Here is a 72,089-nt window from a genome sequence, read left to right on the forward strand (position 1 = left end):
ACAGCAGAATTATAAACCCTTGGAACATTGCCATGGGGAACAGATCTCTGGTAATTCATATGAGGATAAGAACCTTTTTTTTTTTTAGTTTGTGTGGTAGTAGGAGAAATTGCATTCAATATCTTCCAAGTTATTGGTTGTTGAAACAGAAATTCTTCCATACATCAATGTTTTTAGATGCTCTCAGAAATGAGCAGCTTAAGAACACAAGGCAAAAAGAAAATGTTGAATCTGCTTAGTATAAGTTTTAGTATATTAACTCATTGGCATTTTCATCAGTCAGTCTTTCCAACATATATAACTGCTACATATAAGCAGTAGAGGGGAAGATATGTCTACGCTCGTAAAGAAATGATTTTCACATACTTTAACACATTAGCTTTCCCCATGAGCCTGTATTTATGAAAGTAAGGTAGCTCATAAATGAACACCCTTTCAGCCTTACTCAAAAATCATAAAAAATTGTTTTAATCAAAATCAGCCTTCCATAACTACAGAACGAATCTGAATGAGTGTGGTTGGTTAACCTTGGCTGGCTGCCAGATGCCACTCCCACTCCTTGACAGGACAAGAGGAGAAAAAAAGGTGACAAAGCTCATGCCTTTAGATAAGGACAGGGAGATCATTCACAAATTACTGTCACAGGTAAAACAGACAACTTAGGGAAAGAAAATTAATTTATTGTCAATTAAATATAGAGTACAACAGTGAGAAACAAAGACAAAATTAAAAACACTTACTCCTGACCCATTTTTATGCCCAAACTCAACTTCATTTCTAACTCTTCTATCTCCTCCCCCTGAGCATAGCAGGCAGGTGGAGAATGGGGGTTGTATTCAGGCCATAAACCTTCGTCTCTGCTGCTCCTTCTTCCTCACACTCTTCCCCTGCACCAGTGCAGGGTCCCTACCCACGGGATACAGTTCCTCATGAAATTCTCAAACACGGATCCTTCCCACAGTCTGCAGTTCTTCATTAACTGCTCCAGCAGGGGTTCTTTCTATGGGGTACGGTTCTTCAGGAACAGTGTGTGTCTCCCACAGGGCCACAGGTCCTGCCAGAAAACCTGCTCCTGTGTGGAGTCCTCCATGGACTGCAGGGGACAGGCTGCTTCACTAGTCTTCTCCATGGGTTGCAGGGAATATCTGCTCTGGAACCTGGAGTACCTCCTTCCCTCCTTCTTCACTGACCTTGGTGTCTGCAGGGCTGTTTCTCTCATTTTTCCCTCACTCCATTCTCTCATAGCTGCTGCATAACATTTTTTTACCCTTTATTAAATGTGTTATCACAGAGGGGCCACCAGCTTGGCTGGTGGGCTCAGCTATGTCCAGTTGTGGGTCCATTCTGGAAATGGCTTGAAGCAGCTCTTTTCAGCATGGGGAAGCACCTGGCCTCCTCCCACTCGTGCAGCACATCCCTCTACCAAAACCTTGCCATGTCAACCCAATACATTAACAGTTAAAGACAATACGAGGCATTTACTGAACCCTGTGTGACCTTCCAGAAGCTTCTCCACATTGCAAGTTTAGAGCTTTCATGTAAAGCATCAGCAAAACTGGCTGTGGCAATGGCAGCAGCTATTTTTTTTATGTGGAGAAGATTGTCTAAGATGCTATTAGTAAAATCAAAATTATTATTCTGAATGTATTTCCTTAATTTATTTTCTTTAGAAAGAAAGAAAGAAAAACTTAAAGCAGGAGGACATGACAAAGCGATATAAATTGTTTTCATTGTATTAGCTAGGAGCATGCATCACATCTTGTAGGCTTTTACTTCCCTTGCAGCAACACAAAAAAATATGAAAAACTTATTGTAAAAAAAAAAAAAAACCACAACCAGAAATGTAAATAAAATTATCTGAGCTCCAAATAAAGAATGAAAGCCTGTTTTACACACCAAACAATGGTTATAAAGGAATCATCCATTTAATACAAATGCTCTTTTAATAATAGTGTTCAGCATCTTTGGGAACACTTTGGAGTATTTGTTTAAATATAAACGGTTGTAAAAAAAGGAGCATGTTTTGTCAGATTTAACAGGAGAACAGATACGCAACCAATATTTATCCGAATACTAAAGAAGAAAATACTCAAAACTGTTGCTTACGTTTTTGCTTTCCTTCAGTAATTCAAACTCCTGATGTTACCCCGAGTAAACAATAACTTGCCTGAGGTAATTTCAATACAATCTATATGGATGTAAATGCGCCATCCTTTACTACAAAAAAATGATAACATCGTATTGTTGTAAAACAACTTATATGTGAAGAATGACTTATTGAATTCACAGCTTAGAGGGTACTGTTCAGTTTTCTAGTCACCCAGAGCAGCCATATGATTTTGATAAAAAATTTAGCAGTCATTTACTTTAGATTAAGAAAAAGCAAGAGCACAAATTTTCCATCAGAAACATGTATCTACTCTGGAACTATGAGTTTTTCATCTGCTTTGAGAGCAAAAAGACCATTACTTGCTGAAGGATCAAATTCTGTGTTTGCTTTTGTCAGTCAGAATAAAGGTTGACTTCCACACTGCAATTTTACTTGCAAAAATGACAGTAATCGATAGAATTTTACAAATACTCTGAAATTTTCCATCTAAAAAATTAGATCAGACATAGAACCCTGCCGTGTCTTTCTTGTAGAACAAAAATTCAGGGTAAAGCATCATATTTGGGTAAATGTTTGGGTACCACTGGACAGTATGAAACCATACCTATGGACAATTTTCTGGGATAAACAGATATAAGACCACTTATTTAAACCTAGTGAAACCTCCCTGGATTCCACCTGTGCAGATCGCATTAGCCAGGTGTCTGCCTTCAACAGATGGTAGGAGATAATTTCACATACAACCTCCAGTGTTGTTCTTCTCATGCAAACACTAAATGGAGTAGAAATCATACTCAAAGGGTAAGAGAAGAGTTACTGTCAAAGCTGTTGTTGTCAAACCAAACAAAATCTCAACAAATAGTATGAAGTGAAAAAAATCTATGTGGCAGATATTGCCTATAGCTGCATCCAACAGAAAATTGGTGGTAGACATGGAAGCAAAGAGATGGTAGTTATGACATAAGTTTCACTAGTTTATACTCAATTGCAAATACATTTTTTTCTCTTTTTGCTTTATAATTAGTCCTTGAAAAAGAGATAAAATAGGAGAGAAGATAAGAAAGAAGAAGAGGAATAATAGATGTCTACTGTATTTCTCGCATTTCTTAATTTCTATACTTTCACTTCTGGCTGTTCAGGATAGTTATTCATCTGGTGCCCCAGTTTCATTAAGGTCAGGAGATCACCAGCTTCAAATCTGCCCTGTCATTTAAAACATCCCAGTCTAGCTTGTTCATTTCTTTCTCTGCTTTAGCAATTGCATGGGCATTGAGTAATCCAAGCAATATTGATCTGCATGTATTGTATTATCTCTCATGCTCCTCATCTGAAAGAAAAGTTTTCTTGAAATGCTTCATAGAGGTAAAATATTTCAAAGAAAAATTGTCTGATACTAGGGATATTGAGGAGAAAATGGATAAAAAATCCTTCCTGAATATATTTTCATTGATGAAATTAATGAGTGAACATCACTACATTTCTCACAACACAGTTCAATGCTTGCTCATTTTCAGAGGGATGAGAAAGTTTGTGTGTTTGATGTGAATTTAAATGTGAGGCCTTTGTCCATGAACCACATAGGTAATAAGTTCCCTTGGCCAATAGTGTCTGGGAAAAGGTCATGTGGTACAGAGCAAGGTCAAGTATTGTTTCTAAAGCAGATATTATTTTAAAGGACTATAGTACTCACTCAGCCATTCTCCCTAACAGCAGAATCTGCTGCAGTGGTAGGAGTTCCAGTTCAGGGAGCTAGGCAGTAAGAAAGCAAGCAGCTCAAAGAATCCTGTCTTTTAAATCTGTGCAAGACATAATTCTTATGTGCTACTGTATAAAATGGTGGAAGATTCTACTATGAAAGCTAAGTGATTTATTACATTGATATGGAGCACAGGTGAACATATTTCTTCCTTTTTCACTGATACCATTAAGAAGTATTGCTTCATTTATCTTATATATTCTATCTTCATTTATCTTATATATTTTACCTTCAACACTGGTTAGCAGACTGCAATGCAAACTTTTAAAAAAACTTTTGATACTCAAATAATGAGATTCCTTTGTACAAAATACAGCTCAGGAGACTTTGGAAGTTCTTCTTTTCACTCCTTCTGTAGGAAGAATATTAAAAGTAAATTAGTGAACAGTCTTGAAAGAACAGAAACATTAAACCCCATCTTACTTACTAACTGTCCTCCTTTTTTATATGTAAACAAACTTAAAACCCTTTTATATGTAAACGTATACGTACGTATATAAATATTCTTAGTTGGAAAGCACGTGATAGCAGAATATACTTCATACTTCAATGTCTATGATACTGAATGATGAATTACATTAGTTCTTGACTCATATGGTGAATGAATCAATCAGATTCATTGTTAGTAATACAATTAAGCCACAGGTCAAAAATAATATCAAGAACATCAGAATGAGAGATAACAGGGTACATCTGAGAAAAGTATTACAAACAAACACCTTTTTAAGTATGAGAAAGCAAACCATTTTCCCCTTGCCTCTCCCAGGATGTCAAGAGCTGCAGCCAAGATCTTCGGGGCAAAACTTGAAAACTCAGCAGAGACTGGGTTACATAAGACAAGTGTTTATCAGGCTGGAAGACGTTCTCTGTGCAAATCGCTGTGAATGGCTTTCAATGAAGTTGCAATAGTAGCATGCATGAGAGATGGACAGAGCTAAGAAATCCAAGAAAAAAAAAAAAAAAGAAAAATACATATTAGCTAATGCAAAGTCTAGTAACTGAAGCAAACTGAATTATAACACCTGCCTTCTTTTTCTAGTTTTCTCACTGGACTCACTACAAACTATGCAAACTAATTGAAATCTAATTTTTTCTACTATTGAAGACAAAGTCCCAAAAGTCAAAAATGTCTTTTCAATCAAAAAATGTTTCTCCAGCCATCTTTCTGTGTTGCTTCTGACTTTTTAGCAATCCTAACTGTCACTGTGTCTAGGTATTACTGATAGTTCCAACCAATAACAGTCTGTATGTCTAATGAAATGGTTCTGTTTTATTAGAGTTACCACACAATTAAGATTGCTCTGACAAATCAGAAACTTTTCTCAGAACCATTTCTCATACCTTTTTTAACTTTCTAGAAAAGCAAGTTTGAATAAACTGTATGCTGCTTTTTTTTTTTTTTTTTTTTTTTTTTTATTTGAGTTCATGGTGTAACTTAAGATGGCATAAAAAATTTACTATGGAGAAAATCATATTAGTAACAAATTTTGAGGCCACACCTGGAGTATTTTATCCTGTTCTGGGCTCCTCAGTACAAGAGAGATGTGGATGTACTGGAGAACAGAACAGTGAAGGGCCACAAAGATTATCAAGGCACTGGAACATCCCTCCTGTGACATAAGACTGAGACTGCTCAGCCTAGAGACAAGAAGGCTTGGGGGAGATCTCATCAATGTTTATAAATACCTGAAGGGAGAATGCAAAGAAGGTGGAGCAGGCTATTTTCAGTGTTGTCCAGAGGCAATGGGCACAAAGTGAAAAACAGGAGGCTCAGTCTGGACACCTGAAACCACCTTTTTGCTGTGAGGATGACTGAACACTGGCACAGGCTACCCACAGAAGTTGCGGAGTCTCCATCCTTGGAGATATTCAAAAGCCATCTAGATATGGTCCTTGGCAACTGGCTCTAGGCAGCCCTGCCTGAGGAAGAAGGTTGGACCAGAAGACATCCAAACATCCCTTCCAATCTCAACCATTCTATGATTCTGCAATTCTGTAATTTTTGGCCACTCTCTCTCACTTGATTTCTGAGCTTTTCCAATTTTCAAGACACAGTTCTTAGTAAATCTTTGGCATATCTTATGGGTTTAATCTTTTAGTATCCTGTCCAAGAAATTTGAGATATCCATTCTGTAGTAGGCTTATTAGTTGGGACTAGCCATAGCTCTTTGTCTGTTTTTTTTTTTTTTTTTCACTTGAGAGCAAGATGCCACCTCCTAAGAACACTTCCATTGTGATTTATAATAATGTGACATCTCTGCGTACATTCAGATCTGGAGATCATCTTGAGCTCATTTGTCTGGTCAGTCAATTTCCTTTGTCTTTTAAAGCTTACCCTTCAAAAATATGAAAACAACTCAAACGCATGGAGGTTTCTTGTTTGTTTATTTTTATAATCATCTAGTTAATCGTGTAACTGAGAACTTTACTGAATAAGAGCTCTAGGCTTATTTTCTTTTTCATCACAAAATACATGGATTTAAATTTATTTTCCACTCTGAAAACTTCTGCTTCCATTACATGGAAATTCATAGTTAATTATTATTAAAACAGTAAAGCTGCCACTGCCTGTTACAACTGTTTGTTTCCAACTTCTGCAGTACATGAACATGAGTAACAGCTATTTTTTTTCTGCCAGAGGTGAGTCAAAAACATTTTTAAAAAAGAGATATTTCCACTCTTCTTTATAAAAAAGGGTCTGAATGTTTATATAGTTAAACTTCTCACTGTGGAAATTTAAGATCTTGGCTCACTGTAAATGTGGAAAAGCTCCAGAATTTAATATGCTCTTTGGAGGTGAACCCTTCAAGCCGAGCTCCTTGGTATTGATTGTGACATTATCTTGTCAGCATGAATATCCAATATCCAACTTAGGCAATATTTCTCATTAAGTTTCATAGGCTATGGAAAACATACCCTTAAGCAAATGTGCAGTGTCAGAGGACAGGCAAAGTGCAGCACCTAGTTTTAATAAACTGAAAACCATCCCTCTGACAATCTCGTCTAATTTTACCTCTGACTCAGTTTATGCTTTATTACATCCAGCATCCCTCATTACTCTAACTTCTGTTTTTGTAATCTTTTCTTTTCTTTCTTTTTTTTTTTTTCTTTTCCCCCTAAGTGAACGGCTTCATAGAGGGCTTGATACTGCTTCACTGATTTCTGCACTAATATTCTCATTGACAACAATGGTCCAGTATCAACCTCATCTCTGGCAAAGTAAAATTTTTTTTCCACTCTCTAAACTGTAGAGTTGAATACTCTTCTCTAGCTATATGCTTCATGTATTAATTCTTCACTAAACTCACAGATTTTAGAGCATGAAGAAATCTGCATAATCAGCTAATCTAGTATCTTGTGTAGCGTAGAGCATATAATTTCACATCATTCTTGTAATGCATTCGTTACTTTCAACTTTACCACCTCTTTCCAAAAATCATGTTTTCTTGAATGAATGATATCATATAAGGCAGAACCTGCCGTGACCTTTGATAAGTTGTTCCAATGGCTCATTAAATCACTAAACAGTTACATTTCAATTTTCAGTATGTTTCGTTTATGATGAAGTCACCTTTTAAACTTTTCTTGAATAAACCAAAACGCATGTCTGCTAAGGCACACTTTCAAACCTTGAATACTTTCATATCTATTTTCTGAAGCTGTTCCAATCTGTCATTTTTGCTCTAAAGACCTTCAGACAGTCAGTATTCAGGTAATGACCTCACTAACGTAATGTACTGTGGTAATATAATCTCCCTCTTTTTACTCAATGGTTTCTTGCTTACTGACACTCAATAGTCTCGAGCTATTGCCTGCCATGGGAAGTTCCAAGTGTTTTCTGATTACTCACTTCTGAAAAATATTTGTGGTTTCCTATGATTTTTGGTTGGTTAGTTGGTTTTATATTTAACTGTCGTAAAGGGCAATTGAGTTTAGTTGCTGAGTAAAACAGAGTCGTCTGTAAGATAGCCAGTATTTATGTCATCCATTGACTTCATTAGCAATGACTTTGTATTTTCTTCTATAGATCTTCCAGCTACTTGAATGATGTCTCAAAAGTTTCTGAAACTATGTAAAAGAGATGGGTTTTTCAGTTTGATTAGTGAATACAGAAGAAAAACAAACATCGAAACCATGTCTTCTTACAGAACAATCTCAGAAACAAACAAAAAAAAAAAAATAGAGAAACAGTGGAATCAGTTAAGAGTCAAAAAGATAAAGTGCAGGAAGTTGCGATTACACTGTCTTTTTTTAGTATCTTGAATTCAGAGTCTGTGTTCAAATGGAGTCTATGTGTTTAAAAACATTATTGTCTTTTGAATTTTGTATCTAAGTTTGGTAATAAAGATACCAGATTATACCTTGCAGACCGCAGGACCTGATTAATTTTACTTATTAATTTTGTGGTATTAAACAGAACCAAATTTCAAGAATCCTATGTATTCCTCATACTGAGTTAATCTGCCTTTTCAAACACACAGTAGATTAGGCATTTAATCATAGTTTACCTGAGAAAGTCAGAGTCATAAGATTATTTGCAGAACCTTAGCTAAATTCCCCAAAGCCTAGAAGACTTTATTCAGTATATGCATACAAAGTGAGAATGTGTCTGTAACTGTAAAAGATATGAAAGAAAAATGAAATTTATAGATATTCAGATAAATCAGAAATTGGAAATAGGAAGAAAAAAAAGATGACTAGAAGCAAAAACATAGAAGGGAAAAACTCTAGAAAATAGAGAACCAGTTTTGAATTATAGCATTAGGAATCATGAAATATCTCTACGGTTTTGTGAAAAAGCTAGACATACTTGCATGAGATTTAAATTGTAAAAGGCTTTTCATTGTATTGGGAAATAACAAGGTTGCTAAATAACAGTATGCTAGATGTTGTTAAATCAGCAGGTCCAGGTAATTTTGCCTCCAAGTGCTGTAAAGAGTCAGCTGAGGAGATCTCTTGATCATCAGTGATGATTTTCAATAAGTCTTGGAGCACTGGAGCATTTCCAAAGGGCTGGAATGAAGCTAATGTTATGCCAATGTTTTAAGAGTATAAATGGGACATCTAATTATAGGCCTGTCATCCTGACATTGATCCCAGACAAATTATGGAACAAGAGATATGGGATTTGATGAATAACCTATTAAAAGAGGATAATATAATTAATGGCAATCAGCATGGGCTTATAGGAAAGACATACTTTTGAACTTGCTTGTAAGCTGATCAGGAAAAGCTATCATTGGACTGATAAGGATGATGCTGATGGTCTTGTTTTACTTCTATAGGTCATTTAGTTTCATACTGAATGTGTTGATTAACAAAGAAATTGCAAACATCAATATTATACATATTAAATGAATAAAAGCTTTTATCATGAAGGTTTTAATATGCAACTGTATTTGAAGAACCATCAACAATCATGTGTTTTTCTAATAAAATGCCAGAGGGGGTATTTTTTGCCTTATCTGCAGCCTCAGTAAACCACAGCATTATTACTAAAAAAATTGTGGATAACACAGCAACTAGAGGAGCAGTCAATGAGGAAAAGGAAAGGTTGCTGACAAGCAGTTGGCATCCACCAGTCATCAGGGATACAACAATTTATTTTTTTATAGACAATGGAAATGATGTATCTAGGGACAACAGTGTAAAGAACACTTAGGGAATGGGAACTGTATCCTGAGAATTAAAACTCTAAAACCTTGGGGATGACAAGCAGTAACATACTACAGGTGGAAAAGCCTAATGTAGTCCTGACCTGTGCAGCATTCAGACTCTCTATCTTAGAAAATCAAGTCTATTTCTGTATTTCTCAACTAAAGAAAGACACTGATATATTGAAAAACAAGTATAAAGAAACATTAAAAAATTATTTAAACATCAGAAAATAAATCTTACGCCTAAACTTAAGGAAATGCTTTAAGTTTTCTGATGCATCAGTTTCTTTCACCTCTTTTAGCATAGAAAACATAGCAGCAATGCTTGCAGGAAGAAGTTAGTGTTTGTGACTATCCCCAAACAGTTCAATCTGCTTAAGAATTATAAAAGAAGGTGAAGGATTCATTTGACCAGAACCTGTTTGTACTTACATTCAGAACAGAAATACGGCTGTGGAAAAATGTGATAACCGGAATCTGTTCACCAGAGAGTGAAGCTTCATTTTGTTCACCCCAAAATCAGACACAATTCTAACACAAAGTGCAGTTAAATCATTAGCTGTGAGCCTGTTTGACTGCAATCATTTCCCTTACTAATTGACTTGCATGAGTCAGCACTGATATATTAGTCCCACAGACTTTGCTCTTGCTATGTACTGTCCTTCATGGGTCCTATTGAATTCAACAGCATTGATAAGATTTATGGTTGGTTCTCCATCCACAAGAGACTTGTAATTGAGATGAAACTATTTTCCAAAAATTAGTTCAAAGAAGAATTAATTCAGGAAAATGTTGTGCCTTGTGTTACACAAGATATCAAATGAAATTGACCTCGCATCACTTATGATTTAGCAGCCTCATGAAACAATGGCCTCTTATTAGACTGAGAGATCTCTAACTTTTTTTAGAGCATGCCAATTCTGACAGAAGACAAAGAAATGGCTTTGAAGAAGCTAAGAAAGCAAGTAGAAAGAGATTTGCAAAATACCAGCAATCTACTTTTACTGATATCCCCAAGTTAGGTAATTTACCCCAAATTGCACAAGATGGCATTGTGTGTCTGTTGGCCTGAGCACTCAGGGGAGTAAGAGAATGGACACAGTTCTCTCATATTTCTGCAGAGTTAGAGATCTACATTCAAGTTCTCTGCCATACCCCCATCTCATAAAGGTGTACAGCAATAGACAGCGTAGATGATGGAATGATTATTTCCCTGCCCTTGCTGCTGTCTTACTCACCAAAAACGGAAAAACAAAAGCAAAAGCAAAAACAAATACAACCCAAAAAATCCCAAACAAACAAACAAACAAAAAAAAACATAACCCAAAACCAAACACGAAAAATCTGCAGAATAATCTGTAGCCAGCAGCAAAAGAAGTAGCACAGACAGGGCAGCAGAAAGTAAGACTGCAATGTGTAAAGCCATGGTTTTCTTCTTTGTTTAGCTAGTTTTCATTCAGTCTGCAACAAATTTGCCCTTCTTTGGAACAGAACACAAGAACAATTTATATTCCAAATGTTTGTTTTGATTTCTAGAGAATAGTATATATTTCTGTATTTTGAAAAATAAAAGAATATGTGTTCTTTTTTTTTTAAGACTAAAAAGCCATGCTTAGAAGTACTTCAGTTTCACCTGGCTGTTTATACAGCAACCTATTTAGAACTCCTCCTGCTTCTCTAAGACTTCAGATCTCATATTCTGCACTAAAATACACAATTGTTTGACAGCATTCCCAGCCCATTCTAAGGAACTTCTGTGAATCAAATATATACAAATATCAAATATATTACCACCATAGAATTTTTCCTTTACTGAATGTTGTCCATATCAGTTTCCACTGAATTCAACACGATACTCACTAAAGCTCTCAAGCAGCAGTGTCGAGGAGAGACATGATTCCATAATGCTGACTAATTCAGGACCAAAAGAGAAGTTGAAGAAATAACTGCTTCTTTCAGTGCTGAGTGTTCAACTGTTGTCCTTTGACTGTGAAAACAATAGCAATCTAACATCCAACCTGAAGAAATCTTGAAAAATAAAGATATTTTGAAAACCAAGCTTAATACAAAATTTGAGTTGGCCTTGCAGCACCAATGCTACTATATGGTACCAACAATTTAAAGCAAAGTAAAGCCTATGCAAATATCTATAGGCTTTCCAAGTAAGGAATGCTATTTTTGAAACAGAGTAATTAATAAAAGACTTTTTTAATTAAATACTGCATAGGACTCCTTAATTACCGCTATTGAAATTTGGTAATTTCTGGTATTGAAATCTGCTCTTGAAAGAGAAGTTTTTCTCCAAGAGCAGAAACACATATAAGAAAACAGCTTTTCAAAGATTCAATGCCAGAGTTAAATTCTCATGGGAGGATGAATTTATAACAAGCTAAAAATGCTTTGTTCTGCTATTAATTGATTGACAAAAAGCAGCAAAATCACTGTGAATGTACCAAGTTACCTGGTTCCTAGGTATTTCACAGACACACACTGCCAAGGTACTGAAGTGTGAAATTAGTGAAGTACTTATGCCATATACAGGCATTGTGAATGTGATCATACCTAAGAGATGATCCTAGTAATGATAACTTGAAGCTCATACTAGAACAATTACTCATTTACATCAGACGATAAGGGTAACAATTTTAATGCTAAATGTCTCTATTGCGATCCCTCCAAACTAACACCATCTGTATGGATATAGCCAATGTAGCTGCCCTTGAATGTGGAAACAGTCTGTTGTCTGTTGAGAGGGCTGAGGTTGGGATGGGATTTTTTTTTTTTTTAAATACAAGCCTTATCTTTGTTCTGTGTGGTGAGTGTATTGCTAAAGGAATTTCAGTCTGGCACGCAGTCAGGGCACTAAGCCATGGAATATGTTTAAAGAATAGAATAGAATAGAATAGAATAGAATAGAATAGAATAGAATAGAATAGTTCCATTGGAAGGGACCTACAATGATCATCTATTCCAACTGCAATGTTTTGGTCATACATCTCACTGGCCTGAAGCCTTTTATTATACTGATATGTTGACTGCAAAATTATAAGGTGGGTCAATATTATGCATGCTCTAAAATGACACAGCAAAAGACATGACACAGGAAAGAGCATCTAAGGCTAAGGCTGGCTGTTGATCACAAAGTATCTGTTTGGATACTTAGTCAGGGTCAGCTGCTCATTATTGTGGACAAGTTGTGCTCATATTTCAATTCAAGTAAACATCAATTGTGATTAGTAGTAAACCAAAACCAGTGGCATTTTTTACAGGAAGAACTTCAATTAAATTTCTTTTTCTTTTTTAAGGGGATCATTCTGGAAAATGCAGGTTCTCTACACTGTCAGCAAGAGCACAGCAAGAATAACTTGATCTTCACAAACTACCCAGTGAAGTTACCTTTTCATCAGGCTAGGAAAATCAGTTTATCTATACCTGTCCTAGGAGGCTTGCATAATGGGCCAAGCTTTTGGCTTAAATTTAACTCCCTTATGTTCAGGAAACGATAGTAGTTACCTTCATCCCTACAGCATGCCAGGGTTGCCAGGACAGCCTCCTTCTTGCTATGTCCCTGCTGACATGTGCCCAGAACAAGGAAGAATAAGTTCTGTGAGAAGGCTGAGATACCAGGCAGGTGATGAGTAAGCTCTGGGTAATTTAAATTGGGTAGTCTGGTTGTTCTTCGTGAACCAAAGGAGAACCATTGACCACCAGTTGAAAATCTCTCTACCTATGGAAACAGCATCCATAATGCTGTCTACTTTGTTGGCCAGTCCATCAGGAGCTTAAATGAGAAGATAATAAGATTCCAGATTTATCACATATAAAAGTTCTTGATTGTATATTTTTTCCTACTGACATTTGGAAAATAGGTGAATTCTTTTTTTTTCTCTATTTCACTAACGTTATACACAAAGAAGTGCATGTAAAAATGTCTTGAATAAAACTCATATGGACAAGAGAACAGAATGAATTGAGACTTAGATTAAAAAGTAAGTCCAGGTGTGAAGATATATCATGAATTGCGCAAAAGTGTTTGGACCTTTACTAAAAGCTCTAATACATCTCTAATCAGCTTATACAAGAGTGTGTACCCAGCATGAACTGACAGTTCCCTGTGTAGTTGAACACACCATCAACCACTCCTATGGCTCCAGTAGACAAAGTCTGAGGTTTAAAAGCATCCTATTCTCTTGAAAACTATAAATTATGACATGGCACAAGCCGAGTATTTAAAGTTGTTTCTATACAGCCAGCTGAGTTGAAATCATCTCTTAGTCTGTCTCTGAAGCCAATTTGCACAGAGCTTCTCAAGCGCTGATATTTGAAAGGAAAAAAAACCCCAACATTTCTTTTAATTTGGGCCAGAAAATACCTTGTTTTTCAGGTAACTGCAATCACAAATACATGGAGGTGGTTGTCCTAGGCATCTTTAACTTTCTACTGCTTTATATTGATGTCCTCAAGCAAGAATTCTTAATTTCATTTTTGAACATATTACCTACTGAATTATAAATCTAGAAACACTGACAATTAGCCTGAAGTAAATTAATTTTAATATAATCTGAAACTTTTATTTGGATCTTATCTTCCTCCTGTAGCAATATAATCACCAAGATTATGCATGATTAGCTAGAAAACTCTTTCTTAATACTAAACATGCATGCATGAAAAACCATACTAGTTTATTTTCTTAAGTATTTCAAAATGAAACTGAACACAATGCTTTCTTGTTGAAGTTAAGATTTAGGACTCTACAAAATAAGTACATTTTAAAAATATATTTGAGGGAGCATATGGCTCAAGTATTCTTATTGACACAATGGCTTTCATCTTTCCTCAAAATCTTAATATTAAGAGCGGGTGGAATCAGTAATGGTCTCATTCCAACAACTTGCTTTATCATGACACACAGAACTAATATCTGAGAGGGTGACAAATTATCTCATTCTAAGGTGACCATTAACTTATACAGTTTTTGCCAGTGTTTTGTACCATTTTGTAGATAATTAGTCCTTTTCAGCCTCCAGTGTGATGGAGACAATATTAATGGATGCTGATATTTTCTGTAAAATTTATTGCAGGAACAATACCAGCACCACTTATGCAACTTAGTCAAGCAATTTTTGTTTCTTTGTAAGTTTCTTTTCTGCCCTGTCTGAATTTCTCTTACAACGTTAGCCATTTCTAAGGAGACAGAGATGACTTTTTCCCTCAGACTGCAAGACATGTTGGTAAAATTTTCCTTTGAATGTCCTTTTGTTTATTAAGTCTGTAGTAGCAAATTCAGTTTTAAAAAGTATAATAATTGTGTCAAGAATCTGCCCTCTATGTTAAATTTTTTCTTAAATTAATCTGAGCTTTGGAAAAGCTAGCAGTTTTCTCACAGGCCCTCGCTGAGCTTGCCCAAGCTTTCCTAACACCTCAAGCTGACCAGAGTGGTTATTCATAATGTTACTACATAAAATCAGTATATCCACCTTCTATCACAACACCTTTCTACAGCAGACTTGTTCTTGCCTTTCCCCTCATTTCAGTTCCTCCTAGTTCAATCAGGATTGTAATGGGGAAACTATTTTCCCTCTAATACTGCTTCTGTCTAGTCTGAGCTGAGTTCTGCCTCTTTCCTGAAACTGAAATGAGAACACCTGTGTTTTCTGGGTTTGTAGTGGCATATATCTCTGCTGCATCCAAGCAGCACTGAAGAGGGAGCCACCCAAATCAGCGAGAGAGAATTGTGAAGATGTGTGAACAAATCCACAGCACATCCTCAAAGGCAACATTCAGATGTGTTCACTGACCTCACATAGATGTAATAATTTGTCACAAGGTGTTAAACAAGGCAGAAGCAGTGAAAGAAAATGTTCTCTGAAAAAAAGACTTGCAGGTCAGGTGCTGGACTTGCACTCAGGTATTCAGTATTCATTTCCTGATTCAATAACAGATAGATCTATGTCTCTGTCTCCCATTTACAGAGTAACGATAAAGTTATTTAACAGACTCTCTAACCACAACACCCCCAAACTGCTATAAATTTCAGAAGCTTTCTGACAATCATATTTTCACAGCTTTGTCTGTACGGCCTCTCTTAGGAAGAGGCTGAGACATAGGAATAAGCGGCCATTTCCCTTCCCACCAAAAATTTTCTTCCCCTGTGATCAGCTAACCTGACTGGTTTTGTTACTGTCCAGCTACTCTCATCGTATTGTCCTTGTACTGGCCTGGTAGCCCATAATCAAACTCTAAGTACGTTATCACTTTAGGGAGTCTTTCAGCTTATGTATGGCCTTGTATATTCTTGCAGCTACAAAGAATCTCATCTTTTCTCCTTCTGTAAATTCTAGCTTCACAGAAAAGCAGGGATGTTGGCAAATCCCTGTAGATACATCCTTAGAAACAATTTGGAGCTGAAAACAAAGTTAAAAGCTTGAATACAAAGTGTGGACAAAATACTATTTGGTGCTCAGCACCCAGTCCACCTTCCCTTTTGCTGCCATCCCATCATTCATAAGAAAATTAAGTTTTTGTTAATTAAATATTGCACCATGTGCCAGAATGAAGCTATGCCATATGAAGCTATGACCAGGAAAAAAAAAGAAAAAAAAAAAAATAACAGTAAGTGATATCTTAAAGAACAGGAGTAATTTTTGAAAAAAAAAAAATTCTTCTAAACAAAATAGTTTTTTAAAAAGTTGCAAAAGCAACACTGTGGAAATACCATCTCTAAACTAAATTGCCCCAGCTGGGGCCTAATGTGTTAGTTTTGGAAAAATGATACTCAAGTGACACTATAAATTTCACACAAATCTAGTTATTTAACAAGTCATTAAAACCAAATATCTTATGACTGTATTATGCATGTTTTTTGCTGAAATCTTAAAAATGCTGCTTCATACATACCTTTTTGTTGCTATTTATCAATGCTGCTAATGTTTTGTTCTCATTTAGCAACATATTTCTTTATTTTTCCTAAGATTCACATAATTTTGTTCAAAAAATCATTTTAATAATTTAACAATAACACTGCTTATGTAATGTTTGAAATACTGATTTCAAATAGATTTTAGACTTTTTATACTGCAAATTTTGATTATGGAGTTTCCTGAGGTAGGGAGCAGAAATTTTTCCACTCAGGCTATTTTATATATTCATAAATGAATTTATTTAGATAGGAAAATTTTCATTGCAGGTTGAGCTCACATAATTAGTGTTGGATTCCTTCCTTCCTTTAGCTGGATAAGCTCTCAAAAATTAACTAAGAAATTTTGAATGCAATTCTTTTCTCTTGTCTCAGACACATGACTTGCGGTGAGAGGAGTTTTCTTTTGTAAGTACCTGTCTTTCTCATTTGAGTTTAGGGCTTACTTGAGATGAGTTTTGAGTCAGAAACTGAAGCCAGAAACTGTGAGTTCATAGCACTGGCTGCTTTTCTAAGTACTCTGTCTCTGAGGTACTCCTTCCCTTAATTGAGGATACAGATAGACACATCTATTGTCCAATAATCTAAACAAATTAACGATTCATACAATGGGACTTTGTTTATACTTGTGTATGTCAACTGTCTTGAGGAATCTGCCTTCTGCTGCCTGATCCAAATCAAATTCAGGGTAATGTGAGGCTTCCTATTTAATTCCAAAGCATAACCATCACCATCAAGCTGCTGTTTTCAGGTGTCACATGACATCTTTCTTCTCAACTGACGGTTTGCCTTAATATGCCATTCATGTATTTTACTCAGAAACATAGAAGAATTTTTTTCCTTTTCCCAGAATGCTAATAGACAAGCCATCAGTTTCTTCTTAGTAATTTCCTCCTTTACTCACTCTTTTGGAATGTCAACATGAAAAAAAAGAATTAAAATCGGAGGATACATCGTTATATGCATCTTAAGAAACAATACACCTACTGGGCTGGTAAGAAATATGTTACCTTTAAGAGAAGTTCTTCTTGCCATACTAGTGCCATTTCTTAACATTAGAATTACAGTCATTCTTAAATCCTAATCTTAATCCAATAGTATACTCACAGGTTCGACACTCTGTAAGTGGTTGCACTTGCTGTGCATTGACATTGCATTGAATGGACAAGAAGAATAAATTATACATGTAGGATTAAGTGACAAGAAATGGAGAGGAATATAGAAGTGCCCATGTATAACAATAGCTGCAAGGGATGGGAAGGATTTTCAAAATTGTGTAGCACTTTGATGCATCTAGAAAGTTTTACTGAAAGTCTCTAAAGCTGATCAGAGGTAAGGATAGCTTGAGGATTACAGTCAAATAATCTCAGTACTAAAAACTGATACAATCAAGAATTCTAGTTTGAACCTTCTTCTAATTAAACCTGCTACTTAAACATCTGGGTGGATGGGGGGTGTCCTGGGTTCTGTTGAAGTGTCATAGGTATCTTGACCTTTTCTTCATGGATCTTTTTCTCTAATTTGCTTAGGCTTTCAAAAAGCTGCATGTTACATTGGAATATTGGTCTCTACTGCATTAGAAGCATTAATAAAACTAATAAAAGTAGCTTATATACTGAAAGTCTAAGCCTCAAATAAAAGAATTTGTAAAATTAATATAGAAACAACCAAGTTAATTAAAGTCTCAAATGACCCCTCTCGGTGGCAAGAAAATGTCAAAACCAGACTGCTCCACTCTAAACAATGCATACATATTTTTTTTCTTGTAGAAATACTGACACAGTCACTATTTGTTAACCTAGTCTTTCCTAAGTCAGTGGGGCACAGCTTGATGTATAATCAGAAGATGGAGTGTGGGGCAGAGAAGTCTGCTATTACATGCTGGAGGCTGCTGAGAAGCCATCATTTCTACTCACTACTGTCAGTAAAGGAGGTATGTGTTGAGGTGCCTGATCAGCAAGATGAAGGGAGAATTTTACTTTTTTTCCCTGCGGAGTCAGGGCAGATTTATATTCTCAGCATATCTGAATAAAGCCAGTGTCCAGAAAAACACCCTTGGAATTCTTCCTGCTGAGTGCAAAGGATAAAGCTTAGTGCTTTACTCTGTGCCCAAGTGCAGCTTCCATTCACACTTGAGATAGAGTACAAGTCTTGTGCACTGCACAAAGGCTTATAGCAATAGGGCTTTTGCACAGAAGCCAAGAATTATTCTGAAGGATCCACGTCTGAGATGAAAATGCTACTGCATGATAAACTACTATTTCTGTTCCTTTCAAACAAATGAAAAAAAGTATGTAATAGTATTAAAAAAAAAAAAAAATAGTTCCAGGTTGCAAGCCACAGAGATGTTTTAAAAAATCTACGTACATATCAAGAAAAATGTTTCTCCTTTACTTCAATTTGTTTCAACATAAAGTAAATACATACTTTCTTCCTTGTTAAAAAATGTATTAGATATAACAGTATTTGGGTCAAATGATCTATAGATTTATTATTTCTCTTTGAAAAGGAATTTCAAGGTCAATACAAACACATTAGCTGTCCATATGTTGTATAGTGTGTCAGAAATATGCAAGAAAAATTTATCTGTTGTGTGTTGTAATATTCCAGAACTTTCTGAATTAGAAGTGGATCAGAAATGAAATATTTGAAATTTATTACAACTGATCATAAAATGAAAATCTGCTGGATTTTTAGAAAAATTATTGAAATGTGCAATTTACTCAGTGACTGTACGAAATTGAGATCTTTCAATTTTTCAAAAAGAAATGCATGTAAAGATATGTAGATTAATAAAAGGCGCAGTCAAGCTTTTACTCTAGCTGCTCTAACTGAAGCTATCATATAATTGAGAATTTAGGCTATAAATGTAATCCTCATTTGTTTTGACCAGAAAATACTTTCTAAATAAAAAAAATACCAAAACAAACAAATTAAAAAACCACTTAGATTTAATAAAATCTACTAACTTTTTCAGTTTTGATTAATAGATGTATTTTGACAAATTTGTTTGATTACAAATTCTAAGCTGTTCTCTCTCCAGCATTCTCAAATGTTAATGGTTTAGATACAACTAGACAGAGATCTAAATAATTTCCATTTTAAAATCTAGTCTACACAAACCAGTGTTGGCCAGAGTGAAAATAAAGCAAGATACAGTCTCTTTAGTGCAGCTGTGATCATAATAGGTTAATCACATCAGAATGTTGAACCCAGGACTGTACTTCTTGATTTCTAGAATTGCTGCATAGTCTAGAAACTGAAACTTAATTATAAACCACTGTCATGCATTCATAGAGATAAGACAGATGAGACTAATAACAGCTATTGTTGCTTGATAACCTGTTAAAGAGATTGCATCTGCCATCATGGTTTGGCCATTGTCTCTTCTCTAAGTGAGACAATAATAGATTTGGTTTATTTGCATATATCCTGCTTTTAAAATAGAGATGAAATCTACTTAATTTTAATAAAGTAACATTTTCAAATGGAAATGCATTTTATATCACCCGGTATCATTTGGTTGGTATTGATTTAAGAGGTAAAAAGAGATATAATTCAAATATGATATGATTTAAACAAAAAAAAAAAATCACTTATCAAGCAAAAATCACTTCTCACAGATGGTAATTGAATCAAGTAAACATGCAATTCCATATCAGTTACAGTTTCCAAGAAATTTTTCTTGGCAGAAAAAGATATAGAAGAATAGTTAGAGTCGTGAGCCTGAAACACATAATCATTCAAACATGAGCATAGGAAGCTTGAAATAATGCAGAAATCTCAGAGGGTCAACCATAGACAGTCGGTTTCCAATTCTCTTACCCAAGTGATTCCAGGTTTTCTTTCAACATAGTGGCATGTGGTGCACTTTTTCCTTTTTTTTTAAAGGAGATTTCATGAAGTCCTTGCAATAAATTGATTCATACAAATGTTTCTCTTAGCATAATGTCACTCTGTGCTCAGAGAACAAGTTTTCATCTTTGAATACCTTGCTTTAATGAACTTGTTCTTCACCGTATTATCACTTGAATTTTGAAAAATATGGAATCTGATACATACTTTAATGCTTTTAACTGTATGTAAAACTAGGTCTCTCACTGCAATGCCTGCTGTGTTGGGCATTCTCTCAATTTAGTATAAAGTACGAAGAAAAAAATACATTTTATTGACTACTAATAGTTATTAAAAACTGTTATAAACATATAAACTCCATCTTATCAGATTGAGAAAACACAGAATGTTTTAAAATTATGTGCTGTTTGTTATCCAGTTCTTCTGTAAGAGATGAGTATTCTAAGAACGTGTAGTTGAGCTGAAGTACACAAAAAAATTTATATCAAGGTCAAAGTTTCAGAACTCAGGATGTGTTCCTTTAATAAACTGTTTGGAATGAGGGAAACCTTGGTAAGATACTTGATAATGTTCATGGTTATGGTCAAGATATTTATCAGCACAATGAACAGAAGAGTTACACAACATGGGGAAATTGTTTATAGAAGTCTATGCAAACATATGCAGGGTTGTGGTATTTACTGCAGGATAACTGCAGGTCCTTAACTGCAGGACCAATGAAATAGTAGCATAAGCCTAGCCTTATAGTTCAGTGTCATTTATAGTTCTGTAAGGTTGTGATAACACACAGTCTGTGGGTGAAATGGTGCAGAATTTGGATGTAGGCAGAAAGGACAATATAATCCATATATTGAAGAATAACTTGAAGACAATGGATATTGCCAGCAGGACAATGCCAGGCATAAAAGAAAACTAAAAAAACCAAACAAAACACAACAAAAAACCCAACAACAAAACCAAACCAAAAACAAACAGTAAAAGCAGATTTGTAAAGTGAGATTGTGTAGTTCCTTTCTCTTTCTTTCTATGATTAGTGTCTGAATGTTCTGCTCTAAAGATTTTGAACGTCCCATATGAAGCAAGGTTACTACTGACTTCACCTATTGCAGTAGAGTAATATAATGGTCTCTTGCTTTGGCAGTTGCAGATAAAAATACTTTCCAGGACAAATATCTCTTGGTCATGAGTGGAATTTTGGCTGCATACCTTAATCTCCATCTGTTACGTAATGCCCTTGCGCACTCATTTGATGATGACTTCTGGAGGGCTAAGAGCCACCTAGGAATCATTTTAAAGGAGAATCTATGGAATGTAGCTAGTTCTATTTCTTCTTTGAGGAACTCCCAGTCAGTGACAAAAATCACCAATAAACCTTTCACACCTGTTCACATTTATATTCCAAATCAGAGTGGGACCTGGTTGCCTGGATTTGATTATACCACAGTTGTATACAAACTCCAAAGGCTACTCTGCAAGGATTTTAAAGCCAATACAAACAAATCATACATAGTCAAACCAAAACATATACAGTTTGGGTCAATTCCAGTTTAAATAGATTGAGTGCATCTGCATATGCACTGAATCTTTCCTTTGGGTAAAAAATAATTACTACCAAGTATGAAAAAACTCAACATGGGAGAAAAAAATTAATAAATACAAATTCTACAGACTTTAGACTGTTGACATTATTTATCAAACACTTCTTGATATATTTTTCACAGATGTACACAAGTAGACAGCTGAATTTAATAGTTCTGTGGCTCTTAAAAGGAAGCTGAAGGAGATGAAGATGTAAGAACGGATTCTGAAGCTGCATATTCAAGATTAATATCAAGTCACTCCTAGTGAACAGAGATAAAGCAAAGTAAGAAAGACTCAAATCACACAAATGTTCTTCAGCACCTTTTATATTTTAGCAACATTTCACAATAGTTCATAAGTGAAAGTAGTCAGTTTGATTTCCAAAGTGATATTAAAAATTTCAACTTCAGTTCCATAGTCAGAATAAGAACATGAAATTAAAATCTTAAAAGTGTGATCACATCTCTGAAACTACATGCTCATAATTGGTCTGAATGAACCTGGGGATAAAAAAAAAAAAAAGGCTCTGTAAGAGATGATTGCTTATTTTTTATGTCAGTTAAGGACAGAAAAATAAATTAGTCTTACAGACATGGATGTGTTAGAATGTGTATGACAATACACAGTTTGTCTTGCTGAAACAGTAACTGTTACAAAAGATCATGAAATCTTTCTAATTTGATATGATTGCTCTCAATCATATGTTCATGTGGGTCTTCAGTAGCTGGTGTACATATTCTAATGTCAATTCAACATTTGCTGCTGAAGCTCTGGTCGAACACTTGACACCTATCCAATTTACCCGACTGCATTAGGTCTACTTCCTATTATAATTAATAGGGTTAACCACACACACACACGCAAAATCACACAGAATGATAGGTTGGAAGGGACCACTGGAGATCATCTAGTCCAACCCTCCTGCCAAAGCAGGTCCACCTAGAGCAGGTTGCACAGGAATGTGTCCAGGCGGGTTTTGAATGTCTCCAGAGAAGGACATTCCACCACCTCCCTGGGCAGCCTATTCCAATGCTCTGCCACCCTCCAAGTAAAGTTGTTCCTTCTCATGCTTAGGTGGAACTTCTTATGTACAAATTTGTGCCCATTTCCTCTTGTCCTATCCCTGGGCATGACTGAAAAAAGACTGGGCCCCAGTGCTTGCTGTTCACCTTACAAATTTAACTGTAATAGGTCAAGATCCTGAAGATAATATATATAGTTGCAAAAAACCCCATATCTTTTCTATCTAATGTATCAAGTATTAATATATTAAATTATTACCATTATGATTTCCTATACTCTTCATTTGTTACTATGTATGAGATTTCAATTTATTATTTAAAAGCCTTTATTCCATTGGAATTTATAATGAAATTATGAGTTTTAGATGTAAAATGACATTCATATAAATTCTGTGAATAACTGTAAATGAACAAAAATGCTATCATATAGGTAATAAAATTTTTCTTATATTGTTCTACTTTAATTTTCCCCTTGATTAAATTTTGTGCAGGTTGTATACTAAGCTCTGTGATGAGAAGATATCAGTTCACATCTAAATAGTTCATGGAGAATTATAAAACAGAGTACCAAGATAATTAAATAAGTATTAAGTGGATTAGTTGGTCACATCCCAAAGCTCTTACAGGGTTTTTCAGTGGGAAAGAATGCAAAATGACTACAAAACCTGATGGTACGATTTCAGTCATGGTTTTAGCTGTCTTTGTGAGAACGAGCTTTTACTTTCTGCCATAGTTGCCATCTTACAACAATTACCAAAGGGTAATGACCATATTCTAAATATTTGTTATTTTAATTACTAGTTTACATGGAAGAGAAAGGCTCTAGAATGAAAATTTGACTGCTTGTATTTCCCAGTTGGATTTCATAAAATGTGTTGAATACAGAACCTTCTAATGTCTTTTTTTCTACAGCTGTAGAAAATATGAGTGTCATACTATGGGCAGATCTGCACTATTTTGCAGGCCACACCAGAAAAAATACAGATATAGCTGCTGATGGCTCAGGTACATGTTGTAGTTGTTGAAATACAAGTTTGAATCCTGAAAGTCCAATAGCTGTTTTTAATAACTTCCATACCAAAAGAACACCAGTGAACAGTTGTTATTTTCATCCTTAAGTGAAACCCCCTCTCTGCCAAAAAATACCCAAAAGTCAACATTCAATAGATTTCAATGGGAATAGGATTCCACCCCATGCCATATTGTGGGGTTGCCAAATTTAATTTAAAATTTTGAAGCAATGGAGAGTTTACTGTATGCCCTGGAAACTAGTTCAACAAATTGCTGGCTTACAGAATGTAAAATGTGTAATTTTTTTCCATGTGATTATATCTATATTGTCAAGTTTCCCGAAGCTTTTTATACACATTTCTATGAATGAAAAAACTTAGGGTCAGAAGTTGATAGTTCTGTCTTGATACAATATAGTGAGAAAAACAAACTGAAGTATTCCATACTAATTAGTTTTAGATAGTGGATAAATCGAGATAGGAACTGGGATTAAATGCTGTGTTTCTGATTTTTTTTTTCTTTTCATAATAGATCAAAAGAGACTTCCAGGTTTTCAAGAAAACAAAGACAATCTTGCAGAGATTACAAGATACAGATCCCAAGAAGTTATCTGGGTGTGTAATTTCATTTTTCATTCATCAAAAATTCTGGATATTTGCTATTTGTAGTAATTCATATAACTGCTAATTGTTCAGGAAAAAAAAAAAAGTTGTTCATATTTCATGCTAAACTGCTGCTTACTTTTGAATAATTATTTAGTTGGATTTAATACTTATAGCAGGTTCAAAAGGTTTTCAATTTAAATGGTGTCTCAAAACACAAATAATACTTTTCAAGAAGTAAAAATACAGAATGGACAAGGCATTGTCTAAATACAGGAATTGATCTTTTAAAGACAGTGACCAGACTTCTTCAAATGACAGCCACAAGGACAAAAGATAGAAGTGAACTGGAGTGATTGCTACTTTTCTTATTCCTCTTCGGAAATTTGAATTATTCAGCATCCAGCCTGCTGGCAGAATCCCACTGCTAGCCACGTGGTGTGGCCCTGGCATGGCAGCCTGAAGTGAAAACTCGACTGCAAAGTCGAAAGCTATAAGCAGCTACAAGCTGCTCTAAAGTATCACTTTAAAAAGGCTTGGCATCCTTTTTTTATAACTGTGTTCCAATTCTCTCTTTTTTGTATTTGGCCTGGGGAAAGGTACTTAAGCAAACACATGGGAACTGTCTCATTGCAGAGATTTAAATGTGTGTTAATTAATCAAAAGCCTATATAATAAAACTTCACAGTGAATCTGCATAGAAAATGTTTGTCTTCTCTTGGAATTTCCAGTGTTAAAATCCTGATGAATTAGCTTTTAATTTCATTTCTAATTCCCTGGAAATCATGTCTTTGATTTATTAGCCTCATCCTTTTCGGAGTCCTCTCTCATGAATAACACTGTAACATTTTTCTTCTGTGTTGTGCATATTTTGCAATATCTTTTCATGTCAGGCCACATCTTCCTGGAAAACCCTCCCATTTTTTATCAGGTATTGATCTCTGCTGGATTTTGCTTTGGATCTTCGAAAAAACATATTCTTTTTTGACTCTATTTAAATTCTCAATAACAAAAATGTTATACTTCCCTAAAGTGTTCCACTGTAGATTCTGTTCTTCAGTAACACCCCTGGCTGCAGCATAGGAATACAAAAGAGCAACAAACTACATATCTTCATGACAAATTTTGAGATAAGGAGATTCCAAACCGTTCCAATTTTATATGTTCATTATTTCAAAAGTGGTTTTCTTAAAGTAAATGTTCATTTATCTGAATAAGAACTACAGCATATAATAAATATATATATTATATATATAATATATATAATAAATAATATAATATAATATAATATAATATAATATAATATAATATAATAAAGCATATAACCCGGATCACCACCACATCCTCTAAGAAAAAATGAAGGGTTATAGTTGTTGGGGACTCCTTCCTGAGGGGGACAGAGGGCCCAATATGCCGGGTGGACCCTCCTCAGAGGGAAGTCTTTTGTCTTCCCTGAGCCCGGGTGAAGGACATCACCAGGAAACTTCCTGGTTTAGTACGGTCCTCAGATTATTATCCACTACTGATATTCCATGTAGGTGCAGAGGAGACAGCGACTCAGAGCTCAAGAGCTATAAAGAGAGACTTCAGGGAGTTGGGAAGTTTAGTAAAGGAATCTGTGGTGCAGGTGATTTCACATCACTCCCTCCAGTGGCAGGCAATGATGCTGGGAGGAGCAGACAGATCAAATCAGTCAATACATGGCTCCGTGGCTGGTGTCACCACCATAATTTTGGGTACTTTAATAGTGCGTTGACCTATACGGCACTGGGCTTGTTGACAGGGAATGGAAAATGCCTCTCCCAAAGGGGGAAGAATATTCTGGCCCAAGAGATTCCGGGGTTGATTGATAGGTCTTTAAACTAGATGTGAAGGGGGAGGGGGGTGATAACATCAGGACTGTATTTGAGACTCCTGAGGGAAAAGGATTCCGGGAATCACAGATAAAACACCACAAAGGAAGGCCACCTGAAGAGCAACATGAAAGAAATGGAGCCATTCCAGCTAATAAGTCAGCCCCACTGGGCGCCCAGCTGAAGTGCCTTTACACAAATGCACGCAGCATGGGGAACAAGCAAGAGGAATTAGAGACATACACACGCCTCGAGGGCTACGATCTTACGAGACGTGGTGGGATGGCTCTTATGACTGGAGTGTTGGAATGGAGGGTTACAGACTCTTCAGGAAGGACAGGCTGGGCAGATGGGGTGGGGGTGTTGCCCTCTATGTCAATGACCAGCTGGAGTGTGTGGAGCTCCACCTGGGGGCAGATGAAGACCCGACAGAGAGTTTATGAGTCAGGATTAAAGGGAGCACAGGGGCAGGTGATGTTACAGTAGGGGTCTGCTACAGACCACCAGATCAGAGTGACAGGGAGGATGAGGCCCTCTATGGACAGATAGGAACAGCATCGCGCTTGCACACCCTGGTCCTCATGGGGGACTTCAACCACCCCCATATCTGTTGGAAGGACAACACAACAGGGCATAAGAAATCCAGGAAGTTCTTGGAATGAATTGATGATAACTTTCTTCTTCAAATGATTGAGGAGCCAACGACGAAAGGAGCAGTGCTGGACTTTGTCCTTACCAACAAGGAGGGGCTGGTGGGGAATCACAGAATCACAGAATATTTTTGGTTGGATGGGACCTTTGAGATCATCGAATGTCAAGTTCAAGGGTAGCCTTGGCTGCAGCGATCATGAAATGGTAGAATTCAAGATTGATAGGGCAGTGAAGAGGGAGGGCATCAAGTTCGCTACCCTGGGCTTCAGAAGAGCAGACTTTGGTCTCATGGGAGAACTGATTGGCACGGTAGTGTGGGAAAAAGAACTGGAGGGGAGAGGGGCTCGAGAAAGCTGGTTGGTATTCAAGGATCGCCTCCTCCAAGCTCAGGAGAAGTGCATCCCAAAAAAAAGAAGTCATCAGGCAAAATAGCCAGCAGGCCTGTGTGGATGAACAAGGAACTGCTGGACAAGCTCAAGACCAAAAGGGAGGCCTATAGAGGGTGGAAGCAGGGACAGGTAGACTGGGCAGAATATAGAGAAACTATCCGAGTGGCCAGGAGCCAGATCAGGCAAGCGAAAGCCCCGGCAGAACTAAATCTAGCCAGGGACATCAAAAGCAATAAGAAAAACTTCTATAGATATGTCAGGGACAAAGGCAAGACTAGGGAAGTTGTGGGCCCTCTCCGGAAGGAAGCGGGAGACCTGGCCACCCAGGATATGGATAAGGCTGAGCTACTGAACAACTTTTTTGCCTCAGTCTTCACTGGCAAGGGCTCTAACTACACTGCCCAAGTCATGGAAGGCAAAAACAGGGGTTCTGTGAATGAAGAACTGCCCACAGTAGGAGAAGATCAGGTTCGAGACCTCTTAAGGAACCTGAAGGTGCGTAAGTCCATGGGACCTGATGAAATCCACCCATGGGTCCAGAGGGAGCTGGCGGATGAAGTTGCTAAGCCGCTTTCCATCATATTTGAGAAATCGTGGCAATCCGGGGAAGTTCCCACTGACTGGAAAAAGGGGATCATAACCCCGGTATTCAAAAAAGGAAAAAATGAGACCCAGGGAACTATAGGCCAGTCAGCCTCACCTCTGTGCCTGGCAAGATCATGCAGCAGATCCTCCTGGAATCTCTGCTAAGGCACATGGAAAATAAAGAGGTGATTGGAGACAGCCAGCATGGGTTCACCAAGGGCAAATTGTGCCTGACAAATTTGGTGGCCTTTTACAATACTGCCACAGACTTGGTGGACAAGGGCAAAGCAACAGATGTCATCTACCTGGACTTATGCAAAACATTTGACACTGTCCCGCACGACACCCTGGTCTCAAAATTGGAAAGCCATGGGTTTGATGGATGGACCACTCAGTGGATAAGGAACTGGCTGAATGGCTGCACTCAAAGGGTTGTGGTCAATGGTTCAATGTCCAATTGGCGGCCAGTGACGAGTGGTGTTCCTCAGGGGTCGGTACTGGGACCAGTGCTGTTCAACATCTTTGTCGGAGACATGGACAGTGCGAAAGAGTGCACCCTCAGCAAGTTTACCAATGACACCAAGCTCGGTGGCATGGTCAACATGCTGGAGGGAAGGGATGCCATCCAGAGGGACCTGGACAGGCTTGAGAGGTGGGCTTGTGCAAACCACATGAAGTTCAATGAGGCCAAGTGCAGGGTCCTGCACCTGGGACGTGGCAATCCCAGGCACAAATACAGGTTGGGCAGAGAATGGCCGGAGAGCAGCCCTGAGGAGAAGGACTTGGGGGTGTTGGTGGATGAGAAGCTCAACATGAGCCGGCAGTGCGCACTGGCAGCCCAGAAAGCCAACCAACTGCATCCTGGGCTGCATCAAGAGGAGTGTGGCCAGCAGGTCACAGGAGGTGATTCTGCCCCTCTACTCTGCTCTCCTGAGACCCCACTTGGAGTACTGTGTCCAGCTTTGGAGTCCTCAACACAGGAAGGACATGGACCTGTTGGAATGGGTCCAGCGGAGGGCCACAAAGATGATCAGAGGGATGGAGCACCTCTCCTATGAAGACAGGCTGAGAGAGCTGGGGTTGTTCAGCCTGGAGAAGAGAAGGCTCTGGGGAGACCTCATAGCAGCCTACCAATATCTGAAGGGAGCCCACAGGAGACCTGGAGAGGGACTCTTTGTCAGGAAGTGTAGTGACAGGACAAGGGGTAATGGTTTTAAATTGAAAGCGGGGAGATTTAGATTAGATACCAGAAAGAAATTCTTTCCTGTGAGGGTGGTGAGGCACTGGAACAGGTTGCCCAGGGAAGTTGTGAATGCCCCATCCCTGGAAGTGTTTAAGGCCAAGCTGGATGGGACTTTGAGCAACCTGGTCTAGTGGGAGGTGTCCCTGCCTATGGCAGGGTGGTTGGAACTAGATGATCTTTAAGGTCCCTTCCAACTCTAACCATTCTATGATTCTATGATTCTATAGAATGTTTTGTCAGAATAACTTTTTTTTTTCCATAAAAAAGATGGTACCAGAAAAGCACTTGTTTGAGGTGGTACATATGTGCTACAAAATAATTTTTAGCTTATTTGTCTTTAAATATGGGAACATCTAGTAAAAGGAAAATCAAACAACAAAGAAAACGTCATTAGAAAATGAAATTTTTATTTATTTGTGTTCATGACTGTCAAATCAGGAAATACTGGAAGGAATGGTTTGTACATACATGCACGCACACACACACTTTGCAAAAACTATGAGTTAGAAGATCCCTAAAACTGGAAGGAAAGCTGAGAGATGTGAAGACCATTTGAATGGGCAGGACTCTGTCTTCCTGTATCGAAAAGAAAGGAAAGGAGATGTTAGAAAAGTATTGGGACAGAGTATGGAGAAGATCTAGAAAAACTAAGAGAGTTACAGCAGAGGAAATGTTTATGTTACCATACACAGTACAGCTCTTTTATCACCAGTTCTCTGAGGTATCTTCTTTTCACTACTGTTTTAAACTCTCTTCAGGCTGAGAAAATTAGTAAACTGCATAGAAAGTTTTCCACTGAAGTGACTTTATGCAAATGAGTCATTAACGCAGTCTCCAGGATGTTGTCAGCCCAATCTGTTTCTGTCTTAGCATTAACTTCGTAACATATGTTTCCATCTATTTTATGATCCTGGTAACACTTTTCTCGTGTGAACCAGGAATTGGCCCCAAAACTTTTGAGTAGTAGCAGCTTGCTATACAATACAGGAAGCTGTTGTGCAGATCCTTTAAAAATGATTTAAAACATTCCCAAAACATCGCTTAAATAAATTGCTCTTTTAAAGGATTATAGAATAAATGGATAAATTGGTTCTAGCCATTACACATTCTGATGTATTGCTTCATGCTAGGCTGTACTGCAATGTGTCACTTCTGGTGACTTTCCTACTTTGTTTCCTTAGCATTTCAGATATGACATGCTGTTACTGTAACTAATGCAATCTTTCAGGACCTAAAGAAACTTGCATGCCAGGAATTAGCAACAAAAAGTACCACTGCTTTGTTTTGCACACTTTTCTTTCTTTAAAAAAATGAAAAATTTGTTTTTCTTAAAAATAAAATCAATCCTTGTTACTACTGGTTATTTTTTAAAATAACCAAGAGCTACAAAAAGTGAACAACTATTCTAAATATTATACACATGAAAATACTTCTTTGATTTTACAGTCTTTTTAAAAAAATCTCCTTCTTAAGCTGATAAAAACAGAGTTCTGTGCATAAATAGTCAACAGCAAGTAGATATTATGTTTCTTCTGCTCTCAACAAAAATGAAAATTCAAGCCCCAAAAGCTTCCTTTTTTGCATTTTTAAAACTTTGGTAGCTGACTTTACACTTCATAGTTTGATACATTGTCTAAACGACTGAAAATTCATTTTTGAGAGTGCCAGGTTGCAAGAACTTAGAAATTCTCAATTGTTATCCAGCATAAAAGGCATTAGCAGCCCACTGAGGAGGCACTGAAATTCTGGGCTTCCTCTTAAGATGTTTTACGAGTTTTCAAATGAAGTGTAATTTTGCTACTGCAAGAATGAAGAACTGGCTTGGCCAGTTATACCGTAGAAAGGATGTAGTGGAGATGCAAGGCTTGTAGTCTCCTCGTCACACCTGGGGGGAGCAGAAGAAGAAAAGAGAGAACTGTGACAGCTTCAAATAGGAGTGTCTTCTCACTCTCTAGCAGTAGCTGTTGTCCCAGCTCCTCGTTCTGGAGCTGGCAGTGAAAGGGAGCCCAGATTTCCACAGCTCTGGCACAGCAGGGGATGCAGTGGTGCAATGACTGGGTTTCTGACTCTAGTAAAAAGCTGGCTTAGAAAATTGTACAATTAGAAGCTCCTCTGCCTTCTTACTAAGTTATCATTCATAACAACTGCGCTTCATCTATGCTTCCACTTTGTTCTTTTTTCCCCTGGTCTCATGAATCATATACTTTGATTTGTACAGTGACGCAGCTTTGTCATATAATTAGTCCATAGCAAGTGGTCATGGTGAGATATGGATCTGAAGTCATTGAGCTGAAATGGATGTTTTACCTTTATCACAAATTTCTTGCATGATTCATAAAACATTATATAAAAAGTTGGCAGGACTTTCTCTTTTTCTTATTATGCTTTGAAAGAAAGCAGTGGCCATGGGCCACTATAATAGCTGTAGACGTTTAAATACAGAGAAGTCCCATCTCCTCTTTTGAATTTGATGAAGATATCTACCTGCAGTTAAGTCAGAGACCTAAGCCTGAAGAGCTTTCAGGTACCAACTCTCTGGTCCTCCTTATTTTCTAAATCCCTAATCAGCACATGAGTATTATGAAGTATCTAACTTCTCTGTGTATTGCACAGGCTTTTCTGCTCACATATTGGGCTTTTATTCAAAAAACCTGAGGATCTAATATATGATTTCCAAACAAGTGGCAGTCCAAGATTAACTGAGGGGAAATTTCCATCTCTAACACTACTGCAGGATGACATTGCAAGTTAATGAGGAGGTTGCTCCTTCTTATCTTCTTTTAACCTACAAATTGGCATCTGGGTACTGAAACATTTGATATGTTGGGGCTAAAATTTCCTCTTGGATTTTGCTTATTGACCTGTCTGTGGTGGATTTCTTTCTTTTTCCCTGCAGGTTTTCAATGTTGCTATTGTTGCTGTGACTGATACTATTTTTCACTGCTAAAATATAAAAGTAAAACAGATATTCTCCAAGTCTAAACAAAATAGTAACCAGGGACATCACTATGAGGGGCATAACTAGACCCTTGGGAGCACAGCAAGAGAAAATCATTCTCCCAGAAGATTCTGTTTCAGAAGTTATAGCTGTGGGGAAAGAAGATAACAGCCAATATAACAACCAAGTCCAAGAGTTATAGAAGAATGGAGAAGGAAATGAGGTAAAGAGACTCAGTAAAGGTACTCATTAAGGAGCAAATGAAAGAATATGTCAGACAGAGAAGAAAAAGAAATTACTGTTACTCTTTGCTTTATCAACACCAGAAGCCTAAATACATTTTCATTTGCTATATTAAGATATTTAGTGTAGATCCTTGAATGAGCAGAGGTGCACAGGGTAATTTCCAGGTTTTCTGTTAAATTAATACTTTCAAAAGGTGGGTTTTTTTCCTAAACTTGCATTTCAGAGAAAAATGCCTATAGGAAAAAAATGTCAGAATTTGTTTCTGAGATATTTACTTCATCATAAAAGAGCATCGAAATAGAGAAATGTCAGATATGTGTTTATATTTTAAAATGTGTTAGTTTAACCAATTCTATAAAGTGTACTTATTTAAGTGTTTTTCACCTTTCATCTGTAAATGCATTGAGTCTTTTAGTACTGTTCAAGCATTACACATATCAGAAAGAATGAGATCATTTGAGAGAATTATCAAAGGAGTTGCTTGAAAACCTTTCTAGAACCTCTTCCTCCTCTGTTTTTGACACTTCTCCTCCTAAATCATTAACTGTAGGATTATTTTTCTTTATATAAGGTAATACTAATCCAAACTGGTTTCATAAAGGGACATGTTCAATAATATTCCCTCCTTGTTTCTTCTGCTCTGTCTTCTTGTATTGTATGATTTACATGTGTACTTTGTTCTGAAGTGGCTTTAGTCTGGTTAAAAACAATTTGTGAGGATATAGCGAAGGAGAATGTCTGCTCCCTTAAGGGTGTTTGGTCGAAGGAGCCGTAGGTAGGGACATAATGCAAATGCATACCACCAAGACAATGTAACGTTCTCACACATTAGGAGCCAGAACCTCTGTGATAAGTTGAAAGGTCTCAGGAGTGGAGAAAGGAGCAAAGATGTTTCTAAGTCACATTTCACCTTTCTGAATCCCAGACCAGATCTTGTCGCTTATTAGAGCTCCCCAGAACAATTTTGCCAGGGAGTGCAGTGTGATCCTCCTTCTTTCTCTTCAGAGACTCTTCTGTAACAAAATCAAAATTAGAAGCTGGTTAGAAATCAGTATAAATCATGCTCCCTGGGTGGGTCTAGGCTACCAGAAAACAAATTTCTTACTCCTGAAATTTCCAAGGTCTTTAGAAACTCTTCAATGAAATATATACAGTGGATGTTGCAGAAAGGGAGTCACAGGAAAGAAGCAGGACTCCTGAGAATTCTTTGACTCAGACATGAATTCATAAGTTAATGCTAACTAATGACATGCACTATTTGGTGTGGAATCACATTTTAAAATCAGCACAATGAACAAGGAGCTGAGCCAGTGCAAAAAAAAAGCATTTCAGGGATAATGTGATCAATAAATTTCAGTCTGTGTCAGGAGTCTGATTACCATATCCCAGATGTAATGAAAAGGACATACAGGGCACCAATAAAGAGGTCAGGATACAGTGCATAGCTATAATTGAGTGTACTACTTATGAAGAACAGCTACAGGATTGTGTACTGCCCTTAGTGAAACAGTGAGAGAGACTAACTGCAGGCATTTTTAATTTAAGAAAATTAAAAGGACAATTTATTTTCATATTTTTTTCTAGAAAACAAAAAGCAGCAATTTACAGAAATACTTAACAAAAACAAACAAACAAACAAACAAAATCAAGCAACACAACACTCCTCCCCCCGGTAAAATTCTAACTCACAGCAAGAGCTGATATCTGATCATGTATCTAGGTATGGGTTCGGATACGAGATCTTCATCACCCAAGTATTATTTCTGTTCAGGTCTAATTCTAAGTATAAAAATAAAATGAGTTAGAATGGTGTTAATGTCTGCTTAAATCTGAAACAGCACCATTGTTTTTAATAAATTATAAACACTGTAGTGCTCCTCAATCTAAGAATAATGGAGTTTGGGTTTATTTAGCAGTTTACAGGTCTTTACCACTCCTGAAATCAAAATGAAAACTGCAGATGGAGAGAAAAGTTATAGGAAAGAGAAAAAGATTGTTGATATAAGCATTCTCTGGCTGAAGATGAGATGGATTGAGTTTACAAACTTATTTGAGCGGAAAGGAAGTCATTCAGTAAGAGTTTCTGTCTCCTAATGCATCTGTATGTACTTAACATAAGTCAGTATCATTCTTCCTAATAGCAAATTGAGAATACAAAAAGAAGAGAAATGTGTCTGCATAGCTGATAGACTCCCAGTCACCGCGTCTATACCTGCTGCTTTAGAAGCATGCCAGCATAAATATGATCTGCAGAATCTCATCCCAAAATATATTGCAAGCTGTGTAACTATGATGTAACTATGACCGTTTTCTAAACTAACTATAGAACTCAGAAGAAATTGACTGGTATTTAAGGCAAAAATGTAAAGCTTTCATTTTACATAATACCTATGGATTAAACTCCAAGACACTAAGCCATATTGTTCAGATATTTTATAGCATTGTGCCCTAACAAATAACTCGATTGTTTCCTGTTATAGTTCAATGGCTGAGATAACAACAATTCAAGATCTACAATTAGAATGTCTAGTCAATCCCATGAGTTCCAGGTGCTGACAGATGTTAATGATTATACGATTTCTGCTTGCCGTGGAAACATACTACAATGAAACATCTATTTTAAATTGTTAAAAAAGTTTTAAGGTATAATGTACAAAGCATTGCACCTATGTATTAGACATCTGCAGTGGAAATGTCTATGTATCATTTGAAATTAATTCTCACTTGTGTCCAAAGCAGCCATTTTGGTCTGTCTCATTAGTGTTAGGATAATAGGATCATAGGATAATTCAGCTTGGAAGGGTTCTCATGAGTTCTCTAGTCAAACTTTCTGGCTAAAACAAGGTCAACAATAAAGAAACACCAGGTCCCCAGGGGATTTACCCAATGTGGTCTTGAAAATGTCCGAGGATGGAGTCTCCCTGAGCAACCTTTTCCAGTGCTCTCTCTTATTATAAAAAAAGCTTTTCCTTATACCGGCTATTTCCTTTCCAGATATTACTGGATAATGGCTAATTTTTGCATGAGAATATAATATTATTTTTGCTTCTTCTAGCAAATGCAACAAAGCAAGATAAGAATCACGTTAGTTTCAAGACTGAGCTAACACACACTTAGGGATAGATCCAAAATCACCCATAAGACAATTTGAATTTCAATTCTAATGAAATCCAAATAAGTAAATCCAAAATTATACTTCCCAAAATCTCTGCCTTATAACAAAGTCTGTGTTGTTTTTAGCTCTGGTCACTAAACTTACCCAGATATCTATAGAACATTCTTAGAACTGCTGTCACCTTGGCTGATCAGAGCATCTCAATGACTACCTCACACTTAAGTGTCACCTGCTTTGGTCTCTGGTATGACTCTGTGGTGGGAACACTGCTTTTTGAGGGACACTTTAACTTACTGGTTTCATGATTTCCTCTGTGCTGGATCTTGTCTCTGTGTAATGGAAAATGCACAGGAATCCCATGGAGCAGCGAGTGGACCCCAATACTCCTTCCTCTCATAGGAATCCCTCACCCCTGGGCTGCAAATTCCTGCTTTCCTTTTATTGTTCTTTTATTCAACCCATATTTTTACAGTGTCAGAGTTCAAGGCACTCTCCAGACAAATGGAACATGAGAGGTTAACCTCCTCTGAATCTTGGCTGAAGAGTTCATAAAAAACATATACATTCAAGGCACAAGATTATGGCACAAAATTTAGTGGCATCTCCACCCTGTCTGCATATTCTACTAGAAAGGCATTTAGTTGAACATTTGCAACAGAATAGCTGAAATACCTTTATGCTAAAAGACTTTTTCTGGTTTAAAACCGAGTCTTACCTGAAAGCCTAACTCAATATTTCAGCTTGACACTTAAGCAAAGAAAAGAGACATACATATTTTAGCTACGGCCTTCTTTCTCTTTAGTGTTTTCTACTGTCAGACTCTCAAATTCCTCTCATTTGGGACATTGGCTCTTGTGGCTCCCACTTTTCAGCATCTAGTAGAGGTAACATGAGAAATTAATCCAGGTTAGTGAATTCCTAACATAAAAATTTGTATATCCAAAGTCTGATCTCTCAGTACTGTCTTCTAGGTTCCTTGTAGCTCCTGTAAATACTGATAATTAATGCAAGCAGAGACATGTTCAACAAAATATGTAGAATTTATAAATTATAGACCTTTAAATATACAGCTAAATCCAACCCTGTTTACTTCAGTAGTGTAAGTGAACAATTTGCCTTCTTCAGAGTGATTCTTCCAGGCAACACATATTCAAGAACACAACAGAGTTTCATCTCTAAAACAGAAGCAGCTTGCTCACACATCCTAGCTGGCTATACTTTCATGCTGATAGCAGTATATATGCTCACTGATATGGGAGGCGGGCTACAGCCCAACAAGCTCTTCTCCTTCTTCCCTGTTTAGGTATAATGTATGTATTTGTAAATTTGTCTAGCTTGACTCTGAAAGCACTCTCCTTTGCTGTAGGAAAACTTAATCCTGCTGAATGTATCACAAACAGACTTGCATAATCATAAAAACACAGAAAAAACCTACAAAAAGCTCCTTACTTTTCAGCAGACTTATATCCCCTTATAATCCTCTCACAAGTAGCAGGAATTCATATTCGCTATTGGCCTCAGAGAAAGAGTCCTTTAATTGTGGTTCATGTTCAAGGAGATATGGTTTCTGCTGTACCCTCACATGCAAGTAGATTCAGTTCTTTCAGTTTGATAGCAGAAAGGAAACATATTGTATCTACCTTTCCATCCCACTCAGACTATAACAAATGGTAATGGTACCCTCCTTGTGATCCATAAGAGGAGATACAGTAAACCATACATAGCCAGCTATGTCCTATGATATCTGGCAGATTAACATGAAGGTGACAGACACAATTCAGGACTTAACAGGAAACCAGCAGCCTTTTAGACCAGCAGCTGGAAGCCAGGAGGGAATCTCTAGAGTGTACACTTGGCTAACAAACAACAGTATGGATGGAAGAAGTGACTCTGAACACTTAAAAGTTCATTGCTAGATCTGCAATTCGTCTAGCAATATGAACACAGCAATTGATCCTTTCATACTTTTACAAATTGACTTCCATTTCCAACCGCAGAGTCAAGTAGTACTCCATGACCTTTACATTTTCTCCCACCTTTCTATGCACTGAGAAGGAAGACTTGGAGGAAGGATTGAACATGCAGGACTCCATACACTCCATAATTCTCTTCAGACAGGAGTTATTATGGCTATAACTGCATTAAAAAAGTGAGCTGAAGACTCTAATCACCCTTTTATCCTGGGGATGGCGCCATATCTGAAGACATAATCTCTTTCTTTCTATTTTTCTGAGTATGGCAGCATACCCAACAAGTGACTGATGCAGTCTCTTTTACAAAGGATCCAAATCAGTTAGAAGTACAAGTATCATATTGTCCTCTCCTATCTTCCCCAGAGCTTAATTCACATCCATTGCATAAGCTAAGTGAGAGTCAAATGAATGAGACTGGAAAGGTGGTTAAATTGTTTGACTTTCTGGACTAAAATACTTTCCATCACACACATTTTCTTTTATCTTTCAGGATGTCTTCTTTTTACAGTCACTACTTCAGCATTCTGAAGGGCAATGCTCATTTTAAAATATGTATAGACTTAATTTAAAATAAATGAATCTAAAACCCTCTGGGGCAAAGTACGTTTGGTGTACCTCAACTAACTTCAGTGAAGTTACACCAAGGTTGAATCCAGGCCTGTGTCCTCTCGTTTGTCATGAGATTAGAGAAAAACAAAGTGACCCCTTTAAAAATATGGGTTACTTTACGTTCTCTCCCTCCTTGTCTAGTTTTGTTTTACAGCCTTAATAAAAACTTATATTAGTGGGATTTCATACATTTATCTTTATGTTTGATAACATTTTTGAGCACTGTGATAAAATCAACGGAAATTAATGTAACTGTTTCCTGCCAGATTCAATAACTCTAATTACCAGCATTTCTAGTCTAACTGCATAATATGCTTAACTATCCAGTGTGCTGAGGGAAATTTAACTACCGCTGAGTCAGTGTTCTTTTATGTTTGTGAGAGGAGAACAATCAGAAGAGTAAACAAAGTAAAAAAATGAATTTGCAAATTTCTGTTCATCGTAGAATTATCATTAAGGATATTGCAGAGCTCCATAGAAATATATGAAAAATCCAATCAGGAATCTTTTGTCATGGTGTATTTACAATTAGAGAAAATTGTATGAACACATTATATGAAGCAATGTGGTATCATAGTAAAACATTTTTAAACTGAAAAACATCTCTGATGTCCTAAAATAACTAGCTCTTTCTGATATGATATATTCATGACTGTCTTTGTACACTTCTAAACCCTTACTTTTATATTCTATTTGACTGAAAATGTCTTCAATGGCTGCACATGCTGAAAACAACATCAAGAAAAATACCTAGAGTCCTGATTATTTTTCCAGATTTAATCAAGGAAAACAAGGAGTAAACATAACATGCTTGTGTCCAGAAGAATTTTAAATACACATCCATGTAAATTCTTCTGTTGTTAAATTCCAAAATAAAGAATTCGATTAGCATGTTAGCGAGCTATGGACATTTTTACTTACACAGATATTTTTATCTAGAAAATATGTTATAAAACACAGGCATGAATATAGAAGATACCAGCAGTCACTACATTGTTATAGCTGACTCATGCAACTCTAAGCAGTATATTCTACTATTTTTTAAGTTACCAAGCTATTAGTAGACATGGTATTTCTGATACCCTGAGAGAACAAACTGAAAAGAAAGACTGAGATCATAATTTTCAACTGTGTGATCACTAGGGATGGAGGGAGTCATCACTCTAACCAGAGGAACCTGAACATACATAAGCCTATGGTACCTGAAAAAATGCGTCTGAGTCCTGAGGGATTTGGCTGATACAGTTGTCAAATTTTTCCCTCATATTTGAAAAGTCATGGCAGTCAGGTGAAGTCCACAGTGACTGGCAAAAGGGACATATTGCACCCATTTTTAAAAATGGTAGAAAGGAGGACCTTGGGAACTACTAGCTTCTCCATCTCACCTCTGTACCTACCTAGGAAGGTCATGGAACAGATCCTCCTAGAAGCTACGCTGAGGCATATGGATAACAGGGAGTTGATTTGGCACTGCAACTGTGGCTTCACCAAGGGCAAGTCCTGCCTGAACAAACTAGTGGCCTTCTATGATGGAGTGACTATAACAGTGGACAAGGGAAGAGCTACAGATATTCTGGACTTCTTTAAGGCCTTTGACACTGTCCCCCAACAACATCATTGTCTCTAAGTTGTAGAGATAGGGATTTGATGGGTAGACTGCTCAGCGGACAGGGAATTGGTTGGATGGTCACATCCAGAGGGTAGTGGTCAACAGCTCAATGTCCAGATGGTGATCAGTGACAAGTGGTGATCCTCAGGGGTCTGAATTGGGACCAGTACTGTTCAATATCTTCATCAATAGCATAGAGAGTAGAATTGAGTGCATCCTCAGCAAGATGGCATCAAACTGAGTGGTGTGGTTGACTCACCAGAGGAACAGGATGTCATCCAGAGGGACCTGGACAAGCTTGAGAAGTGGGCCCATGTGAACTCATTAGGTTCAAAAGGCCAAGCACAGGGTCGGGCAACTTGGTCTGGGCAACCTCTGGTATCAATATAGGCTGGGGGATGAAGGGATTGAGAGCAGCCCAGCCAAGAGGGGTACTGCTGGATGAAAAGCTGGACATGAGCTGGCAATGTGCGGTCGCAGCCCAGAAGACCAACTGTATTCTGGGTTTCATGAAAAGAAGCACAGCCAGCAGGTCGAGGGAGGGGATTCTACCCTTCTACTCCGTTCTTGTGAGACCCAACCTGGAGTACTGTGTCCAGCTCTGGAGCCCTCAACACAGGAAAGACAAGGGCCTGTTGGAGCACATCCAGAGGAGTGTCACAAAAATGATCAGAGAGCTCCCCTATGAAGACAGGCTGAGAGTTGGGGTTGTTCAGCCTGGAGAAGAGAAGGCTCTGGGGAGACCTTATTGCAGTCTTTCCGTACTTAAAAGAAGCCTACAGGAAAGATGTGTTTTAGCAGGGCCTGTTGCCATAGGACAAGGGGTAATGGTTTTAAACTAAAAGAGGGGAGATTTAGACTAGATATAAGGAAGAAATTTTTTACAATGAGGGTGGTGAAACACTAGAACAGGTTGGCCAAAGACGCTGTAGATGCCCCATCCCTGGAAGTGTTCAAGATCAGGTTGGAGTAGGCTCTGAGCAACCTTATCTCATTGAAGAAGTTTCTGTTCATTGCAGGGGAGGTTGGACTAGATTACTTTTAAAGATCCCTTCTAATCCAAGCTATTCTATGATTCTATGCTTCTATAACAGATAAGTAGAATACCTAGCTTCTCCTCACTGTAAATATAATTATTTATATTTCAGAGATAGTCAAGATTTGGAAAATGCTTTTGCATTTTCTATGCAAACATAAACGTTTAAAGCTTGTTGGGGATATAGGATTATAATTAATTCTTCTCAAGGCTGCAAATAAAGTGATTCACTGAGTTTATTACATGTGGCTCAACAAACCATGAGATTTAAATATACAGATCATACTCTACCTACTTAAAAATAAACATTGTCATTACACAGTAAACAAAGCACAGATTTTTTTTCTAACATTCTCCTTTCCTAGAACAAAAGATATCTCTTCTGTTCGGTCTTTAACTTTAGAAAATAAGTTTCTAATCCAATATCAGAATTACCTACTTATTTAAATTTCTGCCTAGATGTGCCAGCAGTAAATTTCAATGTTCACTCTATGATGTTCACTTTTACTTGTCCACAAACCCAGCTTTGGTGTATCAAAGACATAGAAATCTACATATCTCCTGTAACATGCATGCCCACAAGCTCAACTACCTTTTGCTGTTTAATCTGAAATGAATATAAACAGGAAATTCACTGAAGGAAATTTACGCCCATCAAATCTTTTTTTTTCTGAATAGAAAAAATTCACTTCTCTGCAGAGTAATGACAGAGCACCACTACACTGTTCACAGTGCTCGAAGTTCCTGAGCTTTATGCCATTCCTAGTCAGAGAGATATATTTCCAATTTAGTGTTGTGGGACTGGTAAACAGTTAAGTCCTGTGTGTCTGTCATTTCTAGAATGAGATACTAGGTCCTTTTTATACCATCACCTTGCTTCATCTATTTTAATTCTTCTCCTACTCTGGCCTGCTTTTATGTTTTTTTGACTGGTACATGTGCCAAGCTTGTGCCAGGCATATTCTCATGGAGCCCCTCACCTTAAGGTTACTGTGACAATCCTAGAAAAATCCAACACTTCAAGGAATCAGAACCTTGCTCTTGCTGAGAAAAGCAGTAAACACTAATGTTTAGAGATGTGAACAATATATTTAAAATAATTTATTTTAAGGACAGTGACCAGATTCACTTAGGGAGACACAGAGAGCCTCAGTAACTCTGAACATCCAAGCTTCTAATCCTCAGGCTGCACTGTGATAGAGTGCCCAATGGGAATTCAAAGAACTTGGGAAACCAGACACTCCTCGGGACATCCAAACATCAGATAGCTATTATAGCTGTCCAGCACTCTAAGGCTTCCTTTAGTGATGATATAACTATTCCATATACACACTGCCATAAAAAGCACATTGTTTAGTTCAGTAGAATTTTTTTCCAAAATAAATACTTCAGAAATTTCTCTAATATCATTTGATGGGTTTTTTTATCCTTGTAGACATTTACCATTTAGGACCAACTTTTGGTGAACTATGTTTGACCGTGGCCTTGCTTTTTTTATTTCTTATTAGAGTTTCACATCCTCATCTGAACTGTGTCAGACAGAGAGCTGAATTGTAAGTACCACACAAAATGGACACAATCTTAGCTGCTGCTCTGTGAAGTGGCTGACACACTTTAGATTGCTGAATATATAGAGTAATGATCACTAACAATGCACAAACACACAATAATGATCCAAATGCACAATGTGCATGAATCAACCCACATGCTATACATTTGAAGAAAACAGTGTTGTTTCATTTATCTTTTGGACTCTGACTTTTTTTTGCAACCAAGAGAAAAGATGAGGAGAGGATAATAAGGTAACAAAATTGCTTCATGAGTAAATATAAAAGTTATTGCTGATCCTACTGAATACAAATTTACTACCAGATCTAGAAGCTAGTACAACCAGAAGGTTTGGAGGATTTTATTTTTTTTCTTTTCAAGCAAAGTAATTAGTAATTAGTTCCTTCACAGATTACATTCTCAGAGGCCTTACACCATGGACATGGACCTGCTTGAACACGTCCATTTTGGCCACAAAAATGATCAGAGGGCTAGAGCAACTCTCCTATGAAGACAGGCTGAGAGAGCTGGGGTTGTTCAGCCTGGAGAAGAGAAGGCTCTGGAGAGATTCTATCATGTCCTTCCAGTACCTGAAGTGGGCCTACAGGAGAGATGGGGAGGGACACTTTATGAGGGAATGTAGTGATAGAATGAGGAGTAATGGTTTTAAATTGAAAGCGGGGAGATTTAGATTAGATACCAGAAAGAAATTCTTTAGTGTGAGGGTGGCGAGGCACTGGAACAGGTTGCCCAGGGAGGTTGTGGATGCCCCATCCCTGGAGGTGTTCAAGACCAGGCTGGATGGGACTTTGAGCAACCTGGTCTAGTGGGAGGTGTCCCTGCCCATGGCAGGGTGGTTGGAACTAGATGATCTTTAAGGTCCCTTCCAACTCTAACCATTCTATGATTCTATATTTATTAAAAGAGTTTAATATTTTCAGTCAGGTGTAGATAGAAGAGCTTTAAAGCAATACGAGTAATTTATTTTTTGTTATTTTTCCTCACTCAATCTAGGGGGTTTCTTTCCCATATTTAAATGATCTAATGATCATTTGCCCTCCTTCAAGGGAAAAGTTACAAAGTACCCCAGACCCAGTAGAGTTCTTTCTGCATCCAGCCAAGACCTTGGCATACTTCCCTGTGCTCTTCTAGCCTCAACCCTAAGGGCAGCCAAAGGCAAAAGTATTTTCAGCAGACTAAGAAACACTGTAAGCTTCAGGGATTTCTGGATGACAGATTTTAAACTGTAACCAAAGTAGAGGTGTGATTAAAAATAACAAGAACTAAAACCTGTCTCTGAATTATAAAGGAAAATGTGAAAATTTAGCTTTCCTCCACATCATAACTGATGACTGAATCATTTCTAAGTTACCCACAAAAGTTAAAAGTGGGATCAATCTATTATGTCATTTGTTCCATGCCCCTAATAATACAGTAATACTCTCCACAGTACATTTTGCTGTCATTTTCTTGCAGTCAGGATTCACATTTTTTGAAACTGCTTTGCTCTGTATAAGGTGCTGATAACAAATGCCTGTGCACCTCTTGGCTGTTAAGGATTTTCAGTTCTTAAATTCTGAAGAAAGTTTGATCATTTCATCATTCCTAAAGAAAAGCATATAACCACAACCATAAAAACAACAATTGCTTCTATAGCTAGCTCAGTCTAATCAGCAAAGCTGCTTTTAGACAGATTATGGCATTAAAATAATGTGAAGTAGTTAATAGTCTCAGCTGAAACTTACAAAAACATTTGTAGAATTAAGAATTAATTCAGTGCAAAGGAATATGTATAGTTACAAAACTGGAATCTATTCTACACAAAGACCTAAGTCCGTCTGAGTAACGGTATATGCATTGGCAATTCTGCAACACACCATGAGAGTAATTCTGGTAACTGAACAAGTTGCATGCAAATTTATAAAAAATTCACTTATTCCAGCCAAAATCTCTGACAGATATTAAAAAATGAGGAACCTTACTGTGAATATAAACAAACCTGCTTGCATTTTATTCAGAGCTCTCTATTTCCTATCTTTGCATATGAGAACCTTAACCTTCTTCAGCCAGTCTCCTACCCAGGATCAGACCTGAAGAGTCATTGCTTATCTTTGGTCAAATGGCTTTGCCACACCAGCTCCAACAATGGTTTTCATATCTCACTCCACTTCCAAAATCATCCGATTAGTTAAGATTAAGATGTCCTTCCAAACCCTTGCTTCTCATTCAAGCCAAAGTGGCGCTTGTTTTTTTCTTGGGTTTTTTTTTTTGTTTGCTTTTGGTTTTTGTTTTGTTTTGTTTTTCTGTTTTTATTTTTAACTTGGAGATTATAATAGCTTTCCATTATTAATTTCTTGCATCTAAGTTACACAGAACAGGTTGCTTGAATTCCCACCAGTCTTTTCCATTCAAATGCATGTTATGGATAAAAGGAACATACTGTAACTTCAAAATCAAGATAATATCTTTAGTCTAATTAAAGACCTAACAGACTAACCAAAGAATTATTGCTACTCTGGTTACAATGATAGTTCAAATTATATAGAGTTAAAATCATAAATACACAAACTGCCTCTTTCTGGTGTAGTGCTCATCTATTCACTGCCCCTCTGAGTCCTAAGTAGGAACTTTAATTTGGGTGCATAACGCTTGTGGGGGGAATCCTCAGTGTGTTGAGACTATGATGCTGATCTTGGTGGTTTCTTCCTCTTCCCTCTGAGACTTGCCTGGGAATATTTTTACTTTTGCTGATACACTTTACACCTTGCTCATTCTTCGTTGGTCTGTAAGTCTACATAGACCTAAATTTGTTATCTGTGGCGTGTTTCACTTATGTTGGATATTTGTTTTTTGTTCTGTTACTCCCTAAAACTTCGTTAACCACCTCTCACCATGGTATTCCTATGATAAGAAGCAGTTGATCACTGATAAGTTGTTTATAGTCCTGGGGCCTCCCATATCATCTTGTGCCTGTATTTTCAAAGTACCTAAACACAGGCATTTTGTCACCAGGTAATCTCATCTGGTCTCCATCAGCCACTGCAGAAAGGTACACACTCATTTATAAGTTGTGTCATATCTGCCAGAGTTAGAGAGTCTAAAATGAAACTGCGGGTTTAAGTTTAGGCAGCTGAATCTCTTCTGAAGTTCCTACAACTTTTGTGAAAATCTGTATCTGAATCATACTGAAAAGAAAAATACAGTAACCCCCCAACTGACAAAACGCAATAGAATAGAATGGACTCAATGTTTATTTGTTCAGTTTGGCCTATTTGTCACTGTCTGGTCAATCACCACCCATGTGCGTCAGAATCAGCTATAACAGGCTTTTACTCAGCTGTTAATATTAGGTCACAGAAAGGAGATGAAGATACAGCAGAGGAGTTGATGCTGAGAAGAAAGGGCAGAGCAGGTAAATGCAGAGGGAATGAATGCATCATAGGGAAAAGAGCTTGGGACTGTGGGGAGGTACTGCAGGAAATGCCTTATGGATGCTACAGTGGAATGATACAGACACATGCAAAAAAAGGTTATAAGAAACCAGGTTTCATTAGTTCTGCTACTAATTAATTGCTTGTTATCATTTATTTTAAAACGATGTTGTGTGCTCTTTTTTTGCTTCCGGAATTCCTGGTTACTCTTAAAGGGATTTGTGTAATAATACAATTTGCCTTGCACATGTCAGAAACATGAGTTTGGTCCCTGCCTTATCCCCCTGACAGCTTTGAAGGATGTTTTGTTCCTACATCTATTCATGCCAATACTCTGAAATTAGACCATTTCCTCCAAATCAGTCCTGTTTCCTCAGACCATCATTCCTTTTCCTTTCATCAGTTAAGTTGTCCAGCTCTCATGTTTTCTCAGCTTTACTACCTGCTTCACAGATTCCACTTTCACATGTAGGTCCTACATCAATCACTTTTATATCAGCTGGATAGTGACAGATTCACTTCTGTTCCCCACCAATTTTTCCATCTTATCTCCTACAACAAGGGGCAGAAGCAGTGATTGTTTACAGCAGGACCCTCATTGCTAATCCAGGACTGAAGGAGGAGGAAGTAATTTCAAAGCCTTTTGATCACCTTTCCTTTGCCTAGGGATGTAAGGATTGAGAAGAAACAGAGAGAAGGAGATATCCTTGAATTAAAAGGACAAAGATTCTGACCTGATAATCTTGTTCTTTCTCTACCTCCTTTCCCATCTAAGTTAGGAAACAAAAACTTCATTGTTTATACCACCCAAGGAGATGGGCTTATGGAGAAAGTTCTTTTCTCCTTAAGAAAACTTACTGGACTAGAGGAACTTCCTATGTCACTGAAAAATTCTTCTCAGTCCCTGACAAAACTTACTATTAAAATTTTCATACTGTTAATTGGAAGCATTGTCCTGATTAAGCATATTTATATTATAAGTAGATTTTTTACACATTTAATTTTATGCACTAAGCAACAATAACTTCTAGATTCAGCTGCTCTTGTTATAATTACTCTAAGCCTCCAATCTCAACCATAAAATTTTAAAACATACCATGTTACCTTTCAAGACACTAAGGGCTTTCTGACATACAAATAATTGCAGCAGTTGTAATTCACACATTTTGGCTTTGGGTTTTGTTTTTGCTTTTCTGAACAGGTCTCTGGACATATCTATTTCAAAGTAATATTAATTTATATGCTAAGTTTTTGAGTATTACAACTGAATATATTTGTGTATTGAATAACATTTGTATCAGTTAGGGAATTAGAAATTGTGGTGGGAGTGATGTTAAAAAGACCAAAACTCAGGTCCGTGGAGTTGATGTTGTATTATCAGCAACAATAGCTACAGTCCTTGGTGGTGCTTTGTGCCTGATGTCACAGTGAGCAGGCGTTAAACCTCTCTGACAAAGAAGTCAGGACCATGAAGTGGAATTGTTACTCCATCTTCCTCACTTATGCCAGATGCATTTATACTACTCAACCTCCACCCAAAGGGGGTACTCTACTCATTTGCTCCTGATGCTGCTATGTTGTATATGTATTTTTCAGTAATCCTTGTGGATTTGGGAAGAAATTCTGTCTATCTGCAGTCCCTTGTGCTTACCTTGTTCTTTGTTCTCTAGCTTGAAAGACCTATGATTTAGATCCTCCACATCAAGTAACCACACAAGTCTTTGTCCCTTAGGTTATCACATTGCATTCATATTTGTGCAAAATGTCTATATATTTTATTTGGCTATGCCACCACAGTATTACAGAGTACTTATATGCTGTTGTTGGTCGCTCTTGTAGTACACTTACAATTGGGTTTGAGGAAAAATAACATTAATTACATCCTGATCAATGCGCTTCTAGCCTATAGGTGTCACAGGTGTCTCCTTGAACTGTATGACTGTCATTACATTATTTTTGTCTGGTTGTCATAGTTATCAACTTTGAGACCTATGAATTTCCTGGGAAAGAAATGATTTATGTGACACCTTGGCCGAGTGAAAGAAGAAAAAATTTATAAAACAACTTTATAAAACTGCAATATAAAACCCAGAACAACTATAAATACAAATAAGCTAAGGAAAGGAAAATAACAAACAATTGAATTCTGGGAGAGGAAGACTATGAATTTGGGAGAGGAAAACTATGCAATTTAAGTAAAAGGAGATAAAGAAATAATAACAATGGAAGTACCCACTATGCATCTGTCAGAGATAATAAATATCAGTGCCTGTGTAACTTTCAAGCAATCCCACCCTTGGAAGTCTGTTCTGACTTATGATCAACAGATTAATTTGAAAACCAAGGCTTTTTTTTTTTTCCCCCCTTTTTTTTTTTTTTTTTTAGTAATATTCAACCATCTTCCATTTACTACACATGAGAATTTATTTGACTCTTCTTGTGTATGGAAGTTTATCATTCTTAAATATTAATGTAATGAAGATCTGTGGTCAGCAGAAACTGGCAGCCGAGTTACCACATCAGTCTACAGTAGAGCACAATGGAAATCCTTATCCCCCATGAGACCTCCTGTTTGTGGCATTGTGCTTTAAGTACAACAGCTGGCCTTCATCTTGCCTAGTTGAAGATATCTACAATGTATACTTCTATGACTTCTTAGGATTTGTAGACTTCTTAGGATTTGTTTAGTCTAATTTTTGTTCACAGAGGAAGAGATGTTTTTAGGGTGTCATTCAGTTGATAATATGAGGCATACCCATGATGTGTCATTTTCTCTCTGTTGGCTAGGAAAGGAACTGTGTGTTACTAGCTCAGATATCTAGGATATCTGGATAGGGAGTTGGAGTAGATGATCTTTATGGCCCCTTCCAACTCTAAAAAATTCAGTGAAATTCAGTGAAATCTGTATTTAGCAGGACACCCAACCTGATGTCTAATTCAGGAAAATAGCAGAAAATATCCCAACTGAAAGGATTTAGTCTGCATCTCTATCCATTTGAGTGTATAGCTGAGTAATAAGATTCTAACATTTCCATATTTAACTTGCAAAATGTAACAATATATCAGCTAATGAATGGCTGAAAATCCAGACTCGTTAAAACCGGTAGATCATTTGGCATGGCACTGATTCTGGCCCTGCATTCCTTGTCTTCAGAACCAAAAAAAGAAGCAGATATGTTTCTTCCCTGGAGAAGTAACTGCAGTGGAGCTAGTCAACTCTTCTGCATTTCTGATTAAGTCAAAACCTAATGCAGTCTTGCCTTCTTTCTTTCTTTCAGGTCAGCTTGGTAAGCTATGCTTGCTTACATTACTTATCTTGTCATTTAGAAACAGGTGTTACTAAAATAGCACCAGTCTATAATTTATGTCTATTTTAAAGTTTAACCTCTATCCTAAATTTATCTTGTATCTGATCTTTCCTATGAAAAAGTATCTGAATTTAATAGCATGGGAGTGTATTTCTTTTAAAATGCTGTCTTTGCATTTTTCCTAAATGGTACTTGGAAAGACTCCCATTAATTTCAGAAGATTTAGTTTAGGTCCATTGTTAAGGAAAACATTCTATTTTAAGAATTCTGTGTTGCCAGTTACGATATTTCCATATAGAAAATAATTTTCAATTTATTTTTGAATTCAGCATATCACATAAAGGTACTGAAAACATAACAAATACACAGAGATTTATACAAATTGGAAATCCTTTTTAAGTCAGTATGCCAAGAATAAGTAATAAGAGATGGTGATATATAAATTACATCAATATGAAAGTTGATGTGATTTAAAGTAAGAAATATAAATAGATGTCTGAGATAAGAGTGATTGAAAAGTTGATGTAAAACTGATGTGATTTAAGCCAAGAAATTGAAGTAGACAGGGAAAATAAAGCAATTCAAAAAACTGATGCAGTTCTAAGTGAACAATGGAAATGGTGAGCTCAAATAAGATCGATGTAAAACTTGAAGACATTTAAAATGTGAAGCACAGAGGTAGATTAGGTGTAACTGAAAAACCTATGTGATTTAAAGAGAAGACTGGAAGCAAGGACCTGGAATATAATTAACAAAAAAACCTGATATAGTTTGAAGAGAGAAATAAACAGCTGAATCATGACTGATAAATTTCAAGAAGGAAGACACAGTATTATATCACTTGCTATGTCCTTGTCAATGTCCACAATAAATCCTGCATTAAACCCATGCCTGCTTCCAAATCTAAATGCCAAATGCCTTTATAAGAATTTTCTTGGATTTCATTATGTTTTGGATGGAATTCTTTTTTAGACCTGAAGTTTTCTGTGGAGTGTTATATGCTTATGCCTCATGCTTCTGTACTTTCAAAACCTTAGATTTTCACCTGAGCTTTTGTCCATTTTTATGAATTAACCATGGCTTTCATACCTATCTCCTGGTCCATGATCACCTGTGTTTCTCAGTATCTCAGTATCTCAGTATCTCAGCAATGCAGAAACATGCTGGTTTCATTTTTTGCACTTGGGGGTTTTCACAGTCCTTGAGTGATACCTTTTTGTTTTTAGAGAAGAGGGATATGAATCATGAGTGAATCCAACCTTGGCACTAATGTTGACAACGCCACGGTTTTGGACAAGACATTTCATGTTTCTTCATCAGTTCCTCTTTTTCTAGAACTATGATATAAACACTTCTCTGTCTGTGGGCTGCTTAAATGAGGGATTGAATTCATGGGTGTGTAGACCACTATTTGTGCCAGCTTTTTGGCACAGAAAAATTCAAGAATGGTGCTGGTGCCGTGGGGAGAGTATAAACTCAGGGAGTGAACAAAGAGGATCTGGGAGTCATTACATCGGGGCTGGGCAATAAGTAACTTTAAGTATAAGGTATGACTCCTATTATTGGATCAAACCCTAAAATACCTTAGAAAGGAGCATGAGAGTGATGTGATACAAACTTGAATTAAACTTATTATTGTTAGAAGTGTATGTATTGACATTCTATTTTCTCTGCAATAACATTAGAATTTTTGGACCAAAATACTGGTCTATAGTTATATTTCTTAAAATGTTGCATATTGCATATATCAGCTGATGAAGTTAAACTGCAATTTTGTGTTCCATCTGAGTTTTAGTGTTTCATGGAGCTGACAACATAGGCCTGACTTAGGGGAAATTTGAGATTTTGTCGGCTTTATTACTGAATACAAATATGACTCTGTTCTAGATACAGTTTTAACTCATAAATAAGCTGTATCATCATTAAAAGGATATAAAAAAGCGAAGGGTACCACAGTAGTAAAGGTGTAACAAGTACTCACACAAGGCACATTATTAACTGCAATTCATTTTTTTCTCTGCTGTACTATCGGGTGGTGATATAGTGAACCCCTTCCTTAGGCTGTCCCATTCCCAGTTGCAATTTACAGCACAAGTTTCTATAGTTTTGCATGGAGAATGAGGCTGTGAAGAAAATCAGGAGGGAGAAAACACTGAAAAAGATTATTCACTCATTCCAGATATTTAACTGAAAAGCCTAAGGATAAAGTTTCATAATTCATTTTCCTTATCCATGAAGCTAACTTAAGTTTTGGGGGAAAAAAAGTAAAAAAATATTTTCCACTTATCCATTTATTTTTTCTATCCTGTGAATCAGATTATGAGAACAAAGCTGTTGAGGAAGTTAGATGAATTCTATAAATCAGTGTTATCAAATGAGTAATTTACTAATGTAGCTAACAGTTCAAGTGATAACTTCTTATAAATTCAAACTTCTAGCTCTTCTCATGCAAATACTGCTGTATACACTTAAGCATGTGGATTATCCCATTAACTTAGTGAGACTGCAGATATGTTCTGAATTCAGGAATATATAGAACTTTTTGCAGCAATGGGGCCAAATAAGTAGAGTACACTACAGTTGAAAGTAATAAAGTAGCAGTATATCACATTTTTATCTGCCAGGGGGAAAGTTCTCTGTGAATATAGATATGTTATTACTAAATCAAAATTTAAATTCTATTCATCCTTGGTCCATTTTTGGTACTGCTTTGAAGGTGTTGAAGTAGTAAAATGATGATTAGCCTTTGATATTCATCCAAGCATAAGTTAACATTCATGACTAGGGCAGGGGAGAAAAGATTTAATTAGCATTCAATCTGCTTACTTGCAGATATATTTTTGTTGCTTGTACTTTTTGATGGCACTTTGCCTCTCACTTGGTTCTATTTTAAATCCAGATATTCAAGACAAACCAGTTATAAAGTTAAGCCTTACTTCTGAGCCCTACTGCTTGAGATCAGTTAAACTGTTCAATACCTATGCATATATGTATGTGTGTGCACATGTAAAGTCATAATTTATCTCTTCGACCGAGAGTGGATTGCACAGCCACTGTCTCATATTGTTGTTTACAGATAGATCAAGTGAAGAAATTTGAATTTAGTTCACATGAGACTAAATTTCTCCATTTTCTTCAAGGTGGATAGGCACTGGATTGAAACTCAGAAGATCTGCATCTTAATCCCAGCTGTACTACTAGGTTACTCTCCTGCTTCTCCCAAGTCACTAAAATATGTTGAAACTTTAAAGCAAAACAGAACAAGTATGTAAACCTTCCCTGAGAATGTGGGTTCCTTTCTGCCATATTACGGGGAATGAGTAAATGGTATGTTCTCTTGATTCTTCTTTTGGAAGGGCTGTTTTTCACTTTCACAGAAAAGACTGGAGATTAGACACTGCAAAGTAATGCACAGAAGTCTAAACAGATTCACTATTAGCAAAAACAATACTCATGACTATTGTATTAGTACATTAGTGTCCATGTTATTCATACTCTGGATCTCTGTGTCCCATAAGCCTATTGTTGTCTTTGGTATGTCATGGTAATGTCAGCAAGGTTGTGAGGGATCTTGCAGCACAGGTTCCAGTTGCTCTTCGTGATCTTGGATTGCTGGAACTCTTCTTATTACTGTTCAATACCCCAACAACAAAAACAAAAAGGGGGGAGAGGAAACCCCAAACCCACCAAAACCTTCTAGAGTTGATACAGTACATATTCTATATGTCAGAGATGAAAGAAGAATTTTTCCTGAGATAAGCACCAACAACTTATGTCATACTCCAAGGGGAAGTTACTGTCATCAAATAGCTTTCAGCAACTATATAAAGCCTTAAAAATAGCTAAAAGTCCTTCCAAAGCTCACTGAACTCAAGGCAAATGTTCCCTTTGCCTGTGCTGGAAAGGACTAAGAATTAAGCAGCAGGGAAGTGACATGACAGAAGACGGTAAAGACAAATTCAAGATAAACTGAATCAAAAGAAAGAGAAAGCAGATAATTAAATTAATAAGGAGAATAGCTCAATGAACAAGAAGATAATGAAAGGAATGAGAACTGAAGTATGTGAGACACATAACCAATAGAAGGTACAACACAAAAATTAGCTAGAAGCAGTAAAGGGAAAATTGCCTTTTAAACAGATATCTGAAAAGTGCAACAAAAGTAGAGGGATGAAGGATATAATTAACTAAACACTTGTTAAAAATATTCCATGTCTTCATTACCATTCCTGTTTCCCCCATCTCCATTTTTCTGTTTCTTTCAACAATCTGGTGCTTAAGTTTTTCCTGCAGAGATCAGCAGTCAATGGCTAAGTTAGTCTTAACCATTTATTGTTTGTTTCAAAGGCAAGTCAAAGATCTGTATGTCTATTTGTTACAACTTACAGCTAGTAAAATACCATATTTGCTATTATAATGGTCACAGTTCCCTCCTGATTTTGCCATCAGAAACAAGAACACAGCCATTACACACATTTGCTCTAAAACTAAAGCAATCCATTACTCGCTACCTACCAGACAGGGACTGCAGTCTCATGGCACACATAGCCATTAGAGAAGAAAACACACTGTCAGAGAGGTGTCTTCTGTCACACTGTCAGAGAAAGTTTTCTGAATAAGTCAGTTGAAAGGTGTAGGAAAGGAGCCCCAAAGTGATCTGTACTGAGAGGTAGGCAAGTAGGAGGGGAGATAACGTCACTGACTAGACACTGTTATAAAATGGAATGCCTTTCTCTAATGTGTATTCATTTGCACTTTCAGAGGAAACACAAATGCTTTTGAGAGGAAAAATCATGGCATTTATTATCATCTTTACTTTGACTAACACAGTGCCTTTGAGTTCCACTCACAGCCAAGAACCTCACTGTGACAAATGCATTAGACGGATAACAATGTTCAATGTTTCTCTATGGGTGTTTTGTATTGCTAGTAAATCAAAATAATAACTAAGTAAAAAAATTCAGATAGCTGACCTTGGGCAAATGACATTCTCACTAGGTTTTAGTGGCACATCTGCAAAGTATGGATAATAATACCCTTTTTCATCAACTTTATGTAATTTGTAAGTACTTAGGAACACAGCCCATCTCACTATCTAATGCACTGATATCCTACTCACGGTCAGAGTTTGAAGATGCTTTTGTAATACAAATAAAAATAATGGTTCTCTGTTCCATTTATTTTTGCCAAAAGCTGAATAAAACTCAGGAGATTCTGCAGAGATCAGATAAAATAAATGTACCTCCTTAATATATTTTACAGTATCTGTATCTGAGGCCATGCTATATCAGCTCTTCTATAAGGACACTCAAGTCTTGTTTGGACAACCAAACTTTCATGGATTTCAAAGAGATTTAGCAGCCCACCATCTTTCAGGGTGCTTATTATATTATAGGTCCATCTGATGCAGAGTATTTATTTCTAGATGTTATGAGAGCTTGCTAGAGGCCCAATATACTATCACAATAATGATAATTTGAAAGCAAATTGATTACTTCCAAACTTTTTCTTGTCACTTAGTGAGAAAAGAAGAGTTAATTAGCATTAGCCCTTCCACAAAAGCTATATGTAAAAATAACCTTACCATTTTTATACCGAGTCTATGAGAATACCTGAATTTGCTTTTAAATTAATTTTCCTCTACTGAATGTTCACTGATACTGGAGCTTATCACTTAAAATAGCAACTTCACTCAGCAAGACAGAAGAGCACTTTATACAGAAAAGACTTGAGAGTCAGAGGCTCGACTCTTGGACTTAAAGAGCTTTCTGCTGAACCCATTGGAGCTATACAGATTCACGCTAAAGAAAGAACCTTTCAGCCTCACCACCCCTGTATCTCTAGGCTTCGCCACTCTCTGAACCCTCACCTTAATCATAGAGGTGGGCTGATCCTGAGCTCACAGGTGGCATCACTCATCCAGATGAGATAGGTGTGAGGGGAGGGATCTTGGTGCAGTCCTGCTGGTTTTTTCGCATACCTTTTTCAGCTCCACTGCCCTTGTGGTGGGGTTGAAAGGTTCTTTAGTTAGCACCAAAAAGCTCTATGCTCTTTGATTTTTCATTTTTCTTCGTGACAGACAATGTTGTTTCAGTGTGAGCGAGTGATGTCTCTGTAAGATACTCAGTCCTTGGACAAAAGTCAAATGAAAACAGAGATTCAAACTTGTTTTTTCTTTTTTTCTGATTTATGACAAAAGTTTCTGGAAAACAGACAAAAGATTGTTCAATTCAAGATATGATGCATCTTTAAGCTGGATTGCTTGGTTTTTTTCTTCTTTTTTTTCCCAGAATTTTTTCTCATTCTCTGTGCACATGGTATAATCTACTGCATATTTGTATTTGTGACCTTTCTTAGAATTAAAAAATAGTTTATTTCTAAAACATAGATATAAAGAAAACATTAGGAATTAGTTTAAATTTGGTGAATTATTTTCAAATCCAAATAATTTACTTTGACTTGACATTATAAGTCACCAAATACCAATGGACTGATAGCCTATGGTTAGTTAAGGCAATAACCAAAATTCTGAAGCCGTGTTTTTGAGAATACAATTACATCATGTAGCCTGGAATAGATAGGTCCTAAACTGGTTTAAATTATGGTGTCTTGCTTCTCTGACTCTTAGCTAAGAACTTACATTTTCCAGAGATTGAATGCTGCGATACAGACAGGTTGCACACTTAATGATATTCAGCTGGCCTTTCATCAACATCTTCCCAAAGATATTTATTATGTTATAAAACACCTTTTTATTTTATTCACCCCTTCTTGGTGAATAGCTAATTTCCTTATTGTGAAAGATTGGTTAATAATACATCTACAGCATTATGCTATTATGCATCTGTCTTTCTTTCTTGATTTAGAAGCAAGAGGGTGACCTCCCAATATAGCTAATTTAATCTGAAAAAATAACCTTGCAAATTGACTTGCCAGAAACTAATATTAGATGAAATCTTTGTTCTATTGAACCTGACTGTCATTAGTGATTCCCCGTGAAAGGCTTAATCTACAATTGTAAAAAATCTCTACTAATGTTGTCAGGTTTCATAAAATATCTGTTTTATTAAAAAAATAGTGATGCTGATTCTGGTGGATTTGTTGTATTTGGGTACAAAGCCTGGATCTGATTCAAATTCACATCACCTTTTGTATTAAAGTTTGGTAGAGCTGAAAAAGTGCTGCAGTAGCTACTATGGGTATAAGTCAAGACTACATGGTTTTAAGAAAATGTTATTTCTTCTAGGAATGTGAAGCATTTTGTTTCCTATGAAAAGCAAGAGTTAGATGATTGTAACCTTTTCAGGTTTTCTGAAAAAGAAAACTGACTACAGTTTTATTTTTACCTAAATAACTGTACTAATTATTTTAGATGCCCTGTATCACCATATAGCAAGGGCCAATCTTTACAGTAAAATGAATATGTGGTGGTAGTGTACACTGTAGGTAGGTCTGAGAATTTCAGTATTAAAATAGCAAATCAATTTGATATAGATTTAAGAGCCAAATATATTTAACTTGGCTAAATACTCAAGCGAAAACACAACAGCCATACTGAAAGCTGAAAATTCTTTGTGCATTTCTGGAACAATCTCTATAATCATACAAAGATAACTGAGGACAAATAAGAAGATTCTCTAGTGCCTAAGCTACTCAGTATTCGAAGTGGTCTCCCACCAGAAAGACTGAAATGCTAACATACAATCATTTAAATAAAATAAAATTAAAATGCATAAATCAAATTTCTAGAGAAAAATCAAGGTTTTGCTGGGTGCAAAACTGACTTCTCTGTGATTACTTAAAGATAATGCTATGAATTGCATGAGGACAAAGAATTGGTTTTAAAAACTTAACAATTCAACAATTCAAATATAATAGTGTCTATTACATTAGTGAACAGATCATTCTGTGAAATAACCAGTGAACACAAGTCACAATGCATACGCTCAGTGTGTATGCACATTTTTTTCACGAGGTCAAGATTAGAGCTGATAGACAGGTTTGGAAAACAAGCAAAGTGTCTTTGAACACCACTTCACAAATTGGTGAACATGAATTCAGCTTAAAGCACAAAACTAGCGGTTAGAATTCTTCCTTCTAATCGTCCACTGTACAGTGTTAAGTACAATACCCCTTCATCTGAGGCCACAGATGTGTGTATGTGTACATATATATATTTATGTCTTTCCAGAATTTACCTGGTTTACATTGTGAACCTATTCCACCAATGCACAGCTCTTCCTTGAATACTATTTTTAGTATATGTTTGAACATTGTTATTAGATGTCGGACTGTCACATTATTATACACATATTCACGGAGAATACAAAGGTTAATATTTATCTGAGTTATATATGTGTATGTATATTGTTTTATACCATATCTGCATTTGTAATGCTGTCAAAATATGATTATACAGAAATATGCAATACACAAAATACATGTAGTTGGCTGCCTGTGCAAATAGCTGTTTAAGTACCAACTAATTGCATAGATTTACGTATTCATATCTGTGTACAAAATACAACCAGGTACTGCCTGTGGTATAGCTGCTTAGAATTATCGTAACTTTTTAAACATTTAAATCCTTAAAAGCTTTTCAGAAAAGCCTGATTTTGAACATTGTGCTTATAATAGATGAAATCGTGCTACAGTTTGTTTTTTTTTTTAAATCAAGTAGGTGAATTCAAAGGTGATGTCTATTTTTAAATTAACTGCCAGCACTGCATAGAATAAAGGAACTATTTTAATAGAGAAGAGGGCATGGGAGCAAGCTTCTGATGCAGTGCTGGTATTGCACAGAATGTGAATTACACATAGAGAGCAATTCCAAATAGGTAATAATAATTACTTATTTGAATTGCACTGTTTGTTTGCACTATATTAAATAAATAAACATTTTAATGGGCCAAATAACTTGTGTCCATATAAAAAAAGGTCGACTTTCACAGTGTGTACTAGCACTTTCCGTTGTTTCTTATATGCTTGGTTTGATCTTGAGCTATAGTAATGTAAAATATCAGGACAATATCTGAACAGCTTTTAGAAAATTCATGTTTTCCTAGTCAAAAAAGCCACCATAGGAACATTAAACATCCTTTTGACAGTATGCTTTCATGAAATAGTACAATCAAAGGAAAGCAATTTACATCATTACAGCATGTCTGTCTGCATCAGGATAGTCTATACATTTCTCAGGTATTATGAAAATTTCTACCCTATGGTTAAAAATGATTGGTGAAGAGAAAAAGCTTTCTCAGGGAATGATGTGAGTCTGAGTGTGAAATGAACTACAAAAGGATCATGGGACTCCGTTATTTTGCTATTGTATGGTCGCTCATTCCAACGGGCTTTTTTCCTCTAGCAGGCTGCAGCTAGATTGTCGGGGAAAGTCACCCCTTTGCTGTGTTTCAGCTCCTGCACTCTGAGTCACCCAAATCCTCCAGAAAGTGGAGGTGAGAGGGGAGTTGTTCACATATGGAAAATGACAGGGTAGGGCAAGCAGACAAAAAGACAGTAGTGATGGAACCTGAGACACCTAGAGAAAGAAGGAGCTTTCTGAGATGAACCAGAGGGCAGGCTCAGCAGCCAGGGGTTGAGAGGTGATTATCTAGAGTTTGTTTCAAAGAAGACACAGCTGGAAATTGCTGGATCAAAGCAAGACACAAGGCTTAGTAATGTTACATTCAAAATCTTGTTATGGGCAAAAGGAATGAGACTAGATATATGGAGCTAGAGATTTATTGACAGTAGAATTAATGTTTTAACAGTTTAAAAGTCCAAATTATCATATTGAAACAGAAAAAAAAAAGTAATAATACAATTAGAATCGTATGTAAACAATGTAATACCTACTACTACTCCTGGTTTATATTCACCTTTCCATTCTCCCTCTGGATCCAGAGTTTGAAAATTTCAGTCTTTCTCAAATAACACTGAGTGTATATAAGCAGATGATCCATAATATGCCATTAATATCCTAAGACCTTCACTGGGATGGATATGATGTTCATGGTGGGGTTCCCCTCCGCTGACCCATGACGGTCCTGCTCAGGCAACTTTTATATTCTTCCTTGCCCCAGGCTGCTGCCTTCTGGCTGCTCCCAGCTGAGCGTGAGCATGGCCTCACAGGCTCCCCAGGCTCAGACCCATCAGGGTCTCTTGTCTGTTGGGCAGCGACTCCCTGGGTTTGCTGGACCCTTCCCACGGAGGCACTAGCAGAGCTCAAGCTCAGGCTGGGGAGGCAACAGGCACTTGGCCCCGCATCAGACGCAGAGACCAGCTCAGCCCAGCTCCAGCCAAGGTGAGCCAAGGCCATCACTGAGACCTGCACCCTCAGGTCTGTGCAGAGCCTGGGATTTCTTGCTAGGATTGCCAAACCCTGTTGGTCAGGCTATACAAAGTGCATTCAAGCTTCAGTTTCAGACTGTAGCAATCTAAAGGGATTTTCAGTTTCCCTCTGCAATCAAACACTCTTATGCATATATGTTTTATTGTGTAAATGGTTGAATTGTAAAAAGGGGAAAAAATGGAATTAAGTTACAATAATGAAGAGAAACAAAAGCCCAGCACAGACATGGTCCTAGTAATATATAGAGTTTCAGTGAAGCAAAGAAACCCTCTGCCTTCCCATATACATGCACAGACATAGAGCAAGAAGAGGACTGTAGGACCTTTCAGGATCATGAGCTACAGGAAGTGGTGAAAGCAGAGCATGCATACATGATTGTCTGATAATCTGTTGCCCTGATCTCAAAATAAAAGATCAGAGTTCTAAATTTTGTCATGCTTAATGATCTGGCTGGTTATATAGTCACCTAGAGAAAAGTATGCAGGAAGAAAATATTTTACACTCTCAAGAGCAAAGAAGAAAATTTTTCTTAGCCTTCAAGCCCAGTGTAATTACAAGAAGAATTATGCATTTCAAAGGTATAGGCTGGTTTACAGAGGGATTTTAAGACAGAAAACAGTAATTTCCATAACAAAGTACTGTCTACTTTCTGACATTGCAGCAGGAGCTGTTGAACTTAAATTATAAGGATCAAATTACAGTTAATCCTACAGCTGTAGTTACAGCATAGCTGGGATCAGGGCTCTGTCAGTGCTCACACCCAGTGGCCTTGGCTGGCCAAGCCATCCTCTCACTGTCTGCTCTTCAGCAGGCCTTGTGAGTCAAGATAACAGCAGTTAAATAAAAATAAAATAATATTAAACAAACAAACAAATAAAACTGAACAAAGCCTCAAACACCTTAATAATTAACACCCCCCACCTCCTTTCTCTTCTCTTTTTTTGCTGAGTGTGATATCATATGATATAGAATATTTCTTTGGTCAATTTGGGTCAGCTATCCCAGCTATGACCCCTCCCAACCTCTTGCCCACCCCAGCCTACAGGCCTTACGGGGGGCGGGGCGGTGGTGGAGAGATACTCTTGATGTTATTTGAGCACTGCTCAGCAACTGCCAGAACATGGACATGTTATCACCACCCTTCTACGTATAGCCAGAAGCACAGAGCTATATCGGTTGCTATGGTGAAACTTAGCTCCAGCCCAATACAGAGGGTTCTGTATGGGGTTCATATGACTTCACCTTTAGTTGAATGAAGTAAAAGCACCAGCTTTATGTTAGATGCTTTTTTCTAAGTACTTAAATATTGAAGTTATGAAAAGCATGAAGTGCAACTTTTCTTTCCCGATGGTTTTATATTATTGCCTCGATTTCAGTTTTTTGAAGTCCTGTAGTTTTTATAAACATTGGAGAAGAACCAAATTTTATATTCCATTTTCCTGTTTATATTTCAGCCTTAACTTGGTACTCTGCCTTGTGCTTTTTGTCTTGCCATCATATGCATATTTAACATTCCTATGTAAATGACTTTATACACACAAGAAGTTCTGCTGCGCTCAGAAGACCTCTATAGATGTGCAAAGTCACTGAAGCATTTCTTTGCAGCCTGAGGAAAATATTTCTTTTTTTTTTTTTTTCTTCTATAAATGACAGCAACACATCAGGAAATATATTTATTAAAGTAAGGGGCTTGGAGTGGAAAGTTTGAGGCAAGGTGACCTCTGAAGCAACCAGGTTCCGGTTAGTTTTCAAGTTGATCGCATTCACTTAAATTGGATAGTTTTCCTTCTAGTAAATTGGATGGAAATAAAATGATGACCTGTTCTTCTAAAACTTTGAAGCTCCCCTGCACTCTAGGTGAAATACAGAGATCAGAGACAAAGACCAAGGATGTTCTTTAGAAATCTGGCATTGCCTGTGCAGAGGCATTGCCCTGGACTCTGTCCCTGCCCCAAGTTGCTCGTATGCACATATGCACAAACTTAAAATAGGCGGAAATTTTTAGGATAATTTACCCAGACACTTGGTAAGAAAGGTGGGTGCAAAAACACACATCATGTAGCACAGTATAGTTGATTCTGCAAAGGAAATAGATAATAATACTACTAGTTCTTCACACTATACAGGCCCGAGCTTCAAAATGTACCCAGTCTTTTCTTTTTTTGAGAACTTAGTATATAGCTAAACATCAGCATAAACATAGTCCTACCCACATCCCATTAAACCCAGAATAAATGTGCAAAAAAGGAAAAAAAATATAATTAGGGAAGACAATAAAGGAGGAAGAAGTTTGAGTAAGATCATCAAAACATCTTTAAGAAGTGGGAAGAAACCAAAAGCTTTTTTCAGAAACCAGCAAACACACCGTGTAACAACTACCAGTCCTTTGAACTATCAAGTAATGAATAAAGCAAGGAAACCAAGGCAAAAATTAAATGTATCTTTCTACACTCATATATACTAGGAAGGGCAACGAGGAAATTTCCTGACTCAAAGATAGTTCTTGTAAGAAATTAATGTGTGGACTTAACAAAGGCTGATGTCTCTAAGAAAGATGTTATTGAGCAACTCAAAAAAACTCAAGGGCAGTAAATCACTGGGACCAGATGGTGCTGATGCAAGAATTCTGAAGGAGCTGAAGTGTGAAATAGCAGAGGTAGCAATGAAGATATGCAATATATCCTCAATAAACCACACACTGTTCCTAAAGATTGGGAAGTTGTTACCTTAGGTTAAAAATAAAATAAAAAGCCATAGATGATCCTGGGGATTACAGACCAGTGAGTCTTATATCTGCTCCAGGGAAACTGGTTCCGAATTTAATTAAAGACTGAGTGATAGAGCATTTATGCGATTATAGCCCAATAGAGTAAGGCAACAGAGTTCGGGCAAACCTTTCAAACCTCCTAGAAGTTTTAAATGACAGTGGAAAAAAGAATGGTGCTCTTTTACTGACCAGACTAATAATGTTTTATAGGTTCAGCACATTACCAAACACATGGGGATCACAGTATACAATCTAATAGATACAAGTGCAGAAAAGGTACTTCATTTTACCTTTCCAGAGTCATGGTGTCATGAGAGGCAACTGGGTGCATCTGAAGTACTGAAAATGTAATTACCATCTGAAGTGAAGATAATCTCACTCCCCTGCTCCTGAACACCCTAATCTCAGGACAAAATATTCTCTGATGACCTTTCCAAACAGAGTCACAGAAGTAAATTTTATTGACTTCCCACTGATATATTTTTGTACTTGCTTTTGCAGCAACTGTAAGGAAGATGGTCATGAAAATTTAACTTTGAATAAGCAGACATCTACTTGAAAAGGCTGAGAAACATTGCTTTAGGGGAACTACTATCATTTTTTGTTATGGCCTCTTTTTCATTACTATAATTCTCATTCTCTACCTCACAGCTTCAAATAAGGTAGCTGGTAGAGGCCCTAAGGTAACAAGCAATCATCATTAATGCTCCCATCATTTCCTTGTTCTTCCCATCCTTCATACTTAGAACTGTGCAGAAAGGAGTGATTCCATTTCATGAAAGATTTTATATTTTGAAATTTAGGCTGAATCCAGAATATGAACAAAAGCAAAAATACCATTTCTTCTTGGTGAAAGAAAACAGAGCCCTATCTCAAATGGTGGAAGATCTGGGTCCCTTAAAATTTTGTATCCCAGAAACGCCAGAATTCATGCTTCTGTGTTCAGTCCACATGGCTCAAGATTAACCAACATGGATAACTGTCATAAGTCTGTAGATTCTGGTAATTAGTTTGAAAAACTGCTTGGTGTTACAGTAGAGGGGATCTGTGGGTTCCTCAGCTCAGTGGGAATCAAAGTGGCTGGCAGCTGCATCAGCCAAGTTATCTCCCTCAGCCAACCTATCTCTAAGTAAAATGTCAACAGGGCACACTGTAACACCATGCAGATACATTAGCGCAAATCCCAAAGCAATATATTCAAAGCTATATTGAATGCAGTTCAAGGTCTTGCTTGCTCAGCACCAGAGCACGGCTCTTGGCACCACACAGAGCCATGCCTGCAGAATCGCACACCTGGGAAGCCAAAACTGCTGATGGATTGTACACGTAAATTACCAGAAGCCTAAGCAAGATTCCCAAAAGATGCATGTCATATATTTAGGACTGATTTACAAAGCTTATTAGGGTTCCAGCAGATTATTCTTTGAAGAATTCCTAATTTTCAACAAAATACTGGGGATAATATGCCAAATAAGTGTACATCATGCCAGTTACCTGAGGCTTTGGTTCAATCTGTTTCTCTACTGTAAAGCCCTCATTGAGCTTCCACCTCTCTGCTCCTCCATCACATTCCTTTTCAAAGAAATACTATATCATAGACTGGGGAGTTTTATTTTATACACCCTATAGTGCAATGAGTTGTTCTTCAGGCAATACTTCAATGCAAATGTTAAATAGCAGTAACAATAATTGCATGCAAAATACAATTATATCAGAAGAGACTTGGCTTCTTACTTGAAAGAGGATAATATATTTGCCTGTTGTATGACAGCCTCATTTTTTCACTCTTGTAAAATAGTTATCTAGTACAAATGGTCAATATGTTTTCACATTCTTATTAGCCTCTTTTGTAAATCAGTAGTACATTTATAAATGTTTATTCTTGACATACTGAATGTTATAGCTTCAAAACAAATTATTTTTCATCATGGTATAAACAGAACAGAGAACTTAGTTATGAAGGCTGTTGAGTTTCACAATAATAACACATCTGTCTTCATATCACTTTTCTGACTGTACAATACTCTTTTGTAATGCAAATATCAGTATAATGCAAACATAATGCTGAGCTTAATTGCCTTATGAAATCTTTACTCATTTTTCAGCATGCATTTTACTCACTCAACTATTCATTAACAGATAGTTTGCTATGTGGAGACAATATTTTTAGTATATAATGCAATTTATAGAGTTTAAAAGTGCTTACAGTACAGAGCTGTTATATAGGTCATTGACCTATATGGAAATTAATGAAGAAAGCTTCTTAACTTATGAGTGCCAGTGAAAAAACAAGACATGCCAACAATGCAAACAGATCATGTTTATCTATGTAAATCTCCTCTATATAAATCAAATCTCAGATGAAAATCAATTAATTCAACCTTATTTTTTTATATCAAGCACTCTATTACAGGTATCAAAACCAAAACCAGACAAGAAAACAATCTTAAAAAATTATTCACTATCACATAGGGTAACATTCAAAAATTAACATCTGCCAATCACTAACCTTCTAAAACAGCACTTGCATGTAAATTCAAATGTAACTAAAACCAGTATCAGTTCTCAGTTCTGAGGCCAACTTAATTATATCTTAATACTAGGACATATTAAGACATTTCTTTCTCTCTTTAGATCCAAATGGGAAAAATGTGAAAGGAGTGATATATAAACTAGATAGATAGAATGGAATCACAGAAACATAGAATCAAAGAATGTTTCGAGTTGGAAGGGACCTTTAAAGACCATCCAGCTCCAACCTTCCTGCCATGGGCAGGGACATCTTCCACTAAATCTTGTTGCTCAAAGCCGCTCACCTGGAACACTTCCAATGGTGGGGCATCCACAGCATCTCTAGGCAATTTGATCCAGTATCTCACCACCCTCACAGTAAAGAATTTCTTGCTTACATCTAATCTAAGACTATCGTCTTTCAATTTAAAATTGTTGCCCCATCTCCTGTCACTACAGGCCATGGTAAGATGTCTTTTTCCATCTTTCCTATAAGCTCCCTTTTAGTATTGAAAGCTGCTATAAGATCTTTCTAGAGCCTTCCCTTCTCCAGGTTAAAGAACCCAAACTCTCTTAGCCTGTCCTCTTAGGAGAGGTTTTCCAGCCCTCTGTTAATTTCTGTGGCCCTCTTCCAGACCCAATCTAACAGGTCCATGTTCCTGTGCTGAGGTCTCCAGAGCTGGATGCAATACTCCAGGTGGGGTCTCATAAGAGTGGAGTAGAGGGGCAGAATCATCTCCCTTGGCCACATTTTTTTTGATGCAGTCAAGGATACGGTTGGCTTTCTGGGTTGCAACACACATTGCAGGCTCATGTCCAATTTTTTGTCCACCAATATCCTCAAGTCCTTCTCAGAAGGGCTGTTGTCAATCCATTAATCCTCCAGTCTGTATGGATATTTGGGATTGCCATAACCCAGGTGGCAGGACCTTGGCCTTGTTGAACTTTAGGAAGTTCCCCTGAGCCCACTCCTCAGGCCTGTCCAGGTCCCTCTGGATGGCGTGCCTTCCCTCAAGTGAATCGACTGCACCACTCAACTTGGTATCACCTGCAAACTTGCTGATGGTGCATTCAGTCCCACTGCCTAAAAGATATATATTGATATATATTGATCTACGTAATAAAGATATTGCATAGTACCAGAACCAGTAGTTCCATCTATAGTGTGCTGAGATCTTTATTTTTAATTTCCAGATTTCTCTAGTGCTTGAAACACTTACAAGTTTGTGATCACGTCATTTCTTAAACTACTTTATAAAGGTTAGCTGGTTAAGCCCTTCTCTTCAAAGGTCTGAAATGGGGTTTTCAAGACTTGTGTCATTCTTATAGGTCTTTTCTAAATCCTGTCTTATTTTTCTGTCCTTTAGAAGAGTGGAAGTAAGGAGTAAGGAGGGAAGGATTGTCAGGTGATACACTGAAAACAACGCACCAGCTGAAAATCTACATCTGTTGCTGTATGAAGTATCCTTTAACATCTCTAAACTTTCTCAGTCTTTGCCATCTCTGTATTCACACTTAGTATCTCCATAAAGTTGCACCACATCATGCTCAAAATGTAAGTTTAATTTAGCTGTTTATCATGACTGCTTTTGCAGCATCATTTGCTTTAAGGTAATCACTTCCTTTCAAGTGTAATGTAAACGTTAAGTTTCTACTTGTGTGATTCAAGACATTTAGCATACTCTGTAGAACTGACTTGTACATTTCATGTACCTTTCCAATGATGCCAGTGTGTTCTTCACAAGTGCCAGACTATTTGTGGTGATCTATGCAGCTTTATTAAAAATCAAGAGCATTAGAGATCTTATTTTCTTTTAGAATTGTTAGGTATAAACTATTTAATCTTGTAGATCTAAAAAAAAAGACCATTTCTATTTAGCAGTTTTCCTAATTATTGCTGAAGTAGAAAATATGGCTGTTTCATTGAAACTATGAATTTGTCATCCATGTGCAGTAGGAAAACATTTATTGAACCTATTATGCCATCTTTCTATGTCATCATAAATCTTCTGCAACCTTTATTTAAATAAAACTAAATTGAAAACAACAGAAAATTGCAGCACCACAAGTTCAACAGTAGCATTACTTTTTTTTTGTCTTCACTTTTGCCCTGTCTTGTCTGTCCCTGGTTAGTCCTAAATACATTACTTTCATTGGCATGGTCACCTCTGCTTGTGGTCTATATAAGTAGTTCCAAAGTCAGTGGAGAAATGGATAACGCCTGCATATTATAACAAAGTAGAGAGGGAACAGTCCTGGAGGGTCCTAGAGTGTGTGGAAGACAACTTCCTAACACAGCTGGTGAGCGAGCCAACCAGGGAAAGAGCCCTACTGGACCTGTGGCTGGAAAGCTGCCCAGCAGAAAAGGACCTGGGGGTACTGGTGGGCAACCAGCTTAACATGAGCCAGCAGTGTGCCCAGGTGGCCAAGAAGGCCAACGGCATCCTGGCCTGTATCAGGAATAGCGTGGCCAGCAGGAGTAGGGAAGTGATCGTGCCTCTGTACTCGGCCCTGGTGAGGCCTCACCTTGAGTACTGTGTTCAGTTCTGGGCCCCTCACTACAGGAAGGACATTGAGCTGCTGGAGCGTGTCCAGAGGAGAGCCACCAAGCTGGTGAGGGGTCTAGAGAACAAGTCATATGAGGAGAGGCTGAGGGAACCGGGCATGTTTAGTTTGGAGAAGAGTAGGCTGAGGGGAAACCTCATTGCCCTCTACAACAACATGAAAGGAGGTTGTAGAGAGGTGGGTGTTGGCCTCTTCTCCCAAGGAAATAATGACAGGACCAGAGGAAATGGTCTGAAGTCGCGGCAGGGGAGGTTTAGATTAGATATTAGGAAGAATTACTTTGCTGAGAGAGTCGTCGGGCACTGGAACAGCCTGCCCAGGGAGGTGGTGGAGTCGCCATCCCTGGAGGTATTTAAGAAATGTGTAGATGTGGCACTTCAGGTCATGCTCTAGTACCTGAGATTGTTGGTTTGTGTCTGTTTGTGGGTGGGTGTGATGCGTGGTTGTGGGTGTGTTATGGGAGGGTGTTTGTTTTGGGGTTTTTTGGTGGGTTTTTTGGTGTTTGTTTTTTTTTTTTTGTGGTTGGACCCGATGATCTCAAAGGTCCCTTCCAACCATGAAGATTCTGTGATTCTGTGCTGCTTGTTAACAGAGAAGGTCTTGTGGGGGATGTAAAGGCTGAAGGTCATCTTGGGCAGAGTGATCATGAAATCATAGAGTTTTCAATTCTTGCAGAAATAAGACAGGGAGCCAGCAGAACTGCCACCTTGGACTTCCGAAAGGCAGACTTTGGCCTGTTTAGGAGCATGGTTGAGAGTGTCCCTTGGGAGACAGTCCTGAAGGACATAGGTGCCCAGGAAGGCTGGTCATACTTCCAGGAGGAACTCTCAAAAGTACAGGAGAAGGCCATACCCAGGCCCCATAAAACGAGCCGACAGGGAAGAAGACCGGGCCTGGCTAAATAGTGGGGTTTGGCTGGACCTCAGGGAGAAAAGAAAAGCCTACAAAAGGAAAGTCTGGAAAAGGGGGTTGGTTGCTTATGAGGAATATCAAGGTGTAGTGAAGATATGTAGGGGAAAAATTAGAAGGGCAAAAGCCCAAGCAGAACTTAACTTGGCTACCACACTTAAAGATAACAAAAAGAGTTTTTTTCAATATATCAATAAAAAAAGGAAGGCTAGGGAAAATGTAGGCCCACTGATGAATGAGGTGGGTACCTTGGTGGTGGAAGACACAGAGAAGGCGGAGTTGCTGAATGCCTTCTTTGCTTCGGTCTTCACTGCCAAAGCTGTCCCTCATGAATCCCAGACCCTGGAGACAAGGGGGAAGGTCTGGAGAGAGGAAGACTTTCCCTCTGTTGGGGAGGACTGGGTTACAGACCACTCGGCCAAACTAGACATCCATAAGTCCATGGGCCCTGATGGGATGCACCCACGAGTGCCGAGAGAACTGGCAGATGTTATTGCTGAGCCATTCTCCATCATTTTTGAGAGGTCTTGGAGAACAGGCTGGAGAGCCAGGCAGAGAAGAACCTAATGAGGTTCAACAAGGGCAAGTGTAGGGTCCTGCACCTGGGGAGGAAGAACCCCAGGCACCAATATAGGTTAGGGATGGATCTTCTGGAAAGCACTACTGAGGAGAAGGATCTGGGAGTCCTGGTGAATAGCAAACTTTCCATGAGCCAGCAATGTGCCCTTGTTGCCAAGAGAGCCAATGGAGTCCTGGGCTGCATAGGGAAGAGTGTAACCAGTAGGTTGAGGGAGGTCATTCTCCCCCTCTACTCTGCACTGGTGAGGCCACAACTGGAATACTGCATCCAGTTCTGGGCTCCCCAGTTCAAGAGAGACAGGGAACTACTGGAGAGAGTCCAACATAGGGCAACTAAGATGATTAAGGGATTAGAGCACCTCCCTTACGAGGAAAGGCTCAAAGAGCTGGGGCTCTTTAGCCTGGAGAAGAGAAGGCTGAGGGGAGACTTTATCTATGTTTACAAGTACCTAAAGGGTGGGTTGAAGGAGGAGGGAGCCAGACTCTTTTCAGTGGTTCCCAGTGATAGGACGAGGGGTAACGGGCACAAGCTGAAACATAGGAAGTTCCATTCAAATATGAGGAAGAACTTCTTTATGGTGAGGGTGACAGAGCACTGGAACAGGCTGCCCAGGGAGGTTGTGGAGTCCCCTTCTCTGGAGATTTTCAAGACATGCCTTGATGCAGTCCTGCTTTAGCAGGGGAGTTGGACTAGATGATCTCTAGAGGTCCCTTTCAACTCTGACAATTCCGTGATTATAGACTTTTATTTTACTATTGACTCTGTCAGCAGAACTCATGAAAAGTTGTCGATACGATGAGGACCCAACTACACAAAAATTCAGGGCTATAACAATGACACAGAAAGAAGAATGATGTGGTGCAGTAGGGATACCAAATGAAGTAAAATACTTCTCATTGCTGTCGGTACTGTCACATAAGACAAAATGCTGAAGTTCTGCAAGTGCCAGAATGCAAAACGGGGCAAGAAAAAGAAATGGGACAGAATAGTATGCAGACGGCTTCAGAAACTTTAATCCCAAACTTTAGGATTACATGGTTATCCTCTATTCTCCTTGTTATACTGGGTTTTGGTTCTTTTGGTTATGTTACATTCAAAATGTTAGGAGACAGTTGAAAGCAAGCAGATTATCACCCACTGTTTCCAGAAGGCATAACTACATAAAATCTTCTGGCAGCTTTGTAAACAAGAAGGAACTGATCACGATTGGCCATTTCAGCACTGAATTCATGCATATTTCCCTCAATATTCGCAGTTCCCATTCCTAATGGGAGCTGACAGAATGTAAATGAGTTTCTAAAGGAACCAGCAAAAGTGGCAATTTTTCTCATTTAATCTTCAGATGAGCTGTCTGTCTCCCAGCTGCTGAGCTTCATTAGAATTCTGAAACTAATTTCACCTATCAACACATGATTATTGGTTTGAGTGAGGTTTTTGGGATACTCTGAGTAAAAATCACTCTACAATGCAGAGTTGGCTCAATAAAAAAAGAAAAGAAAAGAATAAAACCGGCAGGCTTCAGAACAGTCAGTTCTTACAATGAAGAAAACTTATATCTATCTTTGGAGTCTGGTAAAAGTTCATTATATACAGATCAGCAATGTAACAAAAATGTGATATGTAGGAAAGCTAGAAAGAGATTAAACTTTATTTATTAGCATAAGGCAAGTTAAAAAAGATTAATATTTCTGCCCAATGACAAAAGACAGTATCCAGCAATGACTATTGTGTATTCCCAAACCAAATACAAAGAGTATATATGAGATTTAAATTATAAAAAGTAGAATATACTGCAAAACAATAGAACCACTAATTGATTCTGCTATGAAAAGTGAGCTAGTTTTAAATATTAACATTGGACAAATATCATGTTTTCCATATATTCCCTGCAGTCATGCTATGCTCACCTCCAGTATTCATTATTCTGTCACTTGTTCTTAATCAAGCAATCAGCTATGTCTGTTTCAAGATCTATGAAGACTACTGATGTCATCACAGCTTTATCATCCAATTGTGTGTATACAAAGCAAAAAAAAAAATCATTTCGTACATTACAAATTGTTCAGGAAATTATATATGTCTGCAGGAGATGGCTTTAATTGTTGCCATGACTCTATGTCCTTGGCACTGGACAACTGTACTGTGCTGTGATTGCCTCCACATTTATTACCAACAAATCTGTTCTCTGTCATTCGTTTACCCCTGTATTTTGTCTTTATGAATCGGTGTGTGTTCATAACAAGATGCACTTCATTTCTCTCACTTCTTTCATTTGGGAAGTCAAGTTTTCACTAATCTTACAAACTATTTCCTGCTCTCTTAAAGTACAGTCCATTTCTCACAATAATTCAGCTTCGACCTAGTTATGAGTTACATCACAAATAATTTGTCTCTGTTGGTCCATCTGTTATCTGTACAGCTTACGTGATTTAGCTTTATTATGTAGGGCTAACAGAATGGCTAATAGTCTCAACTGGCAGCTTGTTTGCTGTAAAGAAAATGTCTTTCCCTTGTGATACTCTTGAAAGCATCACAGCAGTCCTGAAATTTCTAAGTGACTTTGCCTAGCATTTTACATTCCCTTTCTTTCTCCCAAAAGAGCATTGATCTCAGCTTGCAACACAACATTTTGATTGTTTCCAGCTCTGATTTCTCTACACTGCTACCCACTTTAACTTAATGCAATTTTACACCAGGAACCTCTGACACGGGTGTTAAGGTGCCACAGAGGCACTGAGCAGAGAGAATGATGTTTACTTCCTATCCCTCAGTCTCATGGCATGGAGCAGTTTGCAAAAAGGTAAATGTACCACAACAGAGATTAGCATAACCTGGTACACTGGCTACTGGATATATGGTACAAAAGAAAAGAAACAAGCTGACAGTAAAACAGAAAAACTGTTATTCAAGGTCATTTGGCTGTTTTCTGATGACAAATTAGGATGTCCCAGGAAATAAACAGAACTTCTTGAATAAAGGAGGACTTGCCACCAAAATAGCTTCATAATTCCTTTTCACTTCTATGGCCAGTGGAGCACAAGGGTTTCTTAGAAAAAAAAAAAAAAAGAATGATCATACAGATTCATACAAATGTCACTTGTGTTTATTAATTTTAACTCAACAGCCACTTTCCAATCAAGCATTTATAAGGAATGAAAAGCTAACTTTCAGTTAGTTTTAATTCTAATATATATGTATATCACAGAATGAATGCTGACAAACTGTATGCCATATAATATGTATAGGTTCACATCATAGGTTTAAAGAGGACATTCACATTATACAGCTGCTAAATAGACTGAAATATACTACAAGATATGTAAATGCAATAGTCTACAGTTTGAAGAACTTGCAACTGTATC

This window comes from Numenius arquata, chromosome 2, assembly GCF_964106895.1.
Source record: "Numenius arquata chromosome 2, bNumArq3.hap1.1, whole genome shotgun sequence".
Classification (NCBI taxonomy): Eukaryota; Metazoa; Chordata; class Aves; order Charadriiformes; family Scolopacidae; genus Numenius; species Numenius arquata.